Raw genomic sequence first — 72,089 nt, forward strand, 5'->3', positions numbered from 1 at the left:
GGGTACAAAGTGGCTACTCACCCAAGACTATAACTTATCTGAGATAAGCCTTGAAGCAGTGACATGAGCAACTCTTAACAAGCTCCTAGAATTCATTCTTCACAGAAACCACAGAACAGGAACTATTTAAAGGCCTTTTAAAAATTGCCTTTCCCGTTCCCCAAGCATAAGTTATTTTCTTCCTCCTACAACACATTACTTCATTCTTTTAATAGCATCCTTGGAGACTGAGTCTAAAGTCATTAACCTCTAACTTTCCTCTTCTCTGCATATTTCAGAGAATTTGAATGTGAGTGAAAATTAAGTGTAAGCGACTTAAGTATAAATCTATAAATGAGCTTCTAATTTTTAATATATATCCAAATTAAAGCAACATTTCTGCATTGTAAAAGCATATTAACGTTCATTGCATTGGTGTGTAATGAAGAGATATTAATAAGTGTTTCTAGGGTCTGGATTGCCTATAAAAGGATATGTTTATAATCTTTGGTATTGTGTACATATGAATAATAATTTATATTAAGTACACATATTGAATATTTGAAAGCATGGTCCTGTGAGTGCAATATTATTACGACAAAGATTTAGTTTGATAATCACATACAGGACCAATCAATCAAAAGTCTTGTGTGGTGAGTGGAGAGAGGTACTTACTAGTAGCAAACCAGTAGGTTGGAAGATATGCAAAGGAACAGAAAATGAAAATGTTATTTTTAAAAATACAGACTTATAAACTGGTGGGCATCAGAGCATCGATAAATTCCATTATGAACTAGTTTTCTGAGATATACACCATTCAATCTGCAACACTAAATAAAATTTCTGGTTAAGGCTTTAGCTTGGAACGCCTTTAAGAGCTTCGAAGAAATAGCTAAGAGGACCAAGAACCTCCGGCTCCAGGCACATCTCTTCAATTCCACTGTTCTTCCTGCATTAACATATACCTCAGAGATCTGGCCCTACGAAAACAGGATGAGAATGCTATTCAGGTCTCCCAAAGAGGAATCGAAAGAGCTATGCTTGGAGTATCAAGCTTCACTCAAATGAGAGAAAGAATCCGGAGTTCCAACCTCCATCGATGGCCAAGAATCAGGTACGCTGTCTTGTTTGCCAAGTCGTCGAAAATCAGATGGGCTGGACACGAAATGAGATTTGGAGACGACCGCTGGACTAGAGCCATTACTGACTGGATTCCACGGGATGTCAAAAGACCACGTGGCCGCCCACCTACCAGATGGTCAGACTTCTTCGTCAAAACCCTGAACGATTGGTTTGAGGCTCTTCGTGTTCCTAGAATGAACAAACGCCATTGGGTTACACTAGCATGTGACAGGGACAAACGGAAATGTTCCTGGCACCCGCTTGAGCAAATTGATGATTAACGGGATGTCAAGTGATCAAGACTTTAGCCTGAGCATCATTTTCCTTGTTAATGGTCTTTGGTTGGGTTTGGGGGAGAGTAGTGCTGATTAAGGAAAAATTCTTTTCATTTTCAGTGGTTTTTCCATAATAATTTACTAGTTTTCAGGTTTTGAATACAACTCTTGATTTATTTTGAGTCAGAGTAAATTGCAGAAAATGGGACTGGGACAGCAGGAGGGGTAAGGGCTGGACCCACCAGGTTTATGAATAACTTCAGGATCAGGGAGCTGTCAGGGCTGGACTGGTGGAAGATAGTCAACTTAGAAAAGGTACAAAGTTTTTCCTGAAACTCTCGTTCATGCCTGAGTCTGGACCCAAGGATACAAGTGAAACCAGGTTGGTGCTCCTCTTAGTCAGTCCTGGGGATGTAGGAGGAAGAATCATGGCTCTGGGATGATGGTGACTAAACTGAGAGGGATCTATTCTGAGCTGATGAATGATTTGTATAAACGTCTTTAGACTCCAGCCTCTGATATCTTCACAGTGATTCACCTCAAGCTCATCATTGGGACTGAACCAGGCTCTGTCCAACATTGGAGAAGTCTTGTGACCATCTGTTATCAGAGGATCCCAGAGTAAAAATTCTCAGAATTCTCTATTACATACATGGCAAAGCAATTTAAGGTACTGACCATTGTTTACCAGACTATAGCGAATCCCTGAAATTGGTGGCAAAAGGTAACAACTTGGGGATTCAACCTAATGAGGTCTCCCCTTTACCCCAATTCTGAGAAATGAAAGGGTGTGACCCCATATAACACTCTGTGTCTTCCTTTCCTAAGACCTGCCTGCAAGCCTTTCATCTCAACACTGCAGAGTCCCCTCATAACATCAGGATAGAACAAGACCCTTTGAGTGTAGTTTTTACAGGGATCAATCAATTCCAGCCCCACCATTTCCAAATGTGTATACCTGACCAAGTAGATTATATCACTGTGCCTCAGTTTCTCCCATTTACATGGAGAGCAGAGGTAGCATCCCCTAATTGTGTGAGGATTAGAAAAGCTAGAGATGAAGAGTGACTAAGCAGGGCCTGTACACAGTAGGTGCTCAGCTATGTGGACAACATTCCTCAGGCACACTTTCACTGGTATCCAAGTTGTTCCATGGTGCTGGATCAGAATCTTGTTGACCTGTGACGTATGCTATTCCCACTTCTCTCTCTCCTGTGCCACCAGCTGCTCCTAGGTCAACTGATCTGTGGAGGAGTTAAAGGAAGTTGGGACAGGGTGGCGGGATGTGGTAAAGTTACAGGCAAAACCAGCAGGTGGTGCTGTGGACTCTGCAAACACGAGGAGAGTCCAGGCATGACAAAATATCCAGATGGGAGTAATCAGGGAGTTCACAAGTGCCCCTGTTACTCTGCACATGTTTCCCCTTTTTGTTGTGCAGGACTCTAATTCTCTGTTCCCTCTGCAAACATCTCCCCATGTCACCCAAGGTAAATCCCTTTTCACACTCAGTCCTGCTTTGTTTGCTTCTCCACTTAATTGTCTTGTGTTTATTTATTTTTTCTGTTTGCTTGTTTGTTTTGTTTTGGGGCCACACAAGCTTTGTTCAGGACTCTGTGCTCAGAAGTTTCTCCTGGCAGTATTCATATCAAACAGGTTGGCACAATAAAACAGGTGCCCTGCCCACTGTACTCTCTCCAGTCTCCAATTGTCCTGTTCTTTATTTGAAGCTGTACCCTCTGCTTTAGGGACTGTGAACTGCATAATTATCTTTGGAACCTGCCTCTCTGGTGACACATACTAGACTCCAGACTGTGTTTGATACTAAGGAAAAGAATCAATACTGGGATCTCGCCTCTATTTCCTGGGTCCATGGCTCAGCTCCCAATGATAACCAGGAATTCTGTCTAGCTGATTGTTTGTGAGTGTTTTGCGGGAAGGTGTGGAATCTGTTGGGCTGGGCAGGGCACACCATAATGGAAGAAATACTAAGGGGTACACAGAGTCAGCCAATCCAAAGTTCTGTGAGTGAATAATCAATACGAAAAGGGATGGAGAATGTGATGGTACCAACAAGCTGGTACCACACAGAAGTCAGGAAAGGATTCTCAGAAGAGACATTTGAACTAAGACCAATAAACTCAGGGAAGGTACTATACAAACATCCCCTAGAAGTTGGTTTTTGGTGGCGAGGCTGTCGGTGCAGAATTTGGAAGTGGAAAAGCCCCCCTTTATCCAGAATCAGCACTGAGTCCCATGGGGCTGGGGGAAGGGTGGGGAGTGTGAACTAAGAGGATGGGAGCTGGGCAGGAAATAGTGATGCAGGTCCATCAGACTTGGGCAGGGCTCATAGACGCTACTGGAATGTTTGTTTAGGGAGTAGTGTGATTTTATTTATAAGTCACTGTGGGCACTCTGTGAGGAAAAAGTTAAATGATGGTGACAAAAATGGATCCAAGAAGATGTCTGGCCTCACTCTGTATAATGATTCCCAGGGAGTGACCTATGAACAGTCTGATGGTCCCACGTCTATGTATACACTTGCCTCCTGACCCCAGCTGATCACAGTCCTATTCTTCTTCACTTGAGGTTGTTAAATCTGAACACCTCCAGGATGTGACCAACACCCTTGCTCAGATTGATAATAACACCTTTTCCCTTTAAGGAAGAATAGTCCTCCCCACCAGCCCAGAATCTATGCTGCTCATTAACCCTGACTGAACCTCACACTCCAAGACTAGAAAACTCAGAATATCAGAAGGACCAGAAGTTTCTCCAAAGATGCTCTGGTTTTGGTCCCAGTCAATGTGGTTGATTGACCTCAAAATTTTTGAGATCTCTTAGTCCAATGAGTGCAACCTAAAATCATTACAGTTAGCTTATTTGGGATACTTCATAAATCATTTCTAAACAACCAATGGATTAAAGAAGAGTCATAGAAAGAATGAGAAACGTCTTTAACAGTAAACAAAGCAAAATTGAACACTGCATTGATGAGATGTTGATAAAGAAATACCTATAACTGAAAGTCTTTAAAAAATTAATATTCAGGAGACTGAGTGATAGTACAGTGTAAAAAATCTTTGGGGGAGGCCAGGGGGGCCCCAACAGCTCTCTCCCTAGACGCCCACGTTTAGGGTGGTCCTGGGCTGCTCCCATAGCCGGGGTGACCCGGGTCCTGGGGCAGACAGTGGAGGAAGCGAGGGCCAAGCCAGTTAATTGAACAGTTGCCATTTATTCCATTCTCACCACGCGCCTACCCCAGTCTCTCTGAGCCTCCCATTCTGGTCTCACACTGCCTCTCAATCCTGTTTCCTTCTGTCTCTCCCGCTCATCTCTCTGCTCCATCTTGCAGCCTTGGTTCTCTCTCTCTCTCTCTCTCTCTCTCTCTCTCTCTCTCTCTCTCTCTCTCTCTCTCTCTCCATGTGCTTGGTCCTGTATTATTCTTCTACATTCTTCTCTCTCTGTCCCCCTTGCTAGCCTCTCTGAGGTCCATCATGCTGCTCTGCTTTTTCTCTCTCCAGCTCTCTTGCCTCTCCAACTCCCTTGAAGTATGAACTGACACCCACCCAGTCAGGTAGCAAAATCAACAGAAGACCTGAGGGCCCACCTAATAGGTATTCTAAAGACCTTCCTGACTGCCCAAGGGCAAAATACCTCCTAAGGTGTTTTTCTCTTTTCCTCAGTCCAATAACAATCAACATATCAATACTAGCTATTTTTGTATGGATACAATTAGAGATAACATTGAGGCTTGTAGGGCAGCTCTCCTGGGAACATCTTGCCACAGATTCAGACTACAGTGCTCAGGCCAGATTAATTATTCCTAACCCTAGCAGGGTCCAAATCTAGTTATTACTTTTGGGATCATGACAGCATTTGTCCATGACCAAGCTCTTAACTTATAGTTAAGCGTTATGGTGCTTTGGCCAGGCCCATCTCGATGCCAGGGTAGTACATAGCTTACCGCTTGCCCTGATTCCATCCAGTCCCTGGTCATGACCCTGCTTTGGGGGGCAGTAGGAAGAAAGGGCAGCTGAGGCTTAGGTGAGAGAACAGATGCCCAGGAGGGAAATATCACTGAGAGTCACATTACAAAAGCATGTTTTCTTGTGTCCATACAAAAAGGACATTGCTCTGAATAAACTATTCAAATTACTTAGGGAGAAGAGAAAAACAATATTTACAAGTCAACAGAGCACAAAGAAAGAAGTTCCAAATAAACACAGAGGAATGGGAGTACTGTGATGGGAGCAACCAAATATACCTAAACTACCTGAGGCTATTCAGGAAGGACAAAACAGTGTTATCCCATAATAAAGTAGGGTGGTAGGGTGCTTGCCTTGTACCCAGACAACCTGGGTTTGTTCCCTGGCACCACATATAGTGGTGAAAACAGTCAGAAGTGACCCCCAAAACAAAGAAACTAAAATACAAGAGATCTGAAAAATTATTTCAATGAAGGTACGTTATGAATGTTTCTGTGGTATGGTTGGAGGGCATCTGAAGGAGTAGGGACACTGTGGAGAGGGCAAAGGAAACCACAGAAAGTGTACCATTGGCAAGGCAAATTTTTTTATTGTAAAAATCTCTAACTGAAATCTTGTCAAGAGTTCACACCTCTGAGATGTCCCTACCAGGGTGAAAAGAGTTGTTTGTGAGGAACAGGTCTAGATAGCTTTTTCAGATCCTCTTTACAGGAACTCGAATTGCAAAATAACTTGTTTTTCTGCCCCTAAGCATGGAATTTGTATACAGGTGCCCTTGAGTTGAACTCACAAGAAGGGGGTGGGAGGGTCAGACCAGATAACCACATGTCTCTCACAAGACCCATGTCACAAGACATGGTTGCCCTAAAAGAAAAAAAAGATTGCCCTAAAAAAACAGGACGTTCCTAAGCACTGACGCAAATGTTGATCTTTAAAATATAGGCTAAGGGGTGATGTACTTTAAAATGGATTGGTCAGGAAAGTATGGGTTGTTACAAATCTATTGGCTATGAAATGCACGGACTCTGCTATAACAGCCGGTGAAGGCCTATATAAGATCCCCTTTGAAGAAGCTCGGGGTCTTGCCCATCCTTCCAGACCTGTGTGTCTGCATAGGCATCACGACCCTGGCTAGCCAGTCTTACAATAAACCCTTCTTAACTGTTTTCAGTCTCTGGAGTTTCCTTGTCGTTAAAGAGAGATCACGATCCACCTCCTAACATTGTTATAAACCTGCACCCACCAGCATGAACTTATCATAGATTCAGGGTCCTTAAATTCTTATTGATCCCCATTGTTAAATCAATATCTTCTGATAGACAGAATATCTCATCCCAGGAAGACTATAAATTATGTTACTAGGCACTCTTACCCAAATGAGTTGGTGTGAGAAAGAAAGAGACATTCATGTTTTTCTTTATTGAATCATCATGAATTATAAAGTTAATCGTGATTGATTTTCAGGCATGCAATTTTCCAACACCCAGTCCTTCACCCATCCCTCCACTTCCAACCCTTGCACCAAGTCTGCCTCTGTTCCAATCATTTCATCTTCTCCCTCCTCCCTCCCTCCCTCCCTCCTTCCCTCCCTCCCTCCCTCACTCCCTCCCTCCCTCGCTTCATGTTTTCTTTCCTTTCATTTCTTTCTTTCCTTCCTTCCTTTCTTCCTTCCTTCCTTTCTTCCTTCCTTCCTTTCTCTTTCTCTCTTTTTCTCTCTATTTCTTTCTTTCTTTCTTCTTCTTCCTTTGCTCTTTATTTCTTCTTTGTTCCTTTCTTCTTTCTTTCATTCTTCCTCTCTTCCTTCCTTCCCCTTCCCTCCCTCCCTCCCTCTCCCTCTCTCCATTCCTTCTACCTTCCTCCTTCCTTCCTTTTTCCTCCTTCCTTCCTCCTTCCTGCCTTCTTTTCTTTTTTTCCTTCTTTTCCTTCCTTTCTTCTTTCCTTCCTTCTTTCTCTCTCTTTCTACTTTCTTTCTTTCCTTCTTTTTTCTTCCCCCTCTTTCTTTTTCCTTCCTTTCCTCTATTTCTTCTTTCTTCTTTCCTTATTTCATTCCTCATTCATTCTTCCTTCCTTCCTTTTTTTCTTTGTTTCTTTGTTTGTTTCTATCTTTTTTACCTTTCCTTTCTTCCCAGAACTGTGGTTTACAATACTGTTACTAATAAGATATCATACAAATCACTTTAGCTCCTTCCAGCACCGCCCCCTCCTCCAAAATGATCACTTTACTCCACTATGTACTATTGTCATCCTGTTCTCGTCCCTGAACTATCCTCCTCACCGCACCCCTACTAGCAAGCTTCCTACAGAAGAACAATTCTCCTGCTTTTTATTTTTATTGCGGTATATAGTTTTTTTATAGACCGCATATAAGAGGGATCATTCTGTCTCTGTCCCTCTCCCTCCGAGCAGTTAGCATAATGTTCTCCAAATGCATCCACACAGCAGCAAATAGAATACAGCAGCAAATAAGTTCATATTCGCTGATGGCTAATTAGTATTCATTGTGAGTATGTGTCAGTTTCTTTATCCTTTCATCTCTTCTTAGACACTTAGGTTGTTTCCAGATATTGGCTATTGTGAAGTGCTGCAATGAACGTATGAATGTGGATGTCTTTTCTGCATTGTGTGTTTGGGCCCTTGGGATATAGTCTAAGAATTGAAGTTGCTGGGTTATATAGAAGCATGATTTTTAGTTTTTTGAGGAATGTCTTGCATTGCTTTGCTCAACCAGTTGACATGGCCCCAGCAATAAATGAGTTTCCCAAAGGGGACATTTTTAATTAAAATTCAGATTGCAATAATTATCTATGTTACATGCTGTGAATGCACTATCACATAAATGTATCGGACTGGTGTGATAGTACAGTGTGTAGGGTGCTTGCCTTGCATGTGCCTGACCTGGATTCTATTCCCAGCACCACATATGTTCTCTTGAGCCCTGCCAAGAGCAATCCCTGAACATAAAGTCAGGAGTGGGTCCTGAGCACCACCAGCTGTAACCCAAAAGCAGAAACAACAACATAAAAGAAATACCCAAAGTACCTTCCCGAAAGGACCATGCTCTTTCTCCTGCAGAAAGTCATCTCAATGTTGATATCATATGGCAAGTTTACATTCTTTTTTTTTTAATTTATTTATTGAATCACGATGAGAAAAGTTACAAAGATTTCAGGTTTAAGTCTCGGTCATACAATGATTAAACACCCCTCCCCTTACCAGTAATTATTTTTAATCATCAACAACCCCAATATAGCCCCCCTCCCACCCTCCTGATGCCTGTGAGGCAGATGATTTTTACTTAACTCTCTCTCTCTCTTTACTTTGATTACATTCATTATTTCGACAAAAGATGCACCATTATTGTTTGGAATTTCCCCTCAACAATCAGAACTGCTGAAAAGGCATTGTGAAATAATTTGTTTTCTATTAGTGATTATGAAAACCATATGATTTTGGATTTTTGATATTTTACTAATTAAGTGTGGAGGAATTTCTTCCAAGAACTGGATAATTACAAGATTGGTTTCTGTGCGTCTGGTGCCACGGCCGTGCTGGAGAGCTGCTCGTAGGGAGCAATACGTGGCCTTGGTTGGGCATGAAGGATGAGCCGTTTCTGCCCCCTTTCCCATGAGGCTGCAGTTGCCCCGTCACTACCGGCTCATACCTGGCTTTCCAATAAGCTCTGAGGGAATGGCCACCATATGCTGCCAAGGGAAGAGACAGACACCCTTTCCCTCCTCAGGGGGTAAGGCACCATAGTTTAATGCATAGTCCACCCACATTTCTGTCAGAAGCTGCTGGGCTCTGGATTAAGTCCGTATGCCTCTGATGCCATGGCTGTGCCGGAGAGCCGCTCATGGGGGGCAACTCATGGACTCAATTGGGTGTGAAAGACGAGTCAAGTTTACATTCTATCAATCTGATATCTCTGTCAGAATCCCACATACAATAAAATCAGTGAATTACTTACAATGTAACCATTTACCAAACCCTCAAATTGCAGAACCCACAAACAGTAGTTTTGTTGTGGTCATGCCATCAGGAAACACGAATACATAACCAGACCTTGTGTACATATTCACTGAGATAAATCACTGACCATCTGTGGAATGGGTCTGAAGTCTCAATATTCACCTGCAGCCTGATTGTCTTCTAGAGTATTGTCATTCTACTAAAGGATATGAATCCATCTTATGTCGTGGATAAAAATCCATATTATGAATTTGTATATTGAACAGTTGTAGCAGTTAAGGCACTCTTGGTGTAAAACACTCGATCTGATTTGTGGATTCCATCTGCCATTATGCTTCCCCCAAATGTTTAGAGGAACATGGGTGCTATATACAAAAATGAACTTTATTTTAAGTTTTATTTATTAAATCACTGTGAGGAGAACAGTCACAAATCCTTTCAGTTTAAGTCTCGGTCAGTCATACAATGATCAAACACCTGTCCCCTCACCAGTGCACATTTTCCACCACCAAGAACCCCAGTATACCCCCACTCACACCCCACTCCCCACCCCCCGCTTGTGTGGCATATTTCCACTTTACTCTCTCACATTCACTATTACGACAAAAGTAAGTAAAGGCCCTCCCGTTGATCATCGATTTGCTCGAGCGGGCCCAGTAACGTCTCCATTGGAGACTTTGTTGTTACTGTGTCTGGCATATCGAATACTCTCGGTAGCTTGCCGGGCTCTCCGAGAGGGCCGGAGGAATCGAACTCGGGTCGGCCATGTTGGCTGCATGCAAGGCAGATGCCCTACCCGCTGTGCTACCGCTCCAGCCCAACGTCTCCATTGGAGACTTTGTTGTTACTGTGTCTGGCATATCGAATACTCTCGGTAGCTTGCCAGGCTCTCCGAGAGGGGTGGAGGAATCGAACTCGGGTCGGCCATGTTGGCTGCGTGCAAGGCAAATGCCCTACCCGCTGTGCTATCGCTCCAGAGACTCGACATTATTTTTTGGAATTTTCCCCAACATTCAAACCTGCCAAAAAGACATCATTAGGTAATTTGTTTTCTATTGCTTTTTATGAAGAGCATATGATATTGTGTGGCCGCAATAATGGCCATGTGATTTGGGGTTTCTTTTATTTTAGTAACAAGCCTAGAGGGATTATTGCCAAAAGCCCCTGGGTTCTGAGATTGATTTGTGTGCCTCTGGTATCATGGTCGTTCAGGAGCCAGAGGAGGTGTTTCTTGTGGCAACCTGGGGTCTTGTCAGGGCAGGGAGCAGCTCCGGTTCCACCTCCCATCTCACGAGGCCTTACGTGCCTCATCAATGCAATCTCATAACTGGCTGTCCATTAGGCTCTAAAAGATGGAGGCCACCATGCTGCCCGTGCAAGGGAGGACAGGTGGAGGGACAAACACCCTTCCCCTCACAGGGCGGCATAGCACCATAGTTTAATTCATAGTCCAGATGCATTTCTGTTAGGCATTGTATTTTGCTCAAATTTTCCCACCACCATTAAATCCTGCCTTCCAGGGACAGACACTAGGTCATTTACTTTCCACTGCTCATTTTATATATCAGAAAATGTCACGTGGCCACTTATGCCACCATGCGGTTTGAAGATAGTCCTGGTGCCTGCACACTGAAGCCATGCTATAGAAGCTCATGGTCACCGGGATTCCATCTGAAGAAGGCGGGGAGACAGTATCTACCCCATCTGGGACCTCCCGGTGATATTGTCCCAGTATGGGGCCTGGAGAATTCTCCAGGAATTGTGGAGCCCGCCAGCCACGTTTCTTCGTTACTGTGTGCTCATAAAAATAACTTTATCCAAAAGTTAATAATTTAACTTCTACATATACATGTTAATTATTCATATATAAGTGCACATATATATGTGTATTTGTATATATATATACATATATGAGTCTGCTCAAGCAAATAGATCAACAACAGGAGGACAGTGACAATGACAGTGACAATGCAATGTTACTTTGGGCTAGAGCGATAGCACAGCGGTAGGGCATTTGCCTTGCACGCAGCTGGCCTGGCCGAGCCGGTTTGATTCTTCTGTCCCTCTCGGAAAGCCTGGCAAGCTACCGACAGTATCTCACCCACATGGCAAAGCCTGGCAAGCTCCCTGTGACGTATTCAATATGCCAAACACAGTAACAAGTCTCAAAATAGAGACATTACTGGGCCCGCTAGAGCCAATTGATGAATAACAGGAGGACAGTGACAGTGAAATTCAGCATATGAATTAACATAAAATACTGAGTTATCATCCATAACCTTGTAACAACACAAAAAAGTTCATTAAAAAGTAATTTAAATGTCTGCTGACATAGTCATATGAAAACCAGAAATCAGAAAAAAATGTAGACAAATTATATAAATGGGAGATTATATTACAATTAAATGTGAGAATTTGTTCGAGCGGGCCCAGTAACGTCTCCATTGGAGACTTTGTTGTTACTGTGTTTGGCATATCGAATAAGTCACAGGGAGCTTGCCAGGCTCTGCCGTGTGGGCGAGATACTCTTGGTAGCTTGCCGGGCTCTCCGAGAGGGGAGGAGGAATCGAACTCGGGTTGGCCATGTTGGCTGCGTGCAAGGCAAACGCCCTACTGCTGTGCTATCGCTCACATTTTTAATTTTTTAAATTTTTTTAGAGCACCACAGTTCACAAAGTTATTTATAGTTGGGTTTTAGACATACGATGCTTCAGCATTGATCAAAATTTAAAATTTATCTATCTTTTATTTCAAATAGCTATCAGTGTGTAGAAACATAAATACTTAAGAAAACATAAACTTTTTAAAAATAAGTATAAATTGTAAAACTTTATCTAGATAATTTACATAAATAGAAACCTTGATAGCTGTGTTTATCTTAAACCCAGGAGGAATCTGGCAGGTGAAACTCCCACAATTCTGGTATGAGGGGGCATGAATTGGAAGTTCAGGTCTTGTATGGAGGTGGATGGTCAACATGTGACTTTTTCTCCAAGGAATTTCTTGCTCCAATACATCTGCACACAAATGGGTGAGTCCTTTCTCCAGTCCTTTGGTTCCTATCAAGCTTAAATAAAGATTATTCTGTAACAAGAGGGCAGACCTCACAGGAGACTCTGACCAGTTACCTGTGGAAATATCTTGACTATGTGTTAATATCTTGTCTATAAAAATGGAGACTCTGGGAAAATTTGCCCTGACTCTGGTCTAGAGACCCTCCCCAGATTCTTTTCCTTAATAAACCAGACTCTGTAAGCATCTGAAGAAGATAGGATGGTGTTCTCAGAGCTGGGTATTTGGGGAGTACTTGGTCTCACATATAAAGAAAGGGAAGGATATGGAGGAACAGTAGACCTTCTGAGGATAAGATAATAACTAATTTTCCAGTGCCTCCATGATGTAGGAGCTTCTGAGTACTATTGCTGTTCTATCAGAAGAGATAGGGTATTCATATCTATGACTCCTAAAATTCCAGAAGGTTTTTATTGTAAACTCAGTTGTTTAAAGTATTTTTGCATATTAGCTGGAGTTGTTTCCTTCAGAAAGGATAAAATTTTCTGTGTGAAAACAGAGTTGTACTTCTATTTATTGTCAGCCCCCAGTGACCCTTTAGACATCGTGATCACAGGTAAGACTGTCCAGAACTTCCTCCATTCTCTTTATGATACAGAAGGGTTGAGGGAGATAAACAAGATGTCCTTTTGGAGAAAGAGAGAGAGAGAGAGGGAGAGAGAGAGAGAGAGGAGGGGGAGAGAGAGTAAAGAAAGACGGATTTGGTAAGAACAACACTAACTGAGTCAACGATATATGAAAAACTGATTCAGATGATTAGGTATAACATGAAGAATATGTGAGAAGGTGAGATGCAGAATGGAAATCAAGATCAAGAGGAAAGATATACACCTTCTAGAAAGGGCTTTTGTCCATCCTGACTTTTTAAAAGACCTGCAACTATTTAGAATATGGTTTTCAATTAATTCCACATCCCCTTTCTGTCCTACCAAGATAATCCAAAGACTTGCTATATACCTGGCCCAATTTACAAGATCAAACTGGCATCCTTAAGTCAGTTCCACCTGACCCTGGGTTCTCATACAAAGGTGTAGCTCTTTTTTTTAGAAGCAAAGAATTTACAACACATATAATATCTAAGGCCAGATATATAGATCAATGGACTAGAATGGACATATATGAAGTGTGGGTTTCGTTCCTTGTATTACATATCCCTGAACACCACCAGGGATAACCCCAAAGCTCAAGATGGAGAGTGACTCATGAGCATCACCAGATATGACCCCAAACAAGGAAAAACAAAGAAAGAAAGATTAAATATATGCTAGGTGGAAGATACTTTTAATATTCCTTCTCGGGGAAAAAAGGTGCTGGGAGAAGAGAGAGAAAAAAAGCAACAGGAAGCAAGAGTCAAGGAACACCTGTGATGTTAAGGAATGACAGAGCTAAGTAGTCAAACCACAGAGTCATCAACAACCCAAACTTTAATGATCAAACTTTAAAAGTTTCTGTCAAGATGGAATACTGGAGGCTGGGGGTTGGGGTGTGAAAGGAGCAGAAAGGGAGGCTGGCATCACTGGTGGAGGGAAGTTGACATTGGTGGTGGGATCAGTGATGGAATATTGTATGTCTAAAACCAAACTATGAATGATTTTGTAAATTCTCGTTCTAAAAAAATAAAATTTAGAAAATATTTCTTCCCTAAATAAATTATGTTGCTATTTATTATTGTCTTGTAGATGGTAAGGGATGTTAGAACTTGAGTGATAGAAAACATTCAAAGTCTAGCTAACTGTTCAAATATCTCCATGTTTTTAATATGAAAAAGACTTTTGTATGACATTTACAAATTTGGTTATTTATACTGTTACCTCAGGGACACCCTTCAACTGGTCTTCCACAGAGTGAGAAGAACTGGTCACTTTCATGTATGACAAACATCTTGTGGATGGTACAACTATTGGGTGGGGAACCAACTCACCACTTCCTATGCATGTGTCAGCTCTCCTCAGTTCCTGCCTCCTGTGTTACAGAAACAGAAATATGTCCCCCCTGTTCCTCATGCTTCTGGGTCTTGGTGAGTCTTTAAAGGGAAAAGAGAAGGTCACAGAGAAATATGGGGTTTCTCACACTAATAAACTTGTTTCATTTAAGAGGGTAGATGTGGACGTGGGATTTATGGTGAGAGAACCCCTTCTCATGTACTTTCCTTCCAGGATTCTGTCTGGGACCAAGAATCCGGGCACAACTGGGTGAGTCCTTCCTTTCCCATCAGAGTTGTTTGTTTGTTTGCTTGCTTGTTTAGGTTTTCCAGCCGCAACCATGTGGTGTTAAGGGCTTACTTCTGACTTTATGATCATAGATCACTCCAGGCAATGGTCGGGGAACCATACACAGTACCAAGAATTGAACCCAGAGCCAGAGTGGTAGTACAGCAGGTACGGTGTTTTCCTTGCCTGCTGCTGACCTGAGTTCAACCCCCGGCATCCCATATGGTCGCCCAAGCAACGCCAGGAGTAATTTCTGAGTGCAGAGCCAGGAATAACCCCTGAGCATCACTGGGTGTGACCCAAAATGGAAAAAAAAAATTAAATCCAGGTTGTGCACATTAGAGGCAAACACTCTACCCACTGCACTCTCTAAGTGACCCCTCTTAGAGCTATTTTGATCAAGTATATGAGATTTGAGGCAAGGATAAGAGAGAGAGGAGGAAAATGGGTGCAGATGCAAATTATATGAGGAACCCATGGTGATGCTAATAGAAATATAAGGAAAGCACACTGTTGGGGTTCAGATTCCTGTTTTATCATAAAACTCTTAGAAACAGCTTCCCTGAAGTCCCCCAATTTTGTGTTGTTATGAGAAGTCTTGAGTTTGGAGTTGGAACAGGAGCATTCAAACATCATTTGTATAATAACATGGACCAAATGGTGGACTCTCAGATCTTCCCAAAGATCAGGCCATTCATGACTATTTCACCCTGTACTTGACAAGATGATCTTAAGCCTACCCTAAAGTTGTCTCAGAGAAAATGCAGATTGGCAGGCATGTGGTCCATTTGGTAGAAGAGCACCAACCAATGAAATCAGGGCTTCTTCACTCAAATTTTTATTAGAAAACCTGGCCGTACATCGCTTATATAATCTTTCTGGCATAAAAAATTTTGCGTTCAGATAAACATATTTAGTATACCTTAGCTAAAGTAATATTGTCCTGGGATGGTATCAAGACTTCACTTGCCTGAGCTCCATCCCTAAACCTGTCAAAGAAGATAAGTATATTTTGCTTCCAAAACTCAAGGATTTTGACACAACCGGTGTCAACATTCTACCACAGAGCTATGATAACCAAACCTAAGGACTAAGGGGGAAGTGGAGGTAAGGACCTCTATAGATGATATTGAGAACCCAATGGGAACATTGCTAGAAATGCAAATAAAGCACCTTGCTTATGGTATCCTAGTTCCTGGTTTGACTTGGACACTTCTGAGCTTTTGCCCTTAGGTCAAATAGCTCTGGTTGTTATTGAGTGTGTGAATGCAGAGCTGGGGCTTGGACATTCATATAGAATATTTATAATGAAAGGGACAAATGTTAGACCCTCAGAGGCTCCCAAGACCCAGAACCCCATCCATATTTCACCCTACTCTAGACCAGAAGATTTTTGGTTTCCCACATATTGTCTCAACAGAGGAAGCTGATCAGAAGCAAAAGATCATTTGGCTAAAGATTCTTATACACTCCAATCTTTATCCTATGGAGCCTGACATTCTATCTGTTATGAACTCTTGTCTGCTGGAAAATTGTGTTTTCAGAGAAATTTATTTCATCATCTAATAGAACTTTTGTCCTAGAAAAGTTGTCAAGATTTTGCATTCCTGAGCTCAGTCCCTGCCCCTGTTAGGAAATCTGGATACCTACAGGTTAGAGATTGGGGAGAATGTTTGGAAAGGTGAAAGAAAGAGAAGCTCCTAAAAAGAAAGTTGAATGGGGGTGGTTCCCCTGTTTCTCTCTAAGTCGAGCCTCCTTCCACAGGTGATCAGAAGAAGCCCTCCCTATCAGCATGGCCAAGTCCCATGGCTACACTCAGAAGTCACTTGACTCTCCAGTGCCGTTTCAATTGTCAGTGTGTTGTCAAATTCAAAATATTCAAAGTAAAGGGAACGATGATCACTGAACTCCAGGGAGTTCTTCCTAATGGCACCTTCACCCTGAGTCCTGTGAGTGCAGCTCATGCGGGGACCTACCGGTGTTCTGTAACATATGGTCGCTACTCTCTGACATCAGCAGAAAGTGAACTCCTGGAGATCATAGTCACAGGTGGGGGATGTCCAGCCCTGTCTTTTGTCCTGTCACTGTCTATGTCTTCCTGTCCAGTGTCCACCTATTTGTTTCATGAGGAGAAGTAGGTGATATAAGTTGCATCTCACCCTCTCTCTTCCAGGTGTGTTCACAAAGCCTTCCCTCTTGGCCAGACCACAATCCCTGGTGCCTGAAGGTGGAAATATCACCCTGCAATGCCTCTCAGATATAGCATTTGACACATTTACCCTGCACCAAGAGGGGGGTTTACGATATTCCCAACAACATGGAGAGAAGCTTGGTAAACAGCATGACCATTCGTGTTTCTCTGTGGTTCTTATGACATCTGCACAGGCAGGGACTTACAGATGCTATGGCTCTTCCAGCCATGCCCCCTCTGAGTGGTCAGCCCCCAGTGAGCCACTGGACTTGGTGATCACAGGTGAGTGTGGCATGACCTTCCCTTGTATTCCTTGTTTCTTTGCCTCTAATAAGCGATGTGTGGAGTAATAATGATCTAAGAGGTGAATTCTGTACAGACAGAGTTAGAATATGACTGGACAGGGTAAGGTGTGATTGGAAGAGAAATGAACAAAGGAGATAGAGGGCAAGAAGCATCTATAAAAATAAGAGGACGTGTAGACCATGAAAGAGAAAAATAAAGGACAAATCATTAGTGATGTTTGGGAGCTGGTGCCTACCTTTTCCCACAGCCACTTCCTGGGTCAGAATAATACCTGTACCACAAATGTTCTTATAATTAGGCCACAAGGACCTGAGCATAGGAAGGAAAATAAGGCCTTCTCAGCCACAGGACTCATCTAAACATCCCCACCATGTGGCCAAATGCAGATCCGTGCATAGAGGGCCATATTCTGGTGTCAGCACAGAGTCTCTCATACACTGTGGAAAAATATGATAATTTTCACATCTTATTCTTGAAAAATAATTAGGCTCCTAATTTTTTATTCAGAAGCAAGGGGCTATTGGACAACACCATGTTTTCTAAAGGTTTAAAGTGGAGAATTAGTTTCATTCTGTCAGAGAAACCCACATTGCTGGATGGGGCTGTATCTCCCTGGAAGAATACTTTATTTTTAAAGTAAATTTTAATTTTCATGATCCTGGGTTTTATGAAATGCAAAAAGAAAGAAGAAGGCATGGATGAGAAATAAGATGAGGAGAAAAAGTAGCGAAGGTAGGAGGAGAAAGAGAAGGAAGAAGATTAGGGTTGGGGGAAGAGGAGGAGAAATCCACATCACTCATTTTTTCTGAGCAGTAATGAAGGATAAACCAATAACTGGAAAGCAAGCAGAATTAAATAGTGAAGTCTAATGATACCTCTTGCTTTCTTTTCTTCTCCTTCTCTCATCTGATCCCTCCCTCCCACCCTCCTCACCACCTCACTCACACATTTAGTCTCCATGGCAGAGATAAACGAAATTTGTGAGGTTCTATAGCATGCACAAATAGCCTTCTAAACAGGACAGAAATGTCTCTTCCATGGAAACTGAGGAAGTGGAATTACAAGATTAAGATTTCTTTTTCTTTTAGGAAGACACAGGAAACCTTCTCTCTCCACCCAAATGGGCCCTGAGATGAACTCTGGAGAGAACCTCACTTTCTTCTGCCACTCTGAGAGCTCCTTCAACGTATTCCATCTCTTCCGGGAGGGGAAGGTCCCGGGACACTGGTTTACTGGAGTACAGAGTGGAAAATTCCAGGCCACCTTTGCTCTTGGCCCCCTGAGCCCTACTTTCAGTGGAACCTACAGATGCTACGGCTGTTTCAATCACTCTCCCTATGAGTGGTCACACCCTAGTGACCCACAGCACCTTTCTTTCACAGGTGATAAAACTCATTCTATCTCATTTTAGAATAAAGAACTCACAGAACTCTGAACAAAGGGTATCCTACTGGTGATATGGGTCCCTAAGAATTCTGGATAAAACCTAATGTGAACCAAAAGTGGAGAAGTCAGAGCAATTAAAGGGACTGTCAGTGGTACCAAGTAGATAGGGTAATTTGAACTTTTTCCCTCTTCTATATGGAAATATATCTGAGTTCTTATGGAGCCAAGAAATTTAATAAGATTGTTAAGCAAAACCAGAGAGAGAGAATGGACTCTATTTGGGAGTTCATAAGATGAAGTAGCTCTTCCCTATAATTTGTTTTCCAGACATTCTCTGTAAATTAGTAATTTCCCTGCTGACAAGCAAAAACCATTTATCACATAAGGAAGATGAAGACGAACTCGCAGCCACATCCATCCATACACATTATCTGAAACCATCACATCTGAAGGGAGAAATCATCTGGAAGGTGTTTAGATCAAGACATAATGATCCAGCCAGTCTTTAGTGGATGATAGAGGGATGAACTGGCATGTCCCAACCTTTTGAAATAAATTAGTTCATATTAGAGGCCCAAATGTGCACTTTACCACCCTGCTTTTCTCTTTTCCTAGAGTCTCTTACAACTGCTCTTTCAAACCTGGAAATAACCACCAGAACAGGTAAGCAAAAAGTATATTAATCCAACATTCTTAAGATCATGGTAGGTAGAGGACTCCTATGTATTTGTCTTTTTGATCCAGGGTCAGTCATCTTCCCTCTCTATTGTTCTAATTCTCTACCACCAGCTGAGACATTGCTCACCGCTGAATCTGAAGGGGCATTTTACCTCTCCTGGTACGTGTATAATAAATGGATCACTGATGCTCACCCAATGTCAGGAGTGGTGTTTATTATATTCTATGCATGAATCCTATGAAAATAGTATGTCTAAGAAGGAGTGAAAGTAATTAATTATATACTGACATCCACTAATAGTATTAGAATTTAATATTTTAAATTTAGAAGGAAAAGAATTCAGTCCCTGTGACCATCATATCCCATCATAGTGTATATAGAGAAAATTCATAAAACATTCTGAATACATTGATAAAAATTCCTTTAAAATGCTTTATCTTGTATGCATTTAATATTTTTATTGCAATAGTATCATGTTGTGCGTGACAGTTGAGAAGGAACAAACTAGCAGATGCGAGCAGAAATTAAGGTAAAAAGAATTTAAAAGAAATCCTTTTGCAAATTTCTTTGACTAGAACAGTGGTATAATGAGTCCATGTACGTAGAAATTGTAGCAAGTGAACCATGATGATGCTGGGAAAGGTGCTGAATAATCAGAACCCGATAAAGTAGGCTCAAAAGTAATGAGACATCTTTTAGCTGGGCGCTTTTCTACTTATGCTTCTGTGAAACTTGGTGGAAAATCATATGTGGAATGTCAGACCCCATGCGGGAGCATGACAAAATGTTAGTCGGGGGTCCCATGGGTGAGGATGAAAACTAGAGACCAGCATCAGATTCTGGGATACATTCATAGCTCTTTTAGCTTTGATGACCAAACTAATCTGAACTAGTTATTATTAGTTTATTAATATTAAACTAATAATACCCCTATTAATGGCATAAGTTGAGGTAAAGGTAAACTCAAAACTATGAATATCCACTTTCCTCTTAAAAGACACAAGCCCAGAAAACAGAAAAAAAATTGTTCATATTTGAGATTTGGTAAAGGCCCTCCCGTTGATCATCGATTTGCTCGAGCGGGCCCAGTAACGTCTCCATTGGAGACTTTGTTGTTACTGTGTCTGGCATATCGAATACTCTCGGTAGCTTGCCGGGCTCTCCGAGAGGGGCGGAGGAATCAACTCGGGTCGGCCATGTTGGCCGCTTAAAAGGCAAACGCCCTACCCACTGTGATATCCCTTGTCACCGTCCAATCCTTCAACTTGATTCATCCTCCCACCCACTCTTTATCACCTCTGTGAAACATTATCAAGATTATCAGAAGTGGCATACAATTTTTGTCATATAAACTAAAACAACCCCCGATATCCAAACCCACCTTTTAAGTTCTCAGAACATAAAACTGTGGAAGGTGAAGATAGAATGAAAGGGCTATTTATTTATGATTGGTGTAAGGGACTACCTTTCATGCCAGGCACAATATATTTTTCCATAGTGCAAAATACAGGAGTACATTTGAGATTGGTAATCCTGGTTTCACATTCTTTTGTTTCTACTAACAAATCAATTTGAACTAGTGGTACACATCCCCTGTATTTTTTTCTCTTAGTAGAAAAAGATGATTAAGTTGGTAAACTTTAGAGACTGAATAATTAAAAATTTATATTATGAGTCCAATAGGTACTCACTATTGTTTGACTTATAGTCAGTCAATGTCTGTTTCTAATCTTTCCACAATAACAGAAGCACTATTTCCTCAAGGATATTCTATCAAGCCGTATATTATTGGACTCTCTGTAACATCCATCTCCATTCTCATTTGCCTGGCTGTTCTTGTTTGTCACTGGTGTTTTATGAAAAGACGTAAGTAAAGGAGAAGGGGATGCTTTTATTTGAGCAAGGATTGGGGGTGATAGAATTGGAGAATAGAGTTATGGATTCATTTCTTATGAAGTGATGTGTAGTTCAACTAATGTTGAGATTCCTGATAAAGGACCTTCCATAAAGATACATAGAATGCCTGTTTTCTCATTCCACTCACCCACTTCCACTTACATTGCTTCACCTGCTTCTTAGCTCTTGTGAACTCATGGACATAGAAGGAAATATTCAATATGAGAGGGTGTATAATGGGGCCAACTGATTATGTGCATTAATACATCTGAGTCAATCAATGTACATAAGTTTTATGTGGATTTTTTTTTAATTTAGTAGGATAAACAGACTAAGAAACCTAGAGTACGCCATGCCCTTTTTGGTTTGGGGATTTACTTCTATAGATTAAAACCTGAAGAGCAGTCATAAATGTCCTACCTCTATTTTCTACTCTCAGATGTCGCCATTTTAAACACAGAGACCGAAGAAAATCAAATGATGGATGGCAAGGTAATTCTCCCAAACCCTCACCATATTTCTAGATCCAGCAATGGATAGTTCCTACAATGACCTCTTCTTCACTCATTATCTTATTTTTCTCTGCATAGGATCCTATAGCAGAAGACACACAGGATGTGATATATTCCCAAATTATTTTTCTTTCTCAAACTCAGGAGAACATTTAAGGGCGACAAAACAGTTTCAAGACTTCTATGATTGTATGCAATTTCCATAAGCCCTTAATCTTACTTCGCAATAGTAAGATTTTATTATGAACATTCAACTACTTCTAGAGATTTTGTCGTGCCACCTGCAAGTGCAAAAAATTTAATCATTATCATTATTTTTCTGATATTTTTAAAGATGTTTATATTGTATATACTTTTCAAGATAAGTTTTCAATAAAGTAATAAAATATTACATAAATTAAGTTGCTATAATTAATCTTATGTTAAGTGAGCTGTTATGGTTATCACTATCCATATTTGTCTCCTTTAATTAGAAATAGAGTCCACTGAACCTAATGCAAATTTCAATTCCTTAACTACACCACCAAAATTTTAAGAGTTTAGTGTCCACATGCAGCTTCTGAATCATATAGAAAAAAAGAGCAAATAGTCATTGTTTCCAATACTAATGAGTGTTCTATATTGATGGTACAAATTCCCGGACAAAGTCTGTTGGTTCAAGCTATTCAGTCAGACAGACAGACAATATTTGTTATGACAATATTTAATTTCTGCCTGTGGGGACTGTGTCTAATAGAATTACAGTAACAATCAGAACCTCTCCTCCATGATGATGAGAGAAAGTCTGTGCAGCTTCGGATTCATCAACTTTTGAGAATATCTTACCCTGTATACTCATTTTATTGGTTTTGCAGGAAAACCACACAGCCATTTTTAGCACAGGATATGATCAGGAAGCTGGCTTTTGCTGGCCTCTAAAGCAGTGCTTTTCAAGGACTGACTGGTATTAGTTTGCAGGTATGGAAAGACTGAAAACCGTTAATATGCTGTCTTGATTATAAGTGCCTGTTCTTGGAATGATAATGCAAATGATGCAGGAGCAGCAATGGCAGGTCTCTGTTCACCCACAATTTCCAGGTGCTTCAATAGTTTCAAAAATGAAAACATTAAGTTAATAAAGATGCTCAGACGCAGTGTTGGAAAGTAGGAAAGTTTATTGGAAAGTAGAAGAGAAGTGAAAGGAGCTCCCCAAATAGGGAGGAATGTTGTACAGGAGTAAGTTAAAAGGGAGGTTTGGGCGGCCCTTTAAAAGACTACTTAATTTCTTATCAACTGGCAAGTATTTACAAAAAATACAGGAAAATCACAGGATCGTTTAGCTGGTCTAAATGTCTCTGGGCGTTGCTCATTATCTTAATTTCCCTGTCAGCCTAAGCTTCAGGACAGAGCTTTATGGTCCTGGGAAAAGCTGAGGCAGGGCCATGAGGATGAAATATGTGTCAGGCTGTTGGGAGAAAGATGGAACATCTGGCTAGAGGAAAGTGTGGCTTCCTTGTTGCTGGCAAGGAGAAACAGGCTTCCTCTTTCAATGGTATGCAGGACAAGTGTCATTTGGGCCAGTAGATGAAAGAAGTTTGAAGAATGATACTCTAAATTTCCCCCATTTTTCTTTCTGTTAGAATATCACCAATGCAAAAGTACCCTACAAAGCACCTGTGATAATTTGGCCCCATATTTCTAACCTTGTTGAGAGGCGTGTTCATTTTTGGCTACACAGAAACAACTTCAAATTCTTACCTTTCCCTGGACTCACAGGTTCTATGTCATAAGGGAATGTTTATTTTATCTTTTTATCTTTGGGCAGTAGGAATCTTTAATTCTTGCTGTTGTTGTTCTTCTTATTATTATAATTTATTGTTATTTTGATGATATGCAGTTTTCAATTGTGATGATATTGTATCTCTTCCACTGTAGAATGCTAAAACCCATGAGGGCATCTGTATGCCATTTCATGTTTTATCCTGGTTGATTAGCATGAGACTGGGAGGAGATATTTCTACATTCACCTATCTCTACCTCAAAAGAATATTTGCACAAAACCATTGTTGAGTTTTCCTAGATTAACCACCTGAAGTCTGACCAGAACCTGACCTTTGTTAGCATTTGAAGTCCTGGACTCACCTTCCATTAGGTGAGGTGCCCCTGTGCTGTGTGTGTTGATTCCCTTGGAGGAAATTCACCTGGTTTTCAACTTGAATATTTTTTATTCTTTGTGGAGCCAGAAAGAATAGTACAGTGGGTAAGGGGCTTTCCTTGCATGCAGTCAACCTGGGGTCAATACATGGTATCGCATATGGTCTCTTAAGCATTGCCAGAAGTGATTTCTGAGTGCTGAACCAGGTGTGGTCCCCTCAAAATAAATAAATAAATAAATAAGAATTATTATTTATTCATTTATTTTGTGTTCCTGGGTGTTAAACTCAAGAGTTCACACACATAAAGTATGACTCAAGCATTTGAGCAACATCTCTGGCTTCTAAGCTAAGGATTTTAATTAGGAAGGGAGCTTCTGGATACAGTATACATTGCAGTATACACTGACCTGTCTCACCAAGTGACATTTTTGCAATTGTAAAATTGTTCTATGTAACAAGCCCATAAATATGAGTTAACTCTGAAAGGGAACAGTATTAAACTTGTATTGAATTCAGCTGCTTGTTTCTAGGAAGACACCACCATTAACACAAGAATATTACAAAACCAAACAAGTTTATTAACACTACCATTCACCATTAACACAAGAATATTACAAAACCAAATATTGCAAAAACAAAAAAGTTTTGGATGGCAGCTGTTTTTGAAAAATTTAGCAGGCAAAGGAATAACATCGAATAGGTCCAGCTATAGAACTAGCAAGAGGCTTGATGAGGCTGAAGACCTATTTGTGATATTTTAAAGTTGCAATGAAAAAGTTTATCTTTGAAAAACAATCATCACAATTTTTAATTTTCTATTCACACAGGAAGTCCACAAATAAAACAGTTCACAAATACCTCTTTAGGTAAAACTATGTTAAGCATTGAATTCACTGCCTGGAAATTTTGTGTGTGTGTATGTGTGGCATCCGTTCATGCATGTGGTGACTATGTGGCTGAGTATTGGATTGGGTGTGCTTATGGTGGTGCCTGACTCTGAATTCAGGATTGAGCAGGTGAAAACGTACACCTGTGCATTTGTATGAACATGAGTGTTCTGTATCTCTTTGTGTGTACATCTGTTGGAGTTTGCAGTTTAATTCTGTGTGCCATATGCTTTTTCTCACATCTTTTGTCTGTTTTGGTTAATTCTACAAATTCAAGTTTCTGTTTAGGGAGCACCTTAGTATAGATAAGCTAATTGGGTTGGCACCTTCAACCTCTGACCAAAAGGTGTCAAACCAAACAATGAGACAAATAAACTTATAAGGACTGCTCAAATTTTAGGCTCTCCTAAAGTAAGCAATCAGTGGTCTTACAGACAAGGTGATTATTCAATCCTATATCACTCTCCCATCGTGGTTCCCAATACATCAGCATTGTTTAAGTTGACAGAGAATTAAAGAAAGTAGGCAGTTAGTACATCAAAATTCAATACATGAAGAACACAGGCTGGGGATTTCATTTAGTCCAGCAGTAGGCACCCACAATATAAAGTAAGACAATCTACTGTTCTATTCTTGTCTATGTTGTCCTTCACATCCAAAACACCTTTTTTTCTTGGGCACATTTTTTTGCTTGCCCTAATTATACCTTAAAAGGTCTAAACTGTTTTGCCTAGAGGTCTATCCTAATCTTGGGGTTATTATGAAAAAGATGATTATGTGTGTGTTGTGTGTTGTGTGAACATTCCTGTGCTCAGGAGGCAACATGGATTGTCCCATTCCAGGATACTCCGACGACACTTGCAAAAGTGGTTTCAATAATAGGGAAGAGTTTCCAATTTCCCACAGCCTGTTTGTGGTGTGAGGACTGTTTTAAATCTTTAAGTTTTAAAGCAGGGCTTCTAAAGTTTTTTTCACTCTCAACATCTTTTCTGCTGAGAGAATTTTGAGTGTGGTCTTATCAAATAAATATACAAACCCAACATTTATGGATAACATATCTATATTTACTTTGAAACAATTTTTTCTGACTCTCCACACTAAGTTTATTGAGCATATATAGCCAGGACACCACAGTTAAGAAACTGTGGACTTGAAACACAGGCCACTCCTGCCGTGAGCAAGGCCCCACATGGGCCGATGACCCCTTTACTCATCTCTTCACATGTGAATCATATATTGGAGTATCCTGACACCAAAAGTCTGCACCTGGCACCTGGGTAGGCAGAGTAAAGTAAGTTTTAAGACTGGAGATAAAGAGTCATACACATATTTACTTCTAAACAGAGTTTTATGTAGTTAGACAAGAGACAATCTGGACTTACAAGCCCTCTTACGGTTTCCTACCCCAGGCACATTGGGAGATAGTAGCCATCAGTCCAGATTCTCAGCTGAGTGTATCAACAAGTTCAGTCCAACAAACACTTCTTAGTTCACACAGCCTGACCACCTCAGTTGGGTCTCATGACACATCTCAAGGAAGGGAGCGACATAGACCTGTGTAGGAGGGAAACTGAGCATAATCCCACAAGGAAGACCCACAAGGATCTGACTTGCAGTGAGTTTTACTCGGGTTTCAAAATGGAAGCTATTTTGCTTCTCGGTGTGAAAAGTCAGTTGCTGTGACCTGCTCCACAAGGATCACTCACTGAGCTGCCCAAAATGTAGGATATACACTATGCCAGCACAGATAATGCTGTATGGTCAGGGTCCCTCCACAAAACCCCAGAATATCTGTCATTGCTCACACTCAGTTGTTTCTATGAATGACCACTAACCAGGGTTGATGAAAAAGCAGGCCTGGAAGAGTTCTTAAGAGCATTTTTGTCCAGGTCTTGAGATTTGGCGTGGGGAGGGAAACTAAAGGGACTATACCCTCAGTAATTCTTTTTTTTCTGCTTTTTGGTTCGCACCCGGCGATGCACAGGGGTTACATCTGGCTCTGCACTCAGGAATCACTCCTGGAAGTGCTCAGGGGACCATATGGGATGCTGGGAATCGAACCTGGGTCAGCTGCATGCAAGGCAAACGCCCTACCCGCTGTGCTATCTCTCCAGCCCCTACCCTCTATAATTCTTAAATTTAGAAGTCTCTAACTCACACTTTTTTGTGTTCATCTGAATATGTAAGCAATGATACCCAGTTTCACTGACCAAAGAAATATTTAAAGGCCAGCATTAATTACATATTTAATTCATTATTAAAGTTATATTTAACAAAGATGTACTATGCTGCTTCACAACGTCCTTTAACATGGTCTTCATCTGTTTGTACAGATGTTTCTGCATGTTTCTGGAGTGTTTTCAGTGTTTCATATTTTTTTCTTTTCAATTATCTCAATCCTTGCTGGTCTCTGAGAACTTCAGATCCACTGTGTTTTACGAAACATAGGATTCAGACTTCAAGAATCTCAGACTCAATTTAATCTTTGAAGTGTTTTTTTTTAAAAAAAAAATTTAATACTGGGCAGTTGGGGCGTGGAAACACAGGAAATGGAGCACCTGGGGGGGGGGGGGTGGGGGGTGTTAGCCGAATGCCAGCCCTGCGCATACAACGGACGTTTTCCGGTGGCCCGTGGGATGATGTGGGGAAGTAGGAAACGTCACCACAGCGCCTGGTCAGACCATGGGTTCCGGGGGTGACAAGGCCCGGGTGCCGTCGCTGGCCAGGCAAGAGGTCACAATAGAAAGTGGCAGCGCTGCGAGGAGCCAGAGTAAAGATAGTCCAAGTCCCAAGAGACAGCGCCTCTCTCATTCAGTCTTTGACTATCCAACAGCATCACCAGTTCCCTCACCACCAAGGTGACCCTTGGAGATGACACCAAATAGGCAGCCTCCTTTAGTTCGACCAAACCAACATCACTTCTCAGGGGAACAATGCAGCACACCTGCACTCAACAGAGAAGTCCTCCTGTCAGGCACCAGAAAGGAAGAAGGGATGGTCTCTTATGACATAATTCCATTTAGTCGGGATGAAAACTATCACCATCTCCCTTCTGCACAGCTGCAAGCAATAGAGGAACCTCAGGTCTTTCACCCCCCAATGTATCTCCCAGTCTGTTGCACCCCATTGCTCATCCACCCCAACAGAATACAGTAATGATTGATATACATGATCAGCTTTATCAGGGCAATGTCCCTGTTTCTTACCCAGGGACAGCAGTGGCACCACATGAGATTCCACTCTGCACAGGCCAGCACATCCCTGCTTGCAGCATACAACAAGTCCTAGGATTCTCTGTGGTCTTCAGTGGGCAGTGCCTCCCTGTCTGCAGTGTACCTCCTCCAATGCTTCAAGCCTGTTCATTTCAGCACTTACCAAGTGCTATATGCTGCATTCCCCCCCCTTCATTCTAGTGATATATTTCTTTTACATCCACCTCACCTTTCTCCCCGTCATCTTCCTCATTTGCCATCACCAGGCTAATTTGTCCTTTTCCAAAACAGCAGTCAATACATTCTCCTCTTCAAAGGATAAAAAATGAAGTGAAGCTCTTAGGAGAACATCTACCTGTAGGAGGTTCCACTTACCATCCTTCAGCTTATTCCCCAACATTACCTCAATTAGCTTCGTTGCAATTCTGAACACATGATCCTTTACATCAGGCGGTGTCCTTTGGAGTGCCTTATCCTGCTTTTATGACTCGAAGACTCACAGGACATAGTAGATATCGATCCCAGCAGCCTATACCTCCTCCCCTTTACCCATTCCCAGGTTACTACCATATGTGTTTTCCATGCTTCCAGTACCACCTGCAGTGGCCCAGCTTTATGCTTTGAAGTGGGTGTGGAATATAGAGAAGTAGAAAATTATGTGGCCCTGTTAAACCTGGCAGAGTGACAGGGAGAAGCTCAGCACGAGAACTGACTAAAGTGGATATTGCAGCTTCCTTCTTACAGATTCAATCCTAAGAACCACCAGTCAGAACAGGCTTTGTGTGTAGTATGCATGTATGATTTTGAGTCAAGGCAGCTACTTAGAGTTTTACCCTGTAACCATGAGTTCCCTGCCAAGTGTGTTGACAAATGGCTTAAGGCAAATCGTACTTGCCCAGTGTGCCGAGCTGATGCTTCAGAAGTTCATCAGGATTCAGAATGACCTGACTAAAAACACAAATTTCATTTTGGTGTTCCTCACCACATGTATACATATATATGGACTATCCACTGAACTTATTCTGTGTGACTTCCAACACTCCCTTTTCAATAGAGTCAATGGACCTTTCTTTGTGCTGTGTGACTTAATCAACTACAAATGTTTGCAATTAGTCTTCATGATTATGGGACTGTTATACTAACTATGTGACTGGAACTCCGAAAACTTTAGCTTAATTTTGCATGTGAATTAACATTTCCTGTTGGTTTTGTGTGTATGTGTGTGTGTGTGATCATTCCTAATATTGCTGCAAGATTACAGTAGACATGATCCTTCAGCATGTGGTTTTATAAAATGCAGTAGCTCCAGATGATATAGCAATCAGCCTTATATAGAACGTTCAGAAACTGTGAGTGGAAATGAATGCAGCATATGACTGTTGATGATAAATGTGTCTCTCTGTGTGGGTGTGTGCAACTACTTGAAGATGTGGTAGCTAAAGTGTGTATGATATCCATTATATCAGCATGTACCAATGCAATGTAGCATCTGATGTGTTATTTAAACAGAACTATTACTGTACACTGGTGTTTCCCTTGTGTTTGCTGTTGCACACTGATTGCTAAGGGTGCACCGATTATAAGCATTGAACATGCCTGACCCTTTCTTTCCCAATGAATAGAATGAGAAAGTCTTCTTCTTTTGCTTCAGGCAGCTGTCACTTTCTCTTCTCAGTGGTCCCAAGCAGGTCACTTAAGAAAAAAGTAACAGCATCTCACTCCATGAACCTGATTGTTTTATTCGGTTATGAAAAAGAATTTTTTTAATCTCCAACTTGCTGTTTTCCAAAAAGAAGGTGCAATATCATACATCATCAGTTACCAATATTAACATTTCAATTGATGGTTTGAATGTTGATACTTTGTTTTTTCCTTACATTTCCACTAAACTTCTTACAGAAAGCACCTGTGATTTATTTTAATGTTTTGATTTCTAGTCTATTCTGAAGATATGTGAGTAATGTATTTCTAAAAATACCACTGGTTCCACACAGTCTCATCTCCTTTACTTCTGATTGGTTGCCTTTATTCAAACGCCCTTAAGCAACTAAATTGTTGTAAGTAAAGCGGGTAGGGCGTTTGCCTTGCACACAGCCAACATGGCCGACCCAAGTTTGATTCCTCCGCCCCTCTCGGAGAGCCCGGCAAGCTTCCGAGAGTATCTCGCCCACATGGCAGAGCCTGGCAAGCTACCCGTGATGTATTTGATATGCCAAACACAGTAACAACAAAGTCTCCAATGGAGATGTTACTGGACCTGCTCGAGAAAATCGATGAACAACAGGAGGACCATGACCGTGACCGTATTTCTGTTTATGAATCACCTAACAAACTCCACTTCTGAAAGCTGTCTAGTTGTTCATCCCTCAGTAAATATGCTTCTCATCAAAATCATCATTTCCAGGATGCATCACATGCTGTGACAGCTCGAGTTCCTTAGACCTGATATCTTTTAATATTTTACTGCTTATCTTTTCTCTGAATGAGAAAATTTAATATAACAGTCACCAAAAAACTTGCAGTATAAATGAAGATTTTATTTTTATATAAAAATGTAATGCTATAAAAACAGTAATTGATTTTCATTTAGTTTAACCTGGAATAATAAACGGTTGTGTGTGTTTTTAAAAATAGGTTCATTGAAGGGGGTATGTTGCTGCCAGCAGGTCAATCTGTACCTGTGAGATGAGTGAATCAGCAGCCTGATGGAGCCTTCAGACTCCAGATACCCCAAAATTGCTGCTGTGCCTTTGGCAAGACCCCAAAAACTTGGGGCAAAGTTTACCAAGAAAGTAAATGGCCAAAAGTTAGGTATGTGGGAGACATACCCACAAACCAACTCTGGCTCAGCTATATAATTGGAGGCAAGGCCTCTCTGATTCCTGGTCGTACTGCTTAACGGCCATGATCCCAGAAACTCAGAAACAAATCTCGAAACCCAACAGCTTTTGGCAGACATGCGTCCAGTCCCTGCAGTAGGTTACAGGAGCTGGGCCACCCCAGGTGGGAATAGGTTTCATGCCTTGGCCTGTTCCCCCTGACTGGCCCGATGGCCACCATACTCCAGAGGCCCCTGGACAGTTAGGTTTGGGCCCACACTGATGAGACACATGGGGCCTCACAGGATGGGTGCAGAACCGGCCTTTTCCTCCCCATCCCAACGAGACCCCGAGTGGCTGCCAGTCATTGCCATGCTGCTTGCCTTCCCTTGAAGTTTATAAATTCATCACAGTTAGAGCTCAGTAAAATCCATTCACCAAGAAGCACAATTTTGCCCTCTTCCAGACACTTGCCTCGTATCTAGTTAAACATTTGTATTCTTTCTAGGATTTTGCATTCTTTCTATTTGTTTCATGTTTGTCATTGCATTAGATATATATGTAAAGAGTGGCAAAATGCACCCGTGACTATTTCAAAGCATTGGGGTCATCCCTCACTTGTTCTTGATAAAAAAAACGTGTTAATGGCCCAAAGTATTGGCATAATAATCAACTACATTACAAATCACATATAGTTGGATCTTTATTTTTAATTAAAAAATCATGCTTAAAATGGCAAAGTCCTTCTTACACATAGACTTTTCTATAGCTGCAAAAAAATGTTGTACAGATCTAACATAACACTACTACACTCAGTATTCAATTTATTGACGCACGAAAGTAAAGCACTTTTTAAAATTTATATACATACTTTATTAACAAGGGACATTATACTAATGCCTAGGGAAAAGTAGCTATTTTCCTCTCTCTGAGAATGAATTCTTACAGTATTCATTTTGCAGTAAATTTTTGAGAGGAATTTGGCAATGTAGGATGCAGCAGGGTCAATTTTGGTGAAAATCTAAATTGTTGCATTCTTATGACTGATCTGTCTTGGGAGACATCTATTATTTGCATGGGGCTCTCCAGGATGTGTGCAGACTGACTTAAGTCAAGATCCGTGGGTATTAATAGCACACAGTATGATCTGGGCCAGTTCAAAATGGCCACAATGAGCAACTTTGTGGCGAGCAAAAGAGAACTTTGTGGCTAGTTGATTTACACCCAGTTGTTGTCATCTTGGTTAAAGAGCCATATTACAAGCAGATGTTGTGTTGCCTTCTTCCTTTTTCCTTCTAGAACAATATTGGCTTTACCATCTTAACTCTGCTGTAGGGTACGTTTTGAAGGTTTATTTGGGGTGGGGTTGTTTTGATTTGGGGGGTTCCCCATAAATTATCTGATTTTCATTTTGTTTTTGAACTCCCTCATACACCACCACCACCATCACCACCACCACCACCACCACCACCATACTGCCTCCCCAAATCCTAAAAAGAGAGAAAAGCAAGTCAAGACTTCTGGGTATCAGGATCTCTTCAGGAATTTTCTGTCCTGACTTTGGTTTCTGAACAAAATCTTGGAAATGTTGAAAGCATATCTAGATTTCATGTATTCTGAAATGTGATTTGTTAAAGCATCTTAAATTGGGGTCTCATAATATTTTTAATGAGATCTCAGTTATGTGATAATATTTTTCACAGGTATTTTAGGCCATCAATAGAAAACTATTTTTCCCCAGGTTGGGACATTTGGTTTCCTCATTTTGCTGTTTGATATTATGAAAGTTTACAGGGGTATCTTTTGGGAATCATTTACTGAGTCATTTCCTCAAATCATATTCCACATACTCTACTGTATCCATTAACATAGTTTTAAATTATCTGTATTATAAAGTATCTAAGAAAATCATTTGAAGGTTTGATAATTTTTTTTGCTCTTTGGGTCATACTCAGCCATGCACAGGGGTTACTCCTGGTTCATGCACTCAGGAATTACTCCTGGTGGTGCTCAGGGGACCCTATGGGATGATGGGAATCAAACCTGTGTTGGCCAAGTTCAAGGCGAATGCCCTACCACTGTGCTATTGCTCCAGCCCAGTTTGATAAATTTTAACAAAGTTTGTACATTTTTTAATGAAAGATACTAGTAATGCTTTACCAAGTGTGCAATGAATTTTTATTTTTAATCCCTGTGCCCAATTTTGGAGTTGAGAGGGTTGTTGGTAATAAGTGTATGATATATTGTACATTTTAAAACAGTCTAATACATAATTAAAGTTTTGTGAAGACATATATTGAGTACACAGTTCTGGACATAAATCCTTTGTAGACAATTATCATTTTACATGATTTTCTAACTAACTTATATTTTTGTTCTCAAAAACATGGCAATTTAACCTAAGAAGGGCTAGAGAGATTGTATAGCAGATAACAGATAAGGTGTTTGCCTTGCACGCAGCCAATTCAAGTTCAATACCTCACACCCAACATGATTGCCCCAATAGTGCATGGAGTGATGAGCACAGAGCTGGGAGTAATTCTTTTGTACTGATAGAAGTGGTCCAAAAAGAAAATAATAAATTACAAACGCATATCTGGAGTTTGGGCTGGAGTTATAGTACATTGGATAGGGCACTTTCCTTACAGACAGCCAATTGAGTTTGACTACCATTATACACAGTCTTCTGAACCCCTGAGCCAGAAGTAAGAAAGCCCTAAGTATCACTGGATGTGACTCAAAAAACAAATAAAACCAAAACAAAGAAAAACCAACTTAACCTAAGAGCAGGAAAATAATTCTAACAGTACCAAATATTGGAGGTTTGTAAATCAAGTATGTATATATCCATCATCTATTTATCTCTCAGATTTCATAAATTCATATTTGGTTCATGCATATGTGTTTGTAAAGCAATATGGTCCTTAAATGACAGATGGGTTTGAAGATGACATTTCCTAAATATCAGAAATAATTTTAGGGATGGCTTAGTGGTAGAACACCAATCTTGCATGCCGGATACCAATTTTAAAATGAACACAGAACATTTTGAATCAAAAGTTTGATTTTCAGTACAGCTCTATACACAAAGCATGATCTTGACAGCATGTCTATTTGTGGTCCCAGCACCAACACAGACTACCGAAACTGAGACATCAAAAAATCAACTGTACGAGCAATACAACTAAATGTCTTTGACCCTGGGTCATCACAAAACCAGTCTTAGTAATGACAAAAAGGTAAAGGGAAAGCAAGAAGATTCCAAATAAGAAAGAAAGAAGAACCAAAATTTGTATGTTTCTTTCTAAGAATTATGAATTGTCTTTTGTTTAATTTAAGAAATAGAAAATTTAGCAGCACTACAGACAAAACAGTGACATCATTTCTGCAAGAGTTTCTTGTGAGATTAACCTTTATTATAGTCTTGAAAATGAAAACAGACTTAAGACATTAATTCCTTGAGCAATAGTTCAGAGGATTGAGTTTGTACTTTGAATTAGATGCCTGAATCCACCTAATCCTCTGACGATAGCGTTAGAAGTATCCCTCGAATATCACTAAGAAAGTTCTTAAAAAACAAATAATCCGAAAGAAATAAAATTTTATTTGTGACTTTTTAAAATACACACAGAACATTTCAAAATTAGATAAGCAGCTTTTAGCTAAGTCTCTCACGGCACTTCATACTGCTCTGCACAGGGTGAAAACAGCTAGCTTGTTACTTTCCTGTGTAACAGGCATCTTGTGGATGGTATGACAGTTGGGTAGTCCACCCCTTCCTGTGAATGCACCAGCTTGCTCAGCTCCTGCCTCCTGTCCCACAGAAGAAGCAGCGATATGTCCCTGAAGTTCCTTGGCCTCCTGGGTCTTGGTGAGTCCTATAAGGGAAGGGAGGAGACAGTCACAGGAGGAAAGCTAGAAATCCTCATGCTCACAAACTAATTATGTGGATTGATGAATGGGGAAATAGAATCTATAGTGAGGGAATCATTTCTGGTGTGTTTTCCTCCCAGGACTCTGTCTGGACCCTTGGATCTTTGCACAGCTGGGTGAGTCCTGCCCTTCCAGTCAGAGCTATGTTGACCAAATACACAGAATTATAGTCAGGATGGAGGAAGAAAGAAAAATAGGAACTTATGCAAATGTTATTGAGGATCCTAGGGGACATTGATAGAAACAAAAAGAAAGTAACCAAAGGATGGCCTAGTTTCTGGTATGACTGGGAGATTCTTCTGACCCACTGCCTTGAGGTCACACAGCTCTGGTTTTTATTGGAAGTGACTACAGAGCTGGGATCTGGAAAATTCATACATCGTCTTTATAATGAGAGGGATAAATACTAAACCCACAGAATCTCCCTTGAACCAGAATCCATGCATATTGCACTCTACTCTAAAGCAAAAGAATTTTGGTTTCCAACATACCTGTCTCAATAATAGGAGTTAATCAGAGACCCCAAAAAGGATCATTTGTAAAGAAGCACTTATCAAGAAATGAAGGCTCTTATTCATTGATCACTCTAAACTTTATCATGTAGAATCTGACTTCTATTCATTACATAATGTTGTCTACATGAAAAATTGTGCATTAAGAGAAACTTATTCAGCAATCATAAGGTAATATAATTTTTGTCCTAGAAAATTTTTCAAGATTTTGTTTTCCTGAGCTCAGACCCTGCCCCTGTTAGGAAATCTGGATATCTACAGTTTAGACATTGGGGAGAATCTTTGGAAAGGTGAAAGAAAGAGAAGCTCCTAAAAAGAAAGATGAACAGGGGATGGTTCTCCGGTTTCTCTCTAAGTCGAGCCTCCTTCCACAGGTGATCAGAAGAAGCCCTCCCTATCAGCATGGCCAAGTCCCATGGCTACACTCAGAAGTCACTTGACTCTCCAGTGCCGTTTCAATTGTCAGTGTGTTGTCAAATTCAAAATATTCAAAGTAAAGGGAACAATGATCACTGAACTCCAGGGAGTTCTTCCCAATGGCACCTTCACCCTGAGTCCTGTGAGTGCAGCTCATGCGGGGACATACCGATGTTCTGTAACATATGGTCGCTACATTCTGACATCAGCAGAAAGTGAACTCCTGGAGATCATAGTCACAGGTGGGGGATGTCCAGCCCTGTCTTTTGTCCTGTCACTGTCTATGTCTTCCTGTCCAGTGTCCACCTATTTGTTTCATGAGGAGAAGTAGGTGATATAAGTTGCATCTCACCCTCTCTCTTCCAGGTGTGTTCACAAAGCCTTCCCTCTTGGCCAGACCACAATCCCTGGTGCCTGAAGGTGGAAATATCACCCTGCAATGCCTCTCAGATATAGCATTTGACACATTTACCCTGCACCAAGAGGGGGGCTTACGATATTCCCAACAACGTGGAGAGAAGCTTGGTAAACAGCATGACCATTCGTGTTTCTCTGTGGTTCTTATGACATCTGCACAGGCAGGGACTTACAGATGCTATGGCTCTTCCAGCGATGCCCCCTCTGAGTGGTCAGCCCCCAGTGAGCCACTGGACTTGGTGATCACAGGTGAGTGTGGCATGACCTTCCCTTGTATTCTTCATATCTTTGACCCTATGAAGTGATATGTGTGCATTAATAGTGACCTAAGAGGTGAATGCTGTATAGACAGAATTATAATTTAATGAGTTGGAGCTTGAAAATATTTGAACAACAGAGAAATCAGACAAGCAATAGGAAAAACAAGAGGAAGTATAACCCATGAGAGAGGTAAGAAAATAATTCGGAAGGAAAAACCATGAGTGATGCTGGGAGTTGGTGCCCACCTTTACCCACAGTGCCTTTGGAGTGAAGATGACATTTTTTTTACCACATGCCCATGTAATCAGATCATCACGACCTAGGTATAGACTGATAAAATAAGGTCTTACCCAGCAAGGAAAGATCACACATTATTTTACATAAAGAAGGAGGTGAGGTCCCATCTCAACCTCCTTATCAAGAAGTCAACCACAATGCTTCAAGTGATGAGCCAACTATCTGGTCAGCACAATGATTCTCTCACAGAACTGAGGTAGAATGTGACAATTTTATTTCCTGATCTTGAAGAATAATTATGCTCCCTTGTTTTTTATTCAGAATCAAGGGAATAATAGCCAATTCTTGTTTTCTGAAGGCTGAAAGTACATAGTTGGTTTCACTATGTCATAGAAACCTACATAGCTCAGTTATCTGTATCCCCCTGGCAGATCACTTGCTCTTCGAAGATCACTTGTGTTTTTTCAATTTTAATTTTTTTGAGACTCTGGATTATAGTCAAACATGAGGAGGATGGGAGAGAGTTAGAGGAGGAAGTGGGTGAAGAGAAGGAGGGAAAAGGAACTAAAAAGGAGGAAGGGAGATTGTAAGGTCTAGGAAACAAGGAAGATAATGAGAACACGGAGAAGATGAGACCATAACACTTATGCTTTTCTGAGCAGTAATAAATAAGGAAGAATGGAAGTTAAGCTGATTTAAACAGTGCAGCCTTGGTAAATTTATTTCTCTTTCTCCCTTTCTTTCTACCTTTCTCTTCCTCAGTTCATCCCTCCCTCCCTCACCACCCTCCACGACCTCCCCCACCCACACACACAAACTTGCATGCACATGGTAGAGATAAAGAAAACTTGTGAAACTATACAGTCAGACACACAGTCACACCAATACAGGGACAGAAAGCTTTCCCTCTTCCTGGGATACTGACAAAGCTGAATTATGAGTTAAAAATTTCTTTGTCTTTTAGGAAGATACAGGAAACCTTCTCTCTCCACCCAAATGGGCCCTGAGATGAACTCTGGAGAGAACCTCACTTTCTTCTGCTACTCTGAGAGTTCTTTCAATGCATTCCATCTCTTCCGGGAGGGGAAGGTCCCGGGACACTGGTTTACTGGAGTACAGAGTGGAAAATTCCAGGCCACCTTTGCTCTTGGCCCCCTGAGCCCTACTTTCAGTGGAACCTACAGATGCTACGGCTGTTTCAATCACTCTCCCTATGAGTGCTCACACCCTAGTGACCCACAGCACCTTTCTTTCATAGGTAATGAAACACATTCATTCCTGTGCAATCTTAGAGTAAAGAAATCACAGAACTCTGAGCAAAGGTACCCTACTGGTGATATGTACTCTTAAAGATTCTGGATAAGAAATATATTTTTAAAAAACAAAATGATGAGGGAAAAAGAAGTAATAAGTAATAAAAATGGAAGATACAGAAAGTGATTAACAAGACAGTCAGATGTACTAAATAGATAGATAAAGTTGAACCTCTCCTTTCCTTTGTATGAAAACTCATCTGAGTTCCTATGGAATCAAGCAAGTGAAAAGGAGTAATAAGGAATACCAGGAGGAGAGATTAACTTTGAGATTTCAGGGGTACATCAGCCATTCACTCTCATTTGTCTCCTAGGTAATCTCTAACAAAATTAAATTACTTCCTGAAGAGCATAGATATTTATCACTAAAGGGAGGTGAAGACTCCAGAATACAATTACAGCTATTCACATTTTCTGGAAATCATCACACGTAGTAGGCAGGCATAACTCAGAAGTTCAGATGGAGAAACAAGACAGATTCTTAGAGGATGACAGAGAGAGGAGTGGATGGTAGTTAATAATGCACTAAGAATATATATTTGTCAGAGGACCAAATTGGACACTTTCTCACTCTTCATTTTTCCTAGAGCCTATTGCAACTATTCTTTCCACCTTGGAGCCAAGCATCAGAAAAGGTAAGTTGGAAATTTTTTAATTCAGTCTAAGACCCTGGGTTTTAATTCTCAGGAGAGGATTAATCTCCCTGTATATTTGCAAGACAGACTTTGAGACCACAGAATTCATGAGAAGATATAGTGAAAGGGGGAACTTTGCAGAAGGAATGATCCTGTTTCAATTAAGCTGGAAGTTCCTTTTTCATTCTTTTTTCTTTTATCTAGAATCCCCTAATATTACTTACCTTACACCAAAGAAATTAAATTTGACAAAACTTGAGCAAATGGGGACAATTCTGGAGTCTCTTGTGTGAATGCTAAGCTTTGTCTTCTTGTGCTAATTCCTGGAGCAACTTGATTTCTATCTCTGGTGCCTCAATGCTCCATTCACATTAGTGTCTGTTCTCAGCATGTGATTAAGCAACATCTTTTAATCTGAGGTGATTTGAAACTGGCATCTGTTCCAAGGGAGAAGAGAGTAGAGCTCCAATACTTACATATGAGATTTATCTTTCCCGTAAATACATATGAGGATGAGAATGTTGAGAGTAGGGAAGATTTAAAGCCTGACCTTGAATATTTACTCACCCACAACTAGAAGCCCATGACATACCTTATATAACTAGAAATACTCAATGTACTCATGAAAATCATAGCTTAGGTTTGTGCAGAGGAGTGATAAAGGGTTAAATAAACAGAAACACATACAGGAGACAATCCACACATAATTATAATAGTCACCTGAGAGATAGTTTAATAAGTGCAGCTAAGTAGTGGAAGTAGAGAAAACTTACATGGACAAGTGAGAGTAAATGGTAGGAAGGTTGCAGCAGTCAGGCACATGGGTCCCCCTCAACTGATGAAGGTGATTTTTTGACAAGTATAGAGACAGATATTTCTGAGAGATAGCAGGTGGAGATTTCCCAACAGTAGAAGTTTGGGTGTCTGGAATTCAGTGTGACAAGTGATGAAGAGATCATGTTGCAGAAGGAAACAAAAGCCTAATTTTGTGAGGATTTTGGAATCACTGAAGAGAATTTGTATTTTAGCATGGTTCAGTGATCAAAAGTCTTTAAGAAGAAAGCCTTTGTTATTATTGATGAGAGCCTTGGTTAGTATCGATGTCTATTCATGAGAGTGCTGAGTATATGAAATGCTGAAATGTTCTTTGTGGAGAAATTCATGATAATTTAGTTTTAAAGGGAAGGGTTTGGCAAGATATGTGTGGTGGCTGCAGCACAAACTCATAGTCATGAGAAGGAAGATGTCAGAACATGGTTCTTCCATTCTTTGAAATTGGGTGACCTCATACATCCCTCTGAACCTCAGCTTCCTTAGGTGATAATAAAGACTCGGTGTAATAAGCATCTTTTCCACTTTGGTATCTCTCATTCCATCTGTTTCCTTTTACAACTGTAGTGATAATGTTTTGCTATCATTCAGCAGATTCTGAAGCATGTGTGTGTCTGTGTGTGACTTTTTTATATTTAAGTAGTCATATATCTGAAAGTGATTATCAGGTATCTGTACTGGCAATCAATAGGACAAATGTTTTCCAGACTCTCAGGAAAAAGAAAATCTTTTTACCTCATCTAACCTTGTTAACACTCCTGAGTACTGGATACAGGCATTTGAGCTTAGGGCAAGAATATATGGCATAGCATATTAGTAATCGATAAAATTGAAGAATGATATATCATCTGTATCATTTTTAATGTGGCAATGGAGACATATGTAGGAGAAAATAGAATGGTGACATCCTCACATGAAAAGAGGGCAGTACTTGTTTTTTTAAGAAGTAAAAAATCAAATATATTACGAAGAACTTCATGGGAAAAACTGGACTAGGGTTACTATTAGAGTGCAACTGTGAGCTGTCTCTGAGCTAAATGATTCAGGAGTATCAGGACTGGACAACAAGACAGATAAGTTAATTTGTCCCAACAACTTAGAGTTGGAAAAAAGCAATCAATAGCACTGCATAGTCTCTGAAGGGATTTAACTTGTTTTATTTGATTGTTATCCCATCTTTAGCATCTCCGTCTAAACAGAAAACTTCATGAGAACCTGAGGGTCCACACTGCACCCTGAGAAAGGTCGTTTATTAGGTTTGTGGTTTGGGGGAAAGAGGAGTCATATACATAAACAAAGGAAAAGGATTCAAGTTGAATGTCATGCACCAATGCATTCTAATAACATCCTAGAATGGAGTATTGGAACACAGCGTCCAAAGAAATTGAGAAAGTCCATTTTAATTATGAGGAAATGCACACAAAAAGTCATATCTAAGTAAATCTGACTAAGAAATGAATGTTTCTCAATTTATTCTCTGACATGATTCTAAGACAAGGACAAGCTATCCATCTCTCCAAAAGCTTATTTTCAGCTGCATAAGTGTTCCCAATAACTTGTCATATTACATGAATTTTAAGGATATTCATTAGGAAACTTCAAAGAACATTTTCCATGTAAGTAAGAGGGTAAATGACAGCTCCTCCATCTCAGACACTTCTCAGAGCTCTCATAATGATGGAAAATAATGAGTGGGCCATCTTGGCAGACATGATTTTGGTGATGAAAAAAGGGGCATGGGCTTAATTTCAGATGGAGGAGGTGGGGAAGGATATGCCTGCCTCACATGTAAAATTCTCTGGTAACCAGTCAGCCCCACTCTCCAGGATTACAATCTAGAGAATTCCATGAGGTCTGTGGCAGGAATCATCTTCCTGATTCTGCCTGTATTTCTGGCTGAGTCCTGGCAAGACCACAAGAATGTACAGCTGGAAGTAGCATAATTATAGCTGAACTCCTGAATCTAGGGAAATAGGGGAAAAGGCTGGAGGAATCCAACAGCAGGTATTATGGAAACTAAAGTAACTATATGGGGCTTCAAAAAGTAGGAGATGATAGACTTGAATCCATCACGGACAAAGTATAATTTTAAGTTCATCTCTCTGTTGAAATTCAAATTATCAGCATCCTTCCAATCATATAAAATGTTACTCTTTCTGTTTTTATTACTGCTTGTTCTTCTCTACCTCTTTCTCTTCTCCTATTGTTTATTCTTTTTCCTGTTCAACTTCACCTTCTGTGACTGGGGGCTTGGTGCTCAAATATTTTTAACTACATCATTCCATACTGTTGGCTTCAGGAAATTGCAGATTGCACAAATTTCCCAAATCACAGAGCTTCCTGGACTGTATTGTCTTGTTGTGGGCAGCACCAAAATCTAAACTGATGAACTTGTGATTTCTAAGCAGACATCTATGCCACTGAGCCATCTTATTTTATCTAAATTTTATATTTTATCTTTGTATAAACTCACTAATCTGTTCTGCTTGTAGTTGGTTGAGCCATGAAATGTATCCACATTAACAAACCTCACAGTCAGGCTCACACTTGTCATCACATGAATTGTCACACTCATGGGTGCTGTAACCTTTGTTGTTATCCCATACATGCTTTATCAGAATCATTTCAACAAAGCAAAATCTTACTTAACTCCCAAGTTAAAACATAGTACAAGAAGCAAACCTAAATTCCTTCTTTCTACTTTCCTTCTCTGAATGTTTTTGCAAGGGCTCAGGAGTATGTGAGAATTAAACACAAGTCTTCAGAATCACTGTACATGGTTTTATTGAATTAACCACACAGGAGTTCAATAACTACCTATAGCTTTACTTTATTAACAATTGTTGCATCTCTATCCACTTTCACAGTGGCTCCTGTAATCTTCAAAAAACCCTCCGAATATAACTGCCCACTCCCTATAGTCATTTTTTTCTAAAAGATGATCCAATATTATTGCATAGAAATAGGTAAATATCACTTGAACAGACTCACCTTCTCTTTCTCCCAGTCTCAAGGTGCCTCAAAGAAACTGGGCAAACTGGAAGTTCTATAATAGTCTCACCCCTGCTTCTGAGTAATAATCATCTTCCAGTGCAGACCCATCCTACTTCTCATTATTCTCACGTTTTCCCATATTTATCCTTTGTAAATAAATTAATAGCAACCAGTCTTTGGGATCCCATATTATGCTAATAGAAGTTCACCAAATGCAGATGGTAAGACAGCCTGAGTCATAGCTGCAGTTCTGGGGTTTGCACCAAGGTCTTTGCACAAATATTTGTTTGTGACTGGATGAAGGCAGAAAGAAGTCCACTTGTGGAGGGATGTGCCATGAAAATAAGTGGATCAGACAGTAAGAACTTCGTTTTTCACAACTCACTCATTATGAGATCCCGAGTCTCAAACTCACTGAACAGGGCTTCAGTCCAGGCAGAGGAAATACTGAGAGTTTATGAGGTCCAACTGAATCACTTCAATTTCTAGCCACAGACAATTTCAAGTCCATATAGTCATGCTAATTTCTGGAGAATGCCAGTTCCCCCAGTATCAACTTACTTTCCTCAAGGTCTGGACTGGGGTTTTCCCGCACAAGCCAAGCAGTCAAGATGGGTTTTTCTGGAGCTATGCCAAGAAAAACCCCCGAAGTCCTTGTACCAATAGAGTCTTCTAGAGCCTGGAGTCAAGGCCATATTTTCTGGCCTGCATATGATAGTGAAATATGAAGGGGGATCACTGGCAGGTCAGAGAGTAGTGACCCTTTGAAACTGGTAAGAGCTCACTCAAGAATCACACCCTCCCCTCAGGAAGAAGGCTTGCCTCGGGGCACCTTCTCCATCCCACAGACTATGAGGAATATAAGGAACTGTAGCACCACTTTATACCCTGTTCCTCAATTTCTAGATTTTTTACCTGAGACTAGTTCTACAGAATCCTGCCATGACCTTAGGAAGAAACATGAACCTCCCTTGGCAGGAACTTGACAGTTTGGTAAGTTCCAACTAAGAAATGAGACCCTGAATACTACTATATGACCAACAGCCATACCCCAGTGGACATTTCTAGATCCTGTTATTTATGGTCTCCATGATTCCCAGCCTCAGTATGACTGGACCAGATCCTAGGTGTGATCACAATCTAGTGACCTCCCCAATATCTAGGTCAGGGAAACCTGCCTTGTTCATCAATAATTTATAGGTTGAATCAGGCATCGTAAGATACCCATGCTTTTTTATGAGAAGAGGTATCACAGGCATTTTTGAAAAAGTTTAATCACTTAATCACTTAATCCCCGTTATTCATCGATTTATTTGAGCGGGTGCCAGTAACGTCTCCATTCATCCCGGTTGCGTGCTAGCGTAGCCCAATGGTATCTGTTCGTTTTAGGAACATGTAGAGCCTCAAACCGATCATTTAGGGTCTTGACGAGGAAGTCTGACCATCTTATAGGTGGGCGTCCACGTGATCTTTTGATGTCTCGTGGAATCCAATCAGTAATGGCTCTAGTCCAGCAGTTGTCTGTAAACCTCATTACGTGTCCAGCCCATCTGATTTTTGATGTCTTGGCAAATGAGACAGCATCCCTGATTTTTGAGCGTTGACGAAGATCAGAACTCCGGATTCTATCTCTCATTTGAGTGAATCGTGATATTCCAAGCATAGTTCTTTCGATTCCTCTTTGAGAGACCCGAATAGTGTTCTCATCTTGTTTTCGTAGGGTCCAGGTCTCTGAGGCATATGTTAATGCAGGAAGAATAGTGGAATCAAAGAGATGTGCTCGTAGCTGGAGGTTCTTTGTCCTTTTAGTTATTTCTTCAATGCTCTTGAAGGCATTCCAAGCCGGCCGCTCTCTTCCTCCTGCGCAACTCAGGTGCCAGGTCATTCATCATGTTGATTTCTCGACCTAGGTATATATAACTGTTGCATTCGGAGATGGTGGTTCCGTTGAGAGCGAATGGAGCGTCAGGAACAAGGCTGTTTCTCATAAACATTGTCTTCGTAAGATTCAGCTGTAGTCCGACCTTTCCACATTCACGGTCAAAGTCGTTCAGCATTTGTGTCGCTTGGTTGATGTTTGGTGTTATTAGAACGATGTCATCAGCAAAACGGAGGTGGTGTAGTTGTCGACCATCTATCTTCACTCCCATGTTTTCCCATTCTAGTCATCGCATGATGTTCTCGAGGGTGGCACTGAAGAGTTTTGGTGAAATGGTATCACCCTGCCGAACCCCTCTCTTGATATGGATGATTACTTCTTTGTAGAATGGTGAGATCTTGGTAGTGAATCCGCAATAGAGCTCACGAAGGATCCTGATGTATTGAGTTTGTACGCCCTGATTGGCTAGGGCTTCCATGACTGCTTCCGTCTCAACAGAATCAAAGACCTTCTTTAAATCAATGAATGTTAGACAGAGTGGCATCTTGAACTCCCGAGATACCTCAATGAGCTTGGTTATTGTGTGGATATGGTCGATAGTACTGAATCCTTTTCGGAATCCAGCTTGTTCACATGGTTGTCCTTCATCTAGTGTTCTGCTAATCCTATTCAGGATGACTCGAGTGAATAGTTTGTAGATGACAGACAATAGGCAGATTGGGCGATAGTTGCCAATGTCGTGGATGTCTCCTTTCTTGTATAGTAGTACAGTTTTGCTGGTTTTCCATTGGGATGGAACCTTGCATTCAGACAGGTAGCGTGTGAAGAGTCGAGCCAATGTATTGATGAGTACTGATGGTAAGTTCTTCAGGTGTTCAGGTCTGATCTTGTCTCGGCCAGGTGCTCTTTGTTTCTTTACCGACGAGATGGCATGTTGGATTTTGGAAGGGAGAACATTGGGAACGACATATCCATCATGTGGTATGTGGTATGTGGGCAAGTGGATGTGGCTATTAAAGAGATCTGAGTAGAAGTCATGAATAATCTTCTCCATTGCCCTTCTGGAAGATGTGATAGATCCATCATGATGTCGGAGGGCAGTCATCTTGGTTTTGTAGTTGGTGAAGGACAGGCGGGCATTACGAATGTTTTTTCCAGCTTCTGCTGCATCTACCAGTACTGCTACTCTCCTGTTTTTGAGATCATCCTTGATGGCTTCTCTGCACTGTTTTGCCAGTTCGGACGTTTGTTTGTGGTTGCCTGAGGCACGTGCCAAACCACGTTGGCGAATAAGTTCAAGAGTGTTCGAAGAAAGACGGTTTTTTGTGGTTATCTCTCCCTTGACATTCCTTGCACATTCATGGAGGTGCTTAATCATTCGATCGTATTCCTCATCAATGTTGTCAATGACGGCATCTTCCCATGTTGCCGCAACAGAGCCAAAGAGTTCCCAGTTGGTGGTTGTTCTGGGAGTCCTCTTCTTAAACCTTGCATTCTTTTCTCCTCGTTCTGTGAGGTAGAATTTTGCACGAAGAAGACGGTGGTCTGATCCCGTTTGGAATTTTGGGACAACAGCAACATCGGTTAGGCAAAACCGCCGATTGAATATGATGTGGTCTATTTCATTGTGGAACCGTCCATCGGGAGACTCCCATGTCCAACGTTTAGATTCAGCCTTTTGGAATTGTGAGTTACCATGGAAGGTTTTGGTTGACATGATGAACTCAGACAGTCTGTCTGAAAAAGTTTACAGAGGCATAAATATTGTGACACCAGGAATTCCAAAGAACAACATGGTAGTTTTGTGGATTCACTAAGCATATATATATATATATATATATACACACACTTATCTCTCTACAGGTGTGTCTAAGAATCTCTTCCTCCTTACCTCACATGGCCTCTAGACAAAATCTGATCCTCCAGTGTCTCACTGATGTTGTCTCTAGTAGATTTATTCTGCCTGGGAAAGGGAGTTGAACATCACCCAGTTCCTTTGCTAACCCAGCCTTGAGTTTCTCATCATGACTTTTCCCGGACTATATGAGCAATTCCCATAGGGTTCAGTACAACTGCTCTGGTTGTTTTTAAAACAACCTTTCCTCTCAGTATCTGGACTCTGTGCCAGGCTTTTTTCACTCAGGAAGCTCCAGAGGGGGGCGAGCAAGAGCCCTTCCTGCTCCAAGGGACCCAGCCCCAGTCCCAGCAGCCGACCTCCATTACCCAACAACTGCCACGCTCCAGGTCGCATATATATATATATATATATATATATATATATATATATATATATCGGAAAGCCCAGCAAGCTACTGAGAGTATCTCACCCACACGGGCAGAGACTGACAAGCTCCCCGTGGCATATTTGATATGCCAAAATCAGTAACTATAAGAGGTCTCATTTCCCTGACCCCGAAAGAGCCTCCAATCATTGGGAAAGATGAATAAGGAGAGGCTGCTAAAATATCAGGGCTAGGACAAATAGAGATCTTACTGGGACCTGCTTGAGTAAATCAACCATCAATGGGATGATAGTGATACAGTGATAAGGTGCACATTGATTTTAGATACCTAGTCCTGACCCATGGTTTTTGCCTGCTCAGAGTGTTAGACCCATGGTAACCTCTGGTGATGATGGTCTCCAGTAAAAAAGTCTGGAAAGAGGCTAAGAAGTGGTAGTCATCTAGGAATATCATGTGATAATAAAGGGGAGAGGGTATGGAAATCATGGATACCCATTGCAGAGGATTTTATGAAAGCCGAGATTATCAAGGACTATCAGATAAAGTTAAAATGTTTGTGCGAGAAGAAGCTAGTCTCAAAAACCAAATTTACTCTCATCTCACTAAAGAATGGACAATAACACTCCACCTTAGCACCATTAGGATCCTCAGTGTCCCAAAGAGAGAACATGACTTCTCAATTTTGTTACGCCCTATGGTCAAAGATCTTCTATCTCTCCAAGCAAGGTCACCTTCTTCTCCAAATTCTCTTTATATGCATGACCAAGCTGCAACATTTAAGGCAAACTTTGCTTTTATGGCTGTCACCCATTTCATGGGAAAATCTATAAGTTCTGACACTGCAACTTTCCCCACATAATGTCACACCCCAGTAACTCTGTGAAACTCAGTCTTAGGTAAAGCATATCAATCGAATTTCCAGCAAGGATCCAGAAACTCAGACCCATGCCTTGTCCCAGAAGAACTCTTTACTTGACTGGAAGGAAGGAGCAACTTGGGGGATCAACCATAACTGATAAGTACCTAATGGTGATATGGAGAAGCTAATGCATATCACCTTCTTCGTATTACTTATCTATTTAAGTGCTGGACATTTGTATAGGGAGTAGTTAAATTACAAAGGTGCATTGAGGAAGAGATTGATCTAAAAATTTATAAGTCTATAACTGCACCTAATGGTGCTTCACTAATAAAAAAAAATTTTAAATAACACTAAGGAAAAAGAGAGCTCATATCTATCTCCTGTTCCTGTTCCAGCAGCATTTTGGGTCTTTGAATCTGCAACTCCTGGATGTACTGAGTAACAGCACTGTAGCACTGTCGTAAGTACTGAGTAATAGCACTGTCGTATGTACTGAGTAATAGCACTGTAGCACCGTCATCTCGTGTTCATCAATTTGCCTAAGCGGGCACCAGAAACAGCTCCATTGTGAGACTTGTTGTTACTGTTTTTGATGTATCAAATACGCCATGGGCAGCTTGCCAGGCTCTGCCATGCAGGCGGGATACTCTCAGTAACTTGCCGGGCTCTCCGAGAGGGATGGAGGAATCAAACCTGGGTCAGCTGCAGCATGGCAAACACCCTACCCACTGTGCTATTGCTCCCGCCCATCCTGAGTAATAGAGCCCTCTTATTCTGATGAGGCTGTTTGCCCAGACTTGGTGAATAGTTCAGCTTATCTGACTTCCCTCAAATCATTAGAGTGAGGTTGCTTCCCACAGATCTTGTGGAAGTTGGTGGAAGTTTAAAGTGTGTCTCTAGTGTCTTAAGCGGCATTAGGGATTTTGGTGTCTTTTGGATATGAGTGTGGGAGAAAATCATAATGAGGAAGTGTCCTCCTTGAGGAAGATAGAATAGTCAAGTATGCTGCTATCCTTGGTGCTGATTCCTCAAGGAGTCATTATCAATGGGGCCTATCCACTCTGAAGAACAAAGGACCATTCATTTTCAGTCTAAAAATAAGAGCAATTCATTGGGATTCATGAGCAGAATATTTTGTTCAGTCATTCTTGGGTTTAATACCATTGATAAAGTTGTATCTTTATTTGGTAATTCATTTTCACCCTTATCCATAGTCAGATTCCCATCCTGCATTTCAAAAGATTAAATTAATTCTAAACCTATACTCTAGTGGTTTCCTGTGGAAGAAGGAACAGAAATTTCTCCCTCCATAATCAAAGTGGTTTGTATACTCCCTGTATCTACCAGTAACCACTGTGATTTTGCGAAGAGGAGAAAGAGAGGAAAACAGGATTTCTGAGCCAATTTCTATGAGCACCAAGTCATCATCTGAGTCAAGTATCTATTATTCCTACTCCCATGGCAGGTTTTCATCCATACCTATAATCATATTCACGCTATATTCCCCTGACATGTTAAACATTTCCTTTATTTTAATTTATTAAACTAGGTTCTGGGACTGTTTTAGATCTTATCTTTCATGCTTTATTTCTGAAACTCACAATGTCATTGACCTTTCTCTTTTTGCTCTCCATGTATTTTAAAGTATAATTTAAGTTTCCTTGTACTACATCCTAAAAAATTTCTTCTATATTCTTTTTAATAATTGACTCTTTAGTTCTCTTTCCTTAATGGACTTTTCTGAGTTCATTAAATTTACTGTTTTTATTATTAAAGTGACACTTCTAATATTCTATAGATGTTCTAGGGGCAGAAAGATAATATAGCAGCTAGAATTTTGTCTTGCATGAGCCTACCTGGGCTCAATGCCTCACACCATGTTTAGTTACTTGAGCCATGCCAGATATGATCTCTGACAACAGATCCAGAAGTAAAACCTAGCACTGCTGGGTATAGACTGAAAACAAACGAAATTATTTCAAGGCTTGTGGATTTCTCAGTGGTATATCACAAACCTTGTATGCTTGATGCCAAGAGTTTTATTCCCATTACAGACTTATAAACCATGTGCAATTTCAGTCACCCTTATATTTGTGTTTTTAGTGCCACAAGCAAGCGATATAATAACAGTAAAAGAACCCACAATAGAATCAAAACAAGTTTGTGAGCAACCAGACTTATTGTATCTGATTCCTGGTCATCACAAAAATAAAAACTACATTTAAAATTTTAAAAAATGCAAGAAAAAGGCAAGCTTTGAAATAGGAAAGGGGAATCAAAATGCATAACTATTCCTCTAGTTAAGAATTAAGAACCAAAAAAAAAAGAATTAAGAACCAAAAGATTTATGGATTGCATTTTGTTTTACAATAGTAATAGAGAATTTACAACTAGTAAGGACCAAACTGCAATTTCAGTTCTGAAAGAGTTTTATAAGGCTAACAATATTTACTATTGTCTTGGATATGGAAAGTTGTATGTTGGCAATGCAAGGCTGAAGAAATAACTCAAGAAGCTGATCATATGCTTTGAATTTAATCAGAGTGCTACAATAGTCTCCAAAGTACTAAGAAAAAGAAAAAATAAATGACATCTTAATAATGACTTAATAATGACTTTGAGAGTGCATTCATCATACTTCAAACGGTCCCATGGTTATGGAAATATGAAAGATTAAATGTGGTACTTAGATAGAAGCTGTTTTAGCCAGAGACCTCAAAGTGCTCACTTAAAATATAGGGTAAGAGCTGATCAACTTCCTGAGTAAGAGACTTTGTGAACGGTACAGATGGCTGGTAGGGTGCCAACCCACCACTTCCTGTCAATGTGTCAGTTGTGCTCAATTCCTGACCCTTGTCCAAGAGAAGGAGCAGTTCCTGAACCACCTCCTAAGTTTGGATGACTTATGGAATGGAATAGAGGAGACAGCCACAAGGGAAACCTGGGTGTCTTCACACCGAAGACCTGGTTCTATGGATAATGCACTTGGAGGACACAAGATGCAGGGGAGAGAATCTTCCCTGATGTGGTTTCCTTCTAGGATTCTGGGACCAAGAATATAGGCACAGCTGGGTAATCCCCATCATTCCCCTCAAGACAATGTTGATCAGCAGGTTAGATTTTAAGTGGGAGAAAGAGAACAGAGGAATCGAATGACAATTGTAGCACAAACTTAGAGATGGGACTCATGAGGAGGGGATATCAGAACCTGGTTTCACCATTTCCAGCTAGTGACTTCAGACACATTCCCCTGATCCACATTTCTATGAGATGAACCCCTATATAATCTACTGGACATATTGGACCCCTTGATTTGCCTCATCCCACAACTCCTGTCTACAACTGTAGGGACAGTATAATGTCATCCATTAGCAAACTCTGATGAAGGGAATTATGACTGTGTGCTTGTGATTATGTGTACGTGGTCAATTTCTAGATTTAAGGGGATTGATATCAGAAATGATGACTAGATATCTGTTCTGACAAGAAGTAGAATAAATATTCTCTGGACTCAAAGGCAGTGGGGGATCCCATAGTCTCTCCTGGCGATATGCTCACACTCCTGAGATCTGGGAGCTCTTTTCTAAGACAACAATAACCTTAGAAAGATCTATGGTACAGCTTACTGATAATTAATCACTGTCACTGTCACTGTCCTCCTGTTGTTCATCACTTTGCTCAAGCGGGCTCACTAACATCTCCATTGTGACACTTGTTACTGTGTTTGGCATATCTAATACGTCATTGGTAGCTTGCCAGGCTCTCCGAGAGGGGCGGAGGAATGATAATTAATGAGATTGAGAAATTATGTATCATATCTCAGTTGTGATATGTAGCATTGGAGCCATGTCTAGGGAGAAAATAAAATTTAAAAGAGAAGAGAACTAACTATTGATCATTTGGTTATTTGTAACAAAATAAGCATATGTTTCATAAGGCACCTATGGAAAGAAGAACTGGAATATGATTACTATGAGATTTCATCTCCTGTGCTTTCTGTTGTAGAATGTCCAGGATTGGATGAAAAAGCAGGTCAGTGTGAAGGTCTCAACAACTCAGGGATGATAGGCAGTGATCAATAGCACTGCAGTGTCCTGAGAGGGTTTGACTGACCCTCTGCCAGGACTTCTCTTCCATCTTTAGTGCCCTTTACAGATAGAAAACTAAATGAGAATATGAAGGTTGCAATCCCTATACTTTGAGAAGGGTTATGCATTATATTCATATTTCAGAGTATAAGAGAAAGATATTAAATACATTAACAAGGAAATGGATTGAGACTGAAAGTAATGGTCCAATGCATCCCCACAGCAACCTACAAAGGGATGGTTTTTAGGTTTAAATTTTCTAAAGAAAATTTAAGAAATCAAGTGTAGTGATGAAGAAATTCAGACAAACTATCACATCTCAGTGGAACTAGTTATAAAGTGAGTGGATTATATGTTTCTGAAATTCTTCTCTCACCTGCTTCTAAAATAACAATATATTGCCTTGTTAATAAACATGGTTTCTCTCTCCTCCATCTAAAATGTGATTTTCCTCTCTCCAGGATATAGGAACTGAGGTCAACCATGGTTGCATGGATAACAGTAAAACTAAGAATAAAAAGGTTTCTAGGGTGGGGAGGGATGCTGGGACCCGTGGTGATGGATGACGGGCACTGGTGGAGGGAGGGGCACTGATCATTGTATAACTGAAACCCAAGCACAAAATTTGTAAGCCTATAACTGTACCTCATGGCATTTCACTAATAAAAAAAAGAAAAAAAAAGAAAAAGGTTTCTAGTATTACTAGACACCTTGTCATACTGCAGACGTATTTGAAGATATGCAATAGGAAATGTTAAGGCACATTTTATAGATAAAAAGAGATGGGGTGGTTAATGAAAATTCCTACATTTTGAGAGCTATGTAATCTCATGACAATGCAGAATAATCGGGGGAAATATAGGCAAAGAGGACTTTGCCATTTGGAAAGGAACATTGGCTCCATTTCAGAGCTCCTGGGGAGGGATGTGCCTATCTCCAACTTAAATATCTCTGGTTAACCCTCAGCCCCCGTTCTTGACTATACTGTGGAGAATTCCCTCAGGATGTCTACAGCAGGTATCCTCTTCCTGATACTGTTGGTAATTCTGATCAAGTCCTGGCTGAGTCACGCGGATCCACAGCTGGAAACAGAGTAAACATAGCTGCACCCCTGAAAACAGGGTTAGAAAGTGGAAGGATCCCATAGTGTGGACCACAGAAACCAAGAAAACTGCTCAGGGATCCAGGACCAGAAGATGACAAATTTGGACCCATTGTGGATGAACTGTGATTTTATGTTTATCTCTCTGTTGGAATTTAAACTACACAACTTATATCTTTCATTTATACAGAATGTTCCTCTTCATGTGTTTATTCCTGATCCTACTCCTCCACCACCTCTTATTCTCCTTTTATTTCTTTTTTTTCTCTGACCAATTTTCCCTTCCACTCCACTCTTCTCCTACCTCTTCTCTAGTTTTCAATTTACTTCAGTATGCTTTATAGAGTGCTCTTTTAGCTTTATTTTCATGTATGTATCTAAAGGCTGAAGTATTGTGGAGTTCATGCCCAATTCAATCAGCTTAATTAATTCCTGAATAAATAGCATTACACCTACATTAAAAAAATAAAATTAAAAAACTAAAGGCTTAAGTATTGCAAATATCAGCCATAGACATTCACATGTAGAAGGGCCATAAAATTTTGATTATCTAATGTGATTAAATCTTTTGAAACTTTTATGCAGTTAATGTCAAAGCTCCAAATTTGAATTAAATTTAGAAATTTATAGAAAAATAAAATAAATTTATAGAAAAATAAAAATTTCATTACTAGGGTATGCAATTATTGCAATTTTTTCTCATTTACTTTTGTTGCTGTATCAGTGACCAAAAGTAGTGTTCATATATTTTTATCTCCATGCTCCCACACTCTAGGCTTCAGGAAACTGCAGATTGCACAAATTTCACAAAGAACAGAGCTGCTTGACCCATGCTTGGTGCAAGTGGCCATCACTTTTTGCCACTGAGATATCTCTGGAACCTCTAAATGATATTCTGTATTAAACATATAAGTTGTGCTTCTAGTTGGTTGAACCATAAAAATTTATTCACACTAAAATGCCTGCTCATTTTCAAACAATTCCGACATTGATATAGAGGATCATATTCGATTCCTCCGCCCCTCTCAGAGATCCCGCCAAGCTACTGAGAGTATCTCTCCTGCAGGGCAGAGCCTGGCAAGCTACCCGTGACATATTGGATATGCCAAACACAGTAACAATAAGTCTCATGATGGAGACATTACTGGGCCCGCTCAAGCAAATCGATGAACAACAGGAGGACAGTGCTACATATTACTTAAGTGTACCATGTTTACTTATGTGTAGAACATTCCTTTTATTGCAAAAAATATATTCTATTTTATTGTAGCATAATATTCTTTTAATATGGTTTAATTTGTCTGGCTAATAATTGATTAAAAATTTGTGTCTATGTTCACTAGATATATTCCTCTGCTGTTTAAATTCTTAAATTACTTTGGTAACAGGGTGGACAGGGTTAAATGATAGTGCTGTAAAATTTATTTTGGAGTGGATGTTGATTATTTTAGAATTATTTAAGGAGGATTATTGCTATTAAAAAATCAGTATTTGGAAGAGTTCACCAATAAAGCCATCTGTTGTCATTAAAAAAAAATAAATAAAATGCCTGCTCAGAGTCATACTCATATTGTATCACACTCATTTACTCATTCAATGGTGTTCTAACTTTTGTGTTTTCACATATCTGCTTTATCAGAGTCATTTCAACAAGGCAAATTTCTACACAACTCCCAAGTCAAAAAGTAGAATAAGAATCAAAATTGAGGATCTGGAGAGATAGCACAGCGGTTAGCCCATTTGCCAGTACGCAACTGACCCAGGTTTGATTTCCAGAATCCCATATATGGTCCCCCGAGTACCACCAGGAGTATGTATTCCTGAGGGCATGAGCCAGGAGTAACATGTGCATCGCTGGGTGTGACCCAAAAAAGCCAAAAAGAAAAAAAAGAATCAAAATTGAAACTTCACCTTTCCATTTTCCTTCTCTGAATATTTTTGCGAGGGCTCAGAAGCATGTGAGCATTAAACGTAAGTCCTCAGAAGCACTGTACATGATTTTATTGGATTAACCACACTGGAGTTCAATAACTATTTATAATTTACTTTATTAACAATTGGTGCATCTCTATTCATTTGCTCACAGTGGCTCATGCAATTTTCCAAAAACTATTGAACATAATGCTCCATTCCTGTGGTTATCTTTTGTCCTAAAACAGGATCCAGTATCACTGCATAAGAATAATCAATATCACAGGAATAGATTCACCTCTACCTCCTTCCAGTCACGCAGTGCCTCAAGGGAACTCTAGACAAACCAAAATCTTTATAATAGTCTCACCCCTGCTTTGGAATATCTACCTCTCAAGCATCATCTGTCCAGTACAGACCATTCTGGTTCTCATTATTCTCATATCTCCCCATATTTCTCCTTTGTAAATAAGTTAATAACAACTAGTCTCTGGAAACCCATATTATGCTAATCTGAGTTCACCAAATGCAGACAGTAAGACTGCCTGGGTCATAGCTGCAAGTCTGGGGTTTGCATGAAGGGTTTTGTGCATGGTAGTGATCAGTAAATATTTATCTGTGACTGAATAAAGACAAAGAAAAGTCCACTTATGGAGGGAAGTACCGAAAAATAAGTGAACCATTCAGTAAGAGTTCTCCTGATCACATCCCACTCATGATGAGAAACTGGGTCCCAGACTCACTAAGCAGGGGTCGAATCCAGGCAGAAACAGTTCTAAGAGTTGATGAGTCCCAGAGGACTGAGTCTCTTCAAAAGAAAGAGACTAAGATCAAAGCTAAGGTGTTTTCTCCTTCCCGTAGGCCCACTGCCTATTAACCATCAGAAGCTTTCAGCCCTGACTTACCACATCCTGTGTATCTGTCTGTGCTTAAGGGCACTGAGTTACTTCCATCTGCACGCAGGAACCCACATAAGGACCATAATTACCAATGTCTCCTCTCTTTTCAGCATATATTCTGAGGATGAGTGGAGAGGACAGCCGGAGAGATGTTGGGCTCAACCCAATATGAACCCACCATGTTCATGGGGAGCCTCATGATCAGGTAGCTTGAGTGGCTAGGTAGATTGACGATAATTAGATCAAATAAAGTTTAAGTTTTTCACAGATACTCTCTTCCAGGACTGAATCTGTTGAGTGCTCCTAGGTTCCCAGATTTTCTTGTAACTCATTCTGAGCAATTCAGAGAGAACAGTGATTCTGGTTATAGGGTATTAGGTAACTACAGGAAAAGTATTCAAATGGAGCATGGCAAAAGTTTTGTATTCAATCTGAGAGTAATTAATAAAACTAGAAGTCAATAGCACTGTAGCACTATAGCACTGTCCTCCATTGTTCATCGATTTGCTCGAGCAGGCACCAGTAACATCTCACAACAAATTTGAGACTTGTTGTTACTGTTTTTGGCATATCAAATATGTCACGGATAGCTAGCCAGGCTTTGCTGTGCTGGCAAGATACTCTTGGTAGCTTGCCAGGCTCTCCAAAGGGGCAGAGGAATTGAACCCAGATCAGTCGTGTGCAAGGCAAATGCCCTACCCACTGGGCTATTGCTCCAGCCCAGAAGTCAAAAATAGTACAAAATTTGAGAAACTCAAAATTATGTGGGAATTAAAGAACATACTTACAAGTAATGGGTCAAAAATAAATAACTTCTTAGAAAAAACAAAACTGTGAAACTCAATAGGGAAATACTGAAAAGAGAATTCATAACTGCAAAAATTGACATCAAAAGAGAACTAATGACAAATTAATTTTCTAACTTAGACACTGAAAAATGAAGGCCAAACTAAACCCAAGTCAAAGGTACTCAATTAAGGAAATTGGGATTAGAAATAGGTGGAGTAGAGATAAATGATACGGAGCATAGAAAAACAATACAGAAAATTACTGTATTCAATTCCTCCGCCCCTCTCGGAGAGCCCGGCAAGCTACCGAGAGTATTCGATATGCCAGACACAGTAACAACAAAGTCTCCAATGGAGACGTTACTGGGCCCGCTTGAGCAAATCGACGATCAACAGGAGGGCCTTTACTGTATTCAATGTCAATTATTTAAAAGTCAGCACAACCTAGATAACTTTATGTAGACAAACAAAAACAATAAAAGAAGAATCAAATTGTTAAAATCAGGAATTTGACGAAAACAGGAGGGGTCTTACCAAATGTGTGATGGCCTTAAGACTCCATTCATTTGTTACAATCTGTTAAAGGTCTTGACCTTCCTTTAACCTACCATTTAGAAAGAGTCATATTCCATGATACATTCATATGCCCCAGAGATCATCTATTGCCAAAAAGAACCTGTAGGCATGTGATTTATTTCTATTTAGGGAGTAATATTTGAGCTTTAGGACCAACAGAATCTACTGGAGTCTGGGGACAAGGCCAATATCTCCAAACCACATGTGACTGTGCAACATGCAGGTAGATATCACTGTTACTTTCTCAGGAACACTGAAGTGTCATTGCATAGTGACCCCTTGAATTTGGTAAGTGAGAACTCACTCAGGGGTCCCACTCTTCCCTCAGGAAGAAGGTCTGTTCTTAAGGTGCCCTCCCCACCTCAAAGATCCTGAGGGATGCAAGGAGCTGTCACACCGTTTAATACCCTGTCATATTACCTTATAAGAATTTTACTAGAAACTAGCCCTAAAGAGACCTTCTGTGACCTCAAAAGGAAATATGAACCTCCAGTGTAGCTTGTGGTAGGGACTTGACAGGTTTGTTTTGACTCAGAAGGGACATCTCAGAGTCCTACTAAGATCAGAACTAACAACCACACTCTAATGGGCAATTTTAGGTCCTGTCTATGATCCCCACCCACAATAGCCATTCAGATTCTATGGTTATGTCTATAACAGACTCTAGGTCTGATTACATCCTGGTGGCCTCACCAAACTCCTGGTCTCAGGCTAGTGGATCCTGTATTATCCATAAATGAACTAGGTTGAATCAAGAATCATGAAGTGACCATGTTTATGAGTATCAAGATAACACAAACATTTTTGGAAAATGTTCACAGTCATAAGCAGGAAGAATTGCGCCTTCCCTGAAGCATTATCAGAACCTCAGTGACCACTGTCTGTGGGTGAAAATTCCCCAGAGAGGTGTGAAGGGCTGATGAAGGGTGAAGAAAACAACTTGAGGACTTGAGATAACCACTTCCTGGTCTTCCCATATGGAAAGGGCATCTTAGAAAGATATTGATTAGTCTGTTTCTGTTCCTAGAAAATGGAAATTGTCCAGGTGAAATCTGTCCCCCTTCCAACTCTGGTGAGAGGAAACCATGATGGGAAGCACCGACCCAGAGTGACCACACCTGTCCTCTCAGACACTGAGGTCTCTTTATCTGTACAACTGGGCTCAGAGGGAGAGGATACCATGGCTCTCAGTTTCACTGCTGTGCTCTGCTAGATGAGATAAATGGGGAGGGGGGTGATGCTCCACAGTCAAGCCCTGCCTGATGTGTCAAAATATTTAGTATTTAGTACTTGGTAGGTTCTGGAGAGGAGGGTTCTCCTCACAGGCCTCTCACAGGAACTTTCTTCGAGGGATGAGTGTGGGCTCACAGACATGAATTCAGGCAGGTGAGTCTGTTACCAGGGATCAACATCTGGCCTGAACCAGGACCTGTGATACCTTTGGGAAGCCCTGTGACCATTTGGTGTAGGGGAATCCAGAGTACATTGGGTGTTTCATCAACCAAAAAAGCGTGTGGGGGAAGCAATCCCAATAGATCCTGATTAAGTCCAGAGACAAGGCCAATTTTGCCATACCATACATGACAGATAAACATGTAGGAGAACATTGCTGTCATGCTGTCAGGAGAGATGAAGTCATGAAATTTGCTTATAAATGGATAGACATGGAGAGTATTATGCTAAGTGAAATGAGTCAGAAAGAGAGGGACACGTTTATGATAAAAACCCTTGCCAAAATGGGTATAGAGGGGACTTTCTCAATATAGTTAAAGCCATCTATGACAAGCCTACAGCAAGCAACATCCTCAATGGGGAAAAACTGAGAGCCTTCCTCTCAGATCAGGGACGAGACAAGGATGCCCACTCTCTCTACTGCTGTTCAATATAGTACTGGAAATACTTGCAGTAGCGGTCAGTCAAGAAAATAGATATTAAGGACATTCAGGTAGGAAAGAAAGAAATCAAGCTCTCGCTATTCGCAGATGATATGATACTATACTTAGAGAACCCTACAACCTCTACCAAGAAACTCCTAGAAACAATAGATTTGTATGGTAAAATTTCAGGCTATAAAATCAATACCAAAAAGTTCATGGCTTTCCTATATGCAAACAGTGAGAGAGAAGAAAGTGACATGAAAAAACAATCCTGTTCACAGTTGTGCCCCAAAAAATCAAGTACCTAGGAATCAACTGAACAAAGGAAATAAAGGACCTGTACAAAGAAAACTACAAAACGCTACTTCAGGAAATAAAAGGACATGAGAAAATGGAAAGATATTCCCTGCTCATGGATTGGGAGAATTAACATTGTCAAAATGGCAATGCTTCCTAAAGCATTGTACAAATTCAATGCAATCCCTAAAACAATACCCATGAAATTCTTCAAAGAAATGGAGCAAAACACTCCTGAAATTTATATGGAACAATTTGCTCGATTTGCTCGAGCAGGCCCAGTAACGTCTCCATTGGAGACTTTGTTGTTACTGTGTTTGGCATATCGAATACGTTACAGGGAGCTTGCCAGGCTCTGCCGTGAGGGCGAGATACTCTCGGTAGCTCGCCGGGCTCTCCGAGAGGGGCGGAGGAATCGAACTCGGGTCGACCATGTTGGCTGCGTGCAAGGCAAAAACGCCCTACCGCTGTGCTATCGCTCCAGCCCATGGAACAATAAGCCCCCACAAATAGCTAAAGCAATTCTTGGGTAAAAGAAAATGGGAGGAATCAACCCCCCTAACTTCAAACTCTATTAAAAAGCAGTAATAATTAAAACAGCATGGTACTGGAACAAAGGCAGAGCTGCAGACCACTGGAACAGGGTTGAATATACTGACATCTCCCCCTCAAACATATGATCATCTAATCTTTGATAAAGGAGCAAGAAATGTGATGTAGAGTAAGGAAAGCCTCTTTAACAAACTGTGCTGGCAAAATTGGATGGCTACATGCAAAAATGGGCTCAGATCTCTGCCTAACACCATGTACAAAAGTAAGATCAAAATGGAATAAAGACCTCAGACATGAATCCATAAGGTACATTGGATACAAAGTGGGCTAAACCCTCCATGACATTGAAGCTAATGATATCTTCAAAGATGTCAAACCACTGGCCAAACAAGTGAAAACAGAGATAGACAAATGAGACTATCTTAAACTAAGAAGTTTCTGCACCTTGAAAGAAACAGTGACCAAAATACAAAGACAGTCTACAGAATTGGAAAGGATATTTGCCCAATACACATCTGATGAGGGGTTGATATCAAGGATTTATAAAGTACTGGTTGAACTCCACAAGAAGAAAACATCCAACCCCATCAAGAAACGGGGTGGCGAAATAAACAGAAACTTTCTGAAAGAAGAAATCCAAATGGCAAAAAGGCACATGAGAAAATGCTCTACATCATTAATCATCAGGGAGATGCAGATCAAAACCACAATGAGATATCCTCTCACACCACAGAGAGTGGCCCACATCCAAAAGAACAAAAGCAACCGGTGCTGGCATGAATGTGGCAAGAAAGGGACCCTCCTTCACTGCTGGTGGGAATGCTGACTGGTTCAGCCCTTTTGGAAAACAGTATGGACAATTCTCCAAAAACTAGAAATTGAGCTCCCTTTTGATCCAGCAATACCACTCCTGGGAATATATCCCAGAGAGGCAAAAAAGTCGAAATGACATCTATCGTTCATTGCAGCACTGTTTACAATAGTCAGAATCTGGAGAAAACCTGAGTGCCTGAGAACAGATGACTGCTTAAAGAAACTTTGGTAAATCTACTCAATGGAGTACTAAGTAGCTGTTAGAAAAGATGAAGTCATGAAATTTACATACAAGTGGTCACAGTCACGGTCACGGTCACAGTCTTCCCGTTGTTCATCGATTTGCTCGAGTGGGCCCAGTAACACTGTGAGACTTGTTACTGTGTTTGGCACATTGAATATGTCACGGGTAGCTTGCCAGGCTTTGCCGCGCGAGTGAGATGCCCTTGGCAGCTTGCCAGGCTCTCCGAGAGGGGCGGAGGAATCGAACTCGGGTTGGCCATGTTGGCCACATGCAATGCAAACACCCTACCCGCAGTGCCATCGCTCCAGCCCATACAAGTGATACTACATGAAAAGTACCATGCTAAGAGAAATGCGTCAGAAAGACAGGGATAGACATAGAAAGATTGCATTCATCTGGGGAACATAAAATAACAAAATAGGAGACTAACACCCAAGAATAGCCGAGATAAGTACCAGGAGGTTTACTCCATGACTTGGAGGCCAGTCACACATGCTAGGGGAAAAGGCAGCTCAGATAGAGAAGAGAACACCAAACAAAGGGTGTTGGGAGGATCCTCTCAGAATGGGAGATTCATGCTGAAAGTAGACTATAGACCGAACATGATTGCTACTCAATACCTCTTTTGCAAATCTCAGCACCCAAAAGACGAGAGAGAACAAAAGGGAACACCCTGCCACAGAGGCAGGATGGGCTGGGGGGTTGAGGGGGTGGGAGGGATACTGGGATTCGTGTTGGTGGAAAATGGGCACTGGTGAAGGGATGGGTACTTGATCACTATATAAGTGAAATCCAAGCACAAAAATTTTTTAAGTCTACAACTGTACCTCATGGTGTTTCACAATAAAAAAAAAATTTTAATGAGAGCGACAGACATAGAAGGACTGCACTCATTTGTGGAGTATAAAACAACATAAAATGAGGCTGACACCTAAGGATAGTAGATACACGGGACAGATAGATTGCTCCATAGCTGGAAGTCTACCTCATGAGCAAAGGGGAGAAGGCAGCTGGAATAGAGAAGGGATCACTAAGAAAAAGATGGCTAGAGGTATCGGTTGGGATGAGAGATGTGTGCAGAAAGTAGATAAAGGAGCAAACATGATAACCTCTCAGTGTCTGTATTGCAAAGCATAATGCCCAAAAGTAGAGAGAGATTATGGGGAATCATGTCTGCCATGGAGGCAGAGGGAGGGTGGGAAAGGCGGGTATACTGGGGATATTGGTGGTGGGGAATGTGCACTGGTGGAGGGATGGGTGTTTGATCATTGTGTGATTGTGACCCAAACATGAAAGCTTGTAACTATCTCACGATGATTCAATAAGAATTTTTTTTAAAAAAGGATATTGCTGTCACTATCTCAGGAAGATTCAGGATAGTGACTCCCTGAATCTGGTGGTTACAGGTAAGGGCACACACAGGGGTCCCAACCTCAGACTCTGCCCTCAGAAAGGAGATCTGCTTACAAGGGTTTCTTCATGACACCTGCTCTGGGGAATGTGAGGCTGTGAACTCATTCTGCCTCCTCTTCTCCTAGGATCTTACAACAAACCCTCCCTCTCAGTCTTGTCGAGTCTTGTTATGATTTTAGGTGGGAATGTGACAACCCCCCAATGCCACTCTGGGAAGAAATTTGACAGGTTCATTCTGACAAAGGAAGAGGAACCAAGTCCTCCAGGACCCTGAACTCACAGTTACACTCTAATGAGCAACACCAGATCTTGTTTCCTGTGGGCCCTGTGACCCTCAGCCACAAGTGGGAATTCAGGTGCTATGACTATTACAGAAAGAAATCCTCAGTGTGGTTACATCCCAGTGACCCCCTGGAGCTCCTGGTTAGGGATGAGGAAGACAGGACAGCCGGAGGATTCTTGGAGGCATTATGCCAGCAATCACCTCTGGTCTGTTCTCTCTGGAAACTCCTCCCTTCTGACCCCACAGGATTCTATCATCACCTCTAGAAACAATCTGATCTGTCATATTGTCTCATATCATCTCTTACACATGCCGTTCAAAGAGAGAGGCTAGGATCCTGGCAGCTGCAGGCTGGGCTGTCTCAGACTGTCTTTTCCCTGAGCCCCTTTAGTGACTCCACAAGGGCAGGTACAGGTGCAAGGATTAACACAATCTCTTCACACCTGGAGCCTCCTCATGACCCTCAATGCTCCTGAGTCTCAGAAGGGACCATGTGAGATCCCTGGGGAACTCAGGAATTCTTGCTCATAAGAATATGTAACTTTTCCTATTCTACATTTAACCTTCACTTTTAATAATTTTAATAGCATCAATGTATAAACTTAGTTATATATTATATGGTTTTATGACTTAAGAACAAACAAATCAACTTCATTTTATTATGGTGTACATCTTTGCAGCCATTTTCAAATAAGATTTTTTCATTATCTTTAGAGGTATTTTTTGTCCCAAAATTTCAAACGGGATCGGACCACCGTCTCCTTCGTGCAAAATTCTACTTCACAGAGAGGGGAGAAAGGGCTGCAAAGTTCAAAAAGAGAACTCCCAGAATGACCACCAACTGGGAACTCTTTGGTACTATTGCGGCAACATGGGAAGATGCCATTGTTGACAACATTGACGAGGAATACGATCGACTGGTTCAGCACCTCCATGAATGTGCAAGGAACGCCAAGAGAGAGATAGCCACAAAAAATCGCCTATCTTCAAAAACTCTTGAGCTAATTTGCCAGCGTGGTTTGGCACATGCCTCAGGCAACCGCAAGCTAACGTCCGAGCTCGCAAAGCAGTGCAGAGATGCGATCAAGGAAGACCTCAAAGAGAGAAGAGCAGAAGTACTGGTAGATGTGGCAGAAGCCGGGAAAAGTATTCGTAACGCCTGCCTGTCCTTCGCCAACTATAAGACCAAGATGACTGCCCTCCGACGTCCTGATGGATCCATCGCATCCTCCAGAACGGCAATGGAGAAGATTATCCATGACTTCTACTCAAATCTCTTTGATAGCCATGTCCACTTGCCAACATACCAAATTCCACAGGATGGATATGTCGTTCCGAAATCCGACACGCGATTTCGTCGGTAAAGAAACAAACAGCACCCGGCCCAGACAAGGTCAGACCTGAACACCTGAAGAACCTGCCGTCAGTACTCATCAATACACTGGCTCGGCTCTTGACTCGCTACCTGTCTGAATGCAAGGTTCCGTCCCAATGGAAAACCAGCAGGACCGTACTACTGTTCAAGAAGGGAGACATCCATGACATTGGCAACTATCGCCCGATCTGCCTATTGTCTGTCATCTACAAGTTGTTCACTCGAGTCATCCTAAATAGGATTGGCAGAACACTAGATGAAGGACAACAATGCGAGCAAGCCAGGTTCCGCAAAGGATTCAGCACCATCGACCATATCCATACGATAACCAAGCTCATTGAGGTTTCTCGGGAGTTCAAGATGCCGCTCTGTTTAACGTTCATTGATTTAAAGAAGGCCTTTGATTCTGTTGAGACGGAAGCTGTCATTGAAGCCCTAGCCAATCAGGGCATTCAAGCCCAATACATCAGGATCCTCCGTGAGCTGTATTGCGGATTCACTACCAGGATCTCACCATTCTACAAAGAAGTGATCGTTGATGTCAAGAGAGGGGTTCAGCAGGGTGATACCATTTCACCGAAACTCTTCAGTGCCACCCTCCAGAACATCATGCGACAACTGGAATGGGAAGGAATGGGAGTGAAGATAGATGGTCGGCAACTACACCACCTCCGCTTTGCTGATGACATTGTTTTAATAACACCAAACATCAGCCAAGCAGCACAAATGCTGGCCGACTTTGACCGTGAGTGTGGAAAGGTAGGACTACAGCTGAATCTTACGAAGACAATGTTTATGAGAAACAGCCTTGTTCCTGACACCCCATTCGCTCTCAATGGAACGACCATCTCCGAATGCAACAGCTATGTGTAGCTAGGTCAAGAGGTCAACATGACAAATGACCTGGCACCCGAGCTGCGCAGGAGGAAGAGAGCGGCTTGGAACGCCTTCAAGAACATTGAAGAAATATCTAAGAGGACGAAGAACCTCCGGCTCCGGGCACATCTCTTTGATTCCACTGTTCTTCCTGCATTAACATATGCCTCAGAGACCTGGGCCCTACGCAAACAAGATGAGAACACTATTCAGGTCTCCCAAAGAAGAATAGAAAGAGCTATGCTTGGAATATCACGTTTCACTCAAATGAGAGAAAGAATCCGGAGTTCTGACATCCGTTGACGATCAAGAATCAGGGACACTGTCTCATTTGCCAAGGTGTCGAAAATCAGATGGGCTGGTCACGTAATGAGATTTAAAGACGACCGTTGGACTAGAGCTGTTACTGATTGGATTCCACGGGATGTCAAAAGACCGCGTGGCCACCCACCTACCAGATGGTCAGACTTCTTCGTCAAGATCATGAACGATCGGTTTGAGGCCCTTCATGTTCACGGAGCGAAGAGATGCCATTGGGCTACACTAGCACGCGACAGGGACAAATGGAGACGTTACTGGCGCCCGCTCGAGCAAATCGACGACTAAAGGGAAGTTAAGTGATTAAGTGATACTCCATTTTCATATGAAAGATTTTAAAATGGTTGTTATTATCTCTTGCATAGATACATACTTCAAAAAAGCAGATTGTAGCATTTATTTCCCACTCACATAAAGACACCTTTAGAAAATTCACATTCTCCTGCACTCTAAACTTTTCTACTTACATGAAAAAAGAATCAACGGAATAATAAATGGCTGGAACCTTTAGGTGCAGTTAAAATGCATACCCTGTAATTTGGGGAATGGCAAGGTGAGTTGGAATGAGGATACTCAACATCTAAATTACATCCCTGCATTCCCCACTTAGAAGTCCCTGTCTCAATTGTTAAAAGCCCTTGGTGACCTGTGTGTCTTAACAGAGAGAACTCACTTTCATTTCCAGAGGAAATGTGCTATAGAGTTCTTTCCAGGCCCTCCTTGCACTGACTGATCTTTCTAGGCTCTTTGAGTATGAGGGCGCATGTTTCCTCTGAATCTAAGTATAGGTGGTATCTTGGGTTTTGTCTGACTTTGAAGAGCCTCCAATAGAAAAATCCCTAGAACCAATAGAATCAAGCCAGCCACACCTATCCAGATGATATTCTCCACACTGTAGTCTTGTGGATATGAGACTGGGAATGATGGGCAAACAGGTAACAGAGGCAGATTCATGTCACCTAAGCATCCTGATACCCACTGAGTGCACTGATTTCCCTTAAGAGGACTTGACACACTACACAGCAGCATAACTGAGACTCTTCCTTACTCACCATTCCTGGAGTCTGACTTGTTCTCTGATTGGTGCATGGAGAGCCAGCTCCTGAAAATCAGCACATTATAAATAAAGGGAAAAATATTTTCAAAATATTCAAGAATTTTAAATTTTAAAGCCTGGCAAGCTACCTGTGATGTATTAGATATGCCAAACACAGTAACAAGTCTCACAATGGAGACGTTACTGGGCCCACTCGAGCAAAATCCATGAACAACAGGAGGACAGTGCTATGTGCTTAAAGATGTTCACCTGAATCTGATGTATTCCTCCTAGAATTGTTGATACACTTGCCTGCCAAAGTTTCTCCATCTACCCCCATCCCCCGCCATCTTTCTCACCTTTAGGACACAGTAGTTTATCCCACACAGTTATCTGGGTCTTCACCTTTTCTTACTTTGTTGATATGATACTTTCAATAAATAATTTTCTTTACTTTTAACTCTAAATTCCCTGGTATGTTCACTTCATTTTCATCCTTTAGTGTAGATATAGAGTACGGTCTAAATAACAAAATACTTTTAATTAAGATGCAGTTTGAAACATATAAACCAGGCCATTTTCTCCCAAAGATAAAACCTGATTCAGTTACATCAAAAGTACCTTTCAGACATGTTGGTGTCTGATTTGACAGTTTTGGAGGTACATTGAAATTCTGATTCTATAAAATATCACTGTCACTGTCCTTCCGTTGTTCATCAATTTACTCGAGCGGGCCCAGTAACATTGTGAGACTTATTACTGTGTTTGGCATATCGAATATGTCATGGGTAGTTTGCCTGGCTTTGACATGCTGGTGAGATACTCTCTGTAACTTGCCGGGCTCTCTGATAGGGGCAGAGGAATCGAACTTGGGTCAGCCATGTCGGCCGCATGCAAGGCAAATGCCCTACCCACTGTGCTATTGCTCCAGCGGTGGAGCGATAGTGCAGCAGGTAAGGTGTTTGCCTTGCACGTGGCCAACATGATTGACCCAAGTTCAATTCCTCTGCCCCTCTCAGAGAGACTGGCAAGCTACAGAGAGTATCTCGCCTGCACGGCAAAGCCTGGCAAACTAACCGTGACATATTCGATATGCCAAACACAGTAACAAGTCTCACAGTGTTAATGGGTCTGCTCAAGCAAATCGATGAACAATGGGAGGGCAGTGACAGTGATATAAAATATAATTTTTCTTATGACATGGTGATGTTCTGAGTGTAAATGCACCCTCCCTCACACACTTTATAGTGCTTTGTGAATGTACTGAAATGATGACTAGAATCTTCTTTCAAATATAAAAGTGCCCATTTAGTGATTTTTAATTCCCCCATTTAGTTATTTTATGGATATAAAATATGTGGAATACTTAGAATTTATGTTTAAGAAATATACAAGGAACTCTCCATGAAGTATTTTATAAACAGATGGGGTTAGAATGACATAAGAGAAACTGGCAAATAAAATACTTAATACAAGACAACATAAATAACCATACTGCATACTAACAATGCTAACTCTAACATAAAAACTGATCACTTCGGCTTTATAGCTCTATTATTATTGGTAGCATATGGAAGTCATTCTGAATCAAAGAATAAAGATGATTATCTCCATTGTAACTTGTAGATCCAGTAGTTCAAGGACACAAATTTGTAACTGAAACTAGTCTATGTTATTTTCAAAATCTTTTATCAGCATTTGAGTGAGGAACCCAAGTGCCAATGTGTAAGATCAATGTTGCCTAGTCAGCACAATGCCTCTCTGAAAGTAACATACATCTACCAAGCTAACCACATTATGCTATCATGACAAGGTAATAAATGCATCAGCATTTTCTATTCTGCACAGAGTCAAAGACAGTGTTTTAGTGTGATAAGATTTTGTTCATATATTCAAAAGCTGTTTCTTCACTACTTAATATATTCTAGCAAAATAATCAACACTGAGTTAATAGACTATAAAAACTAATAGCTCATCCTATAATCTCATCCTTGTGCTCTTACAGAACTTTATATAACCTGCCAGTATCCTGTTTACCTTTTTTACCTTAATGATCTGATGGCAAGTGTTCCTTTTTGCTTTATTTCAGTTCCTCAATTAGCGACTTTGTATTCTAGCACAATCTTTACACAGAGAAGATTTCAATAAGTCTATGGAAACCAAAAGCCTTGTAATCAGTGAAGATGATAAGGGTGCCAACAAACGACAGCATCACATTTCAATGTCATATTATATTCAATACTTTCATACTATTATGGGCATTCAGACTATTGGGAACAATATAATATGTTGATTTTTCTCCCCTTGATAAGGACAAAAGGCAGAGGGAGATTTGGAATACAACTGGTAGGACATTTGCCTTGCATGAGGCCAACCTAGGTTTGATCCCTGCATCTCATATGGTCCCTCAAATACGCTGGGGTAATTCCTGAGTGCTGAGTCAGGAGTAACCTCTGAACATGCTAGAAAAACCTCTGAAAAAGTTAAAACAAAAAGGGGGTGGGAGTGGTGTATGGCTCTAAAGAAAGGAAAATTATAGATATGAAAAGTCACAAGAGTAGTCTACATGGTGCCAATAACCTGGATGACTTAGGTTTTGGCCCCTAAATCTATATGATTTGACCAGACATCAGATGATAATCATCTAAGCATCCTCCCCTTGTTTATAATGGCCCACATTCTTGGAGCATAATAAAAAAATGCTCACTCATTCTCTTTATTAAGAATGTGTACAAGGGTAAGGTTTCTGCCTTTCTCTGGAATCTATCTTTAGGAGATCCCTCCCATACTCTGGAAGCTTCCCTGTATTAATATACCACAAATACTACTACTGAGATGCTATTTGTAGTTTTAGGGTGGATTTCACAAATCTTTTTCTACCTATATATATTTAGTCTTAGAATTTTTATCTTGATTCTTGACAGTGTGGTTTTTAATATTATAACTTGCTCATTTTTATAACCTTAGATAGTCTTTGAAAATCCAGTGGCTAAGTGATACATAGAATTCAATTGTTTATTATCTGCTTTCTTGTTCATCAAAATTGGAATACTTCTTGTTTGGTTTTCATAAAAACTAAGCCTTTCTTGAATGTTTTCAAAAATTCTTTTTTCCTTGTGAATTTCAAGACAGAAACAAAAATGTACATTTTAATTCAATAAAAATTTCTCAAATCTCTTTTTAAAACAATTTATACCATTTATAACAATTATAGTTCAAGAGAACAAAAAAGTAGTGGCCTATAAAAAATTCCATTCTTTTGAAGTTTCCATGATTTTATAAGTAACAATAACTAAATATATTTTCACTGACTTCCTTTTAAAATGAACAGAGGTCAATTTAGTGTTTGCTTTCAACTATGTTTGACAGAGATTTTCTTTCCTATTAAAATCTCAGTCTTATTCTTGTTCTGCCCAAATTCTGTTTTCCATTTTATTCCTAGGGCTGGAGCATTAGTATAGCAGATAAGGTGCTTGTCTTGCATGTGGCCAAACAGCTTCAATTCCTGGCATCCCAAAGGTCTCTCAAGCCTTGCTAGACGTGATCCAAGAGTAAGCCTTGAGCACAGGAAGGTGTGTCATAGACCCCCAAAATAAAATTGTTCCCATTTTTATCTGAAGGATACTCAAATTCTTAATCAATTGTTCACAGCACTGTCTTCATAATGATATATGACACCCTAAAAAACTTTGTCCTCAGATTAATGAGAAGGCTTCTGTGATATGCTGTGCCCTAGTTCAGGATTTTTTCCTAGAAAATCCTTGGATAACTCTGTCTCTGATCTGTTTAGTTTTAACCCCGTAAATAATGGGGTTAAGCATGGGAGGTACCAGTAGATAAATATTAGCAAACATGATGTGAACCACCCGAGGTACATGATGTCCAAAGCGATGAGTAAGGAAAGTGAATAGGGCTGGAACATAAAGAGCTAAGATAACTCCAATATGGGAAGCACAGGTACCAAAAGCCTTCATCCTGGCTTCACCAGAGGGTAAGGCCAGCACAGTTCTCAGAATCATCACATAAGATATACTGATGACCATCACATCAATGCCCGCCACGGAGAATGCTACAAAGAGCCCATATGCACGATTTACTCTAGTGTCAGCACACACCAACTTCAGTACAGCCATGTGTTCACAGTAGGACTGGGGAATGATCTTGTTGGGGCAGAAGGGCATTCTGGAGATCATGAAGCAGAAAGGGCTCACCCAAAGCAACCCACGCATCATCACTGCTGCCCCCAATTTGCCCACCACAGATGGAGTCAGGATACTAGAGTGACGCAGTGGGAAGCAGATGGCCACGTAACGGTCCAAAGCCATAGCCATGAGCACCCCTGACTCCACAGAAGAAAAGGCATGGATGAAAAACACCTGAATGAGGCAGGCGTGGTATTCAATCTTGTGATCATGGAACCAGCATATAGCCAGTGTTTTAGGTTGTGTAGAACTGGAGAGGACCAGATCAGTGAAAGCCAGCATGGCTAGAAAGAGGTACATAGGTTCATGCAGAGTGCGGTCAATTCGAATAATATGAATCACAGTGATATTGCCCACAACAGCGACAATATACATGACACAGAACAGAAAGGCAATCCAAAACTGAGAATTCTCAAGTCCTGGGATACCAAGCAGGATGAAGTACATAGGATGAGAAGAGCTGTTCCCAGAAGCCAACATGATGAGATGCTTAATCTTTCTCCATTTTGTATCTGAAACACTATACTGGTGACAAACAGATAAATTATATTATTACTTACAGTATTTTGGACAACAAATATATTCCAATAAATATTTTTTATAAAACTGAAAACTAAATTTGGTTTTGTGATGCTTTTGTTTACATAAAGATTACAAAATTTCATGTACACAGTGCTGTGCTAGGTAAAAATCTATTTGCTTGACTCAGAATAGGATTTTAATAAATATTTGCTGATGTAAAAATCAAATGTCATTACTTGAAAGTAATAAGTTCATAAAATTGATAAACAGATTTTGCAGCATCCTAATAAATCCCTCTTAGCAAAATCCTATGACACAATAACTACAAGATATTTATGATCATTTTTCATGCTAGAAATTGCCCAGTTGGTCATTAGTTTGTGAATATCATCCTCTGATTACAAATTGTATGACATGGGTTGATCCTATTTTCTTTGTGACCACAGCTTATCAAGGAGAGTCAAAGTTATAAAATTACTCCTTGTTCTCACCCACATCTTTTCACTATTTAGTCACAACTGAACTGAGGCTTTGTTTGAAAGCATTAGTATTTACCTGTTCTATGACAGAAAGACCTATGCAAAAGTGTATCTTCTAAAATCACCCTTCAAAGATTACACTTGGTGAATAACAATAGTTTTATTCAAATGTTTGATATCCAGTAGTACTTAAAATGTGTTTCTTCAAGATTCCAAATGGACCTAGTCTGACTGTGATTTCTAATGTTATCAGAGAGATAGGGCTCAGGCTTTATAAGTTTTCCTCTGTTGGAAACCTGCTACATTAAAAATAATTATATATTTACCAAAAAAACACACAAATACTTCTACAAAGTGTTTGTGGAAACTCAGAAATAGGCGTGAATGCTTTAACTCTGTCTTCTTTTGCCTGGTCAGAACTCCTCAACATCAGATAGTATGTCTACCACAGTCTCTTTTGTCCCTATGTTTTGCCACGGTATGTGTTCCTCTATTGTGAGGACATAGTTAATGAGGTTCAGGAGTGCCTCAGAAAGGCACACTGAGATTATTTTTCAGTTCTATAGCAGACACTGTGAGAGGCACTGGTAAGAAGATATTACACAATGACAATATATGACAATATTTTATTAGCTATGGAAGAAGCTTGTTTTTTCAGTCTTAATAGTGTACTTTCTGTTCTAACTGGTACTCATGGGTGACTCTGCAGCTCTCAAGTTCTCTATTTTGCCTGGGATTGATCCCACATATCCCAACTGAAAGTATGTGCTCTCACTCATTGAGCCATCTCCTTATTCTGGGTTTTTAAACTTTTGTGTTGTCTCAAACTCTAAGAGACAGGGAGGCACAGCCTTCCTTTTTCATTCAGAAACATCAGAGATTGCTGTCCCATAGTTACAGTGTGGTTACAAAAGAGCTTTGAAAAACTATATCCAAATTGTAAGACATTCATTTAGCCCTAATATATTTGCTACTTCACCAGAATCACTGTCTCTAAAGAAACAACAAAAAGGAAAATGCACATTATTTTTTGATTTCTATGGATATGACTGTATTCTGGAGGATATCATCTTAGATGGCTTCTTCCCCTGACTATTAGATAACTCACCTGTCCCACAGTCCTTTGGTGTGTTTGCTCTCTTCTCAACCATCGTTCATATTCTATTGTCTCTTTCAAAAGTTTGTTTCATCTACATTCTAGAAACCCCAGTGGTTTTTCCACAGATCTGGGATATACTATCTCCAACATTTTCCAGTATCCTTATTCC

At 40.7% G+C, this 72,089-nt stretch overlaps 2 protein-coding genes and 1 pseudogene across 2 annotated transcripts; 2 read left to right on the top strand and 1 right to left on the bottom strand.

The window, feature by feature from the left end:
• Positions 1–16,508: 16,508 nt before the first annotated feature.
• LOC130025477 (putative killer cell immunoglobulin-like receptor-like protein KIR3DX1) lies at positions 16,509–22,533 on the top strand. The gene is made up of 6 exons (XM_056116413.1): positions 16,509–16,662; positions 16,787–17,086; positions 18,199–18,492; positions 19,112–19,159; positions 21,511–21,563; positions 22,438–22,533. The coding sequence occupies exons 1-6, from the start codon at positions 16,509–16,511 to the stop codon at positions 22,531–22,533; spliced, it is 945 nt and encodes a 314-aa protein (XP_055972388.1).
• A 4,754-nt stretch (positions 22,534–27,287) lies between these two features.
• Positions 27,288–28,760, top strand: LOC130025478 (E3 ubiquitin-protein ligase RNF38-like; annotated as a pseudogene).
• A 40,595-nt stretch (positions 28,761–69,355) lies between these two features.
• On the bottom strand, positions 69,356–70,309 carry LOC130025358 (olfactory receptor 52R1-like). The gene has a single exon (XM_056116318.1). The coding sequence runs from the start codon at positions 70,298–70,300 to the stop codon at positions 69,356–69,358; it is 945 nt and encodes a 314-aa protein (XP_055972293.1). The 5' UTR covers positions 70,301–70,309.
• Positions 70,310–72,089: the final 1,780 nt, after the last annotated feature.

The sequence above is a fragment of the Sorex fumeus genome, unplaced genomic scaffold (genome assembly GCF_029834395.1).
Source record: "Sorex fumeus unplaced genomic scaffold, SorFum_2.1 ptg000030l, whole genome shotgun sequence".
In the NCBI taxonomy this organism is placed as follows: domain Eukaryota; kingdom Metazoa; phylum Chordata; class Mammalia; order Eulipotyphla; family Soricidae; genus Sorex; species Sorex fumeus.

Bases quoted from the DNA above. Each gene is read 5' to 3' on its own strand.
- LOC130025477 (XM_056116413.1), top strand. From the start codon at position 16,509: ATGATCACTGAACTCCAGGGAGTTCTTCCTAATGGCACCTTCACCCTG. The intron at 16,663-16,786 runs GTGGGGGATGTC...TCTCTCTTCCAG, and splicing joins CCTGGAGATCATAGTCACAG to GTGTGTTCACAAAGCCTTCC. The intron at 17,087-18,198 runs GTGAGTGTGGCA...TTTTTCTTTTAG, and splicing joins ACTGGACTTGGTGATCACAG to GAAGACACAGGAAACCTTCT.
- LOC130025358 (XM_056116318.1), bottom strand. From the start codon at position 70,300: ATGTTGGCTTCTGGGAACAGCTCTTCTCATCCTATGTACTTCATCCTG.